The 72,089-nt window shown below is 33.6% G+C and overlaps 2 protein-coding genes and 1 long non-coding RNA gene across 7 annotated transcripts; all 3 read left to right on the top strand.

The window, feature by feature from the left end:
• Nucleotides 1-14,986: 14,986 nt before the first annotated feature.
• On the top strand, nt 14,987-19,642 carry LOC147076192 (uncharacterized). The gene is made up of 4 exons (XM_085941584.1): nt 14,987-15,185; nt 17,136-17,282; nt 18,526-18,678; nt 19,619-19,642. The coding sequence occupies exons 1-4, from the start codon at nt 15,042-15,044 to the stop codon at nt 19,640-19,642; spliced, it is 468 nt and encodes a 155-aa protein (XP_085797710.1). The 5' UTR covers nt 14,987-15,041.
• A 3,458-nt stretch (nt 19,643-23,100) lies between these two features.
• Nucleotides 23,101-24,533, top strand: LOC147076191 (uncharacterized). 5 transcript variants are annotated; one of them, XM_085941207.1, is made up of 4 exons: nt 23,101-23,244; nt 23,704-23,815; nt 23,910-23,942; nt 24,298-24,533. In XM_085941207.1, exons 1-4 carry the CDS (start codon nt 23,234-23,236, stop codon nt 24,343-24,345), a joined length of 204 nt encoding a protein of 67 aa, XP_085797333.1. In that variant the 5' UTR covers nt 23,101-23,233; the 3' UTR covers nt 24,346-24,533. The 5 variants fall into 5 exon arrangements, 2 of the variants coding, with proteins under 2 accessions (XP_085797333.1, XP_085797331.1); XM_085941205.1 differs by having other exon boundaries at nt 23,910-24,062; XR_015069564.1 differs by lacking the exon at nt 23,704-23,815.
• Nucleotides 24,534-48,944: 24,411 nt separating this feature from the next.
• On the top strand, nt 48,945-50,564 carry LOC147076190 (uncharacterized). The gene is made up of 3 exons (XR_015069709.1): nt 48,945-49,038; nt 49,429-49,637; nt 50,062-50,564. It is a non-coding gene; the product is annotated as an uncharacterized LOC147076190 (long non-coding RNA).
• The last annotated feature ends 21,525 nt before the right edge of the window (nt 50,565-72,089 follow it).

Genomic DNA, 72,089 nt, shown 5'->3' with positions numbered 1-72,089 from the left:
TTTGACATTGTTAGCTGTCACCAGTAGGTAGGTACCATAAAAATAATAAAACAATTTTCATAGGTACCTACTTAATATTTTTTTCTTGTCATTTCTGCAAATAAGAGCGACTTGACACTGTTGAATGTTTTAGTAGGTACCTACGTAAACATTGTGTTTCCTATGGTTTTATACTGCCACGGTTCGGGCCATTCTGAATCCCATGTACACTGGATGTACCTACCTCTAAGTTGTTATCCATGCGACATTCTGTACTTATTTTCACTTCTAGCATGTTTCTTCATGCAGTGACTACAGGCGAAACAAAGGCTCGCACATGAATTGCGATTTCCGACAATTAATCATTTTTGCCAGTATCTAAAATTTATTCAATACTTTACTTGACACTTGTCTCTAAAACAGCAACACATTGACTGAAATGTCAACTTGAGATGAGTATCATGAAATTCTAACCTGCTACAGTTCGTTATCTACGAGAACACAAATTTAATTGTCGGATGCATTTTTATTTTAAATGTATAAAATATAAACACTGCTACATGGCACCCAACGATGGCTGAGAGACTTATATTATAGTTAGCGCAATAATATATCGATAAAATGACTAATGAATCGTCAAAACCTGATAATAGATCATTAGTTATTTGAATATTCCAAAAGGCGAAGACCGAACTTAAATGAAATAGTACAAATTTTAAATTCATTAGAATTAGTTTTAGTAAGGTACCACAATATTTTTTTGTCATAATTATGTTCATTAAATCCTTCATGGTTTGTTTTTTTTAGTTTGACCCTGCTACTACCATACCGGTGAACGTTTCGAGCCTCAAATCGTCTCGGATGATGACAATGGAACAAGCGACTTGCGATGATATCCAGATTGACGAGCAGGATATTAAAAAAGAGCTCAACATATATATTGAGAGGTACACAAATATCGACGCTGTCACGGATAAACGAAATAATATTCAAGCAAACACTTTTTCTCAACGACTAAGATTTGTGTGCGAAATATGTCTTTATATATTTGAAGCATTAGATTTATTGAACCTTCACAAAATGTCACATGTCAAAACAGTTTTGAAAAGGATACATTCTGACGTCAAATCATATAACTGTGACAGATGTAATTACTCAAGTTGTTCACCTAGAAATATGAAATATCACAAAATGAATCATTCTGGTGAAAAACCATTTAAATGTGATCAGTGTGATTACTCTTGTATACGTTCTAGTAGTATAAAATTACACAAAATGACTCATTCCGGTGAAAGGCCATTTAAATGTGTCTACTGTGAATTCTCTTGTATACAATCTGGTGATATGAAAACACACAACATGACTCATTCTGGTGAAAAGCCATTTAAATGTAACTAATGTAATTACTCTTGTAGAACATCTGGTAAAATAAAAAGACACAAAATTACACATTCTGGCGAAAAGCCCTTGAAATGTGACCATTGTAATTACTCATGTATAAGATCTCGTGGTATGACAATACACAAAATGTCTCATTTTGGTGAAAAGCCATTTAAATGTGACCAATGTAATTACTCTTCTATCACATCTCGTACTATGAATAAACACAAATTGACTCATTTTGATAAAAGGGTTTGATTAAGGTGTACATGGGAAAAACAGGAATTTTCACTCTTACGTGAAAAATGATTTAAGTCAGCGCCATCTTTAGATTAATTAAGCCTGAGCATATCTTTTTTCACAAGCAACGAGTTGTCCACTGTTTAGATGTAAAAATGAGATCCCAGGTTGCTTGATATATTAATTCGCCTTTCTCGTTTTAAATTGAATTATAAAATATCTTGAATCTAAAACATTCCTGTATTCAACAGCTGTCAATGTAAGACTAGTCTTTCACAAAAAACCGGTGGTTATATTGATTTCTAAAAAAATATGTAGCATTGATCTATGCATTACATTTGTAGAAGTTTATTAATTTTAATGTATTATTTATCATTTAACTCATCTATCCAAATTAAACCATCCTCTGTGGAAAGACAGCTGGAACTATCGATTTGTGATAGCATTTAAAACTCATATTTTTATTAGCAGTGTATCTATATATTATGAATAGTGAAAGAATATGTTTGCTGAAAATAGAATGGCTTGTAATGAAACTGACATCAAATAATTCATACGTTGGTAAAATTGATCTTCACATTCTCTTATTATTCTTATCACGCGTCTTGTGTAAATAAGCCCTTAAAAGGGAGTATATTATGAAACCATGCCAGTGTGTATAATAAAATATGTATCTTAAAATTGGTTAATTTTTATTTTATTACATGTCTAAAATACTCCAGTTTCGCTTGTCTTTACTAACTATCCATTTTAGAAATCTGGTATTTTAAAAGCCACATGAAATTATTATATCGTCTCTATACTGGCAAACAACGTTTAGTCTAAAAATACAGTTTTGAGATAATTGGCTTTTAAAGTTAGGTCTCCAAGATACTGACATCAACATAAATGCGTTGATCTTTAGTTGATGTTAGTAGAAGTAGAATCGTAACGACATAACTGCATATTTCAGCCTTGTGTCATCCTTTCGTAGTTTGAAATGACGTTAACTGCCCACAAATAAACCGATTCAAAATCCCCAAATTAAGTCCCGCAGTTCACACTGATCGGTCTAGCGATTCCTCCGAGTGAGCTGTGGATGATAGAAGTCTACCTGAAAAGGTCATGAACAAATTATGAGTTAGTATTATAAAAGGTATCACGTAGTGTGATTTTTGTAATTTTGTAGGTTTTACTCGCATACATTGCGAATTAATATGTATTTGAAATATTTTATTATGTTATCAATGTAAATCGCAGATCAAATTTAAGATGCAATGTATAGAACCATGCTAAAGCCATGCTTTTCATATAAATGTTATCAACATGTGAATTCGCACAAATATTGCGCGCCTCTTCCTTCTCTAGTAAATACTATTATAACCCTTGTGTTAGATAGAGACAGCGCTCGGAACAATATTTTCTTCATACGCTTTGATCAATGTATGAAGCTTAGTGAGTGAGAAAGAGAATACTCTAAGACGGGTTCTCTATAGCCAAATCTCGTACGTGTGAGCGAGACAATTCCCTAATCCCGAGATACGGATCAATCAAAATAAAATCTTTTTATGTTAATCTTTTGTGATGCGATTATTGATTTGTGTAAACTTAAGTGTAAGATAAACGTTGTTTATGTTGTTAGAATATAATAATTAAGTCTTCTTGTAAACTTTGCTAACAAATTGTAATAGTTTGAGAGGTAAGATGTAAATCCATGCAACTAGTCTCTTTACTCCTTCTAGTCGGATCTGATTGGTCCGCGCATCACGAGATAAGTTGTATGAAGAATAAAGAATGTCAAAATATCCTATTTCCGATTATTCTAGCTTTCTCAAAGGTATCCAATTTACTACCTATCAATCAATTCTATCTTATGCATATTTTTTTCGAGCAAATCATTGCGTATTTGCCGATAACCACGTATTTTCTTTCTTGTAAAAAGAGACGGGAGGGTATTCCCTCTCTGGCGAAACTCCCTTCCAATGTCCCTCTGGACCTCTATAAAAGAGGATAATCTCTTATATTCATTCAGGCCTGCCTGGATGAATACGCAGGAGAGACCGCAGCGAGAACAGATTCAAGACACGCTATCGGCGCCAAAAAACCCAAGATCGAAAATGCGAACAAGATGATCGCCAAACTGACAGACATGAATTAACCAAACAAGACACGACCAGAAGACCAACAAGAAAAGAGGAAAATCACGAGGAGACGAACTACGAATTATTTTTACTTATCATCATCGCCAACCCACAACACAAAGAAAAAAGAAAACCAATAAGTAGGTAACTAAAACTACGTTACATGGTGCATACTTCCATCATACGCCAATAATACAGATGAAAGGGACAGGGGGCTATAGCACCGGCACCCTATACCAGTGCTCCGCAACCGGTGTGCCCCGAGACGATGCTCGGTGTGCCGTGGCGCATTGTGTCAAAAAATGCAAATAATTTTGTATATTATACAATACTTACTTAATGGCCAAATTTGCGTGCATGGCTGGTAATATATTTGAGCACCTGAATAAAATTATTAAAAAAATGCAAGGTCAGAATGAAAATATAGTGATATGCTTCACTACCATAGGGATATTAAATAAATTACCTACCATTGAAAACTAGCAATGAATTTTGGGTCCGGCCCAAAAACTTATATTTTTGCTGCAAAAGAAATTTCATCATTACTTTCATACAATCAATACGACTGGATTCAAAACCCTTTTGCAACCAATGCCGGAAATTTTATAGAAGCACTATAATTATATTCGTGAGGAATTTTGTTGAATCGAGGAACGACGTGATGCTAAAAATGAATTTCGCCGATGTTCCATTGGATATTTTCTGGATTTCGGTTAATAAAGAATATACTCGGATTTCCGACAAGGCTATCGTAGTTCAGCTCCTATTTTATACGACATATATCTATGTGACCAACTTTTTTCAACTCAAACTATAATTAAAAATGTCAGTCATACTTGACCGGTGATGAGAACTTCGGGTTTCTCTTTCGTCAGAGCTCTAGTGTGGGGGGCCAGGCTTAGGAAGGGTGTAGCAGATCAACCAGATAAGTGAATTAAACACAAATTAGAAATTTTCTCTAATTGTTAAAAAAAAGTCGCCTGCGGCGCTATGTTACCACGCTGATGCTAATATTTTTAAATATCCGATTGGCGAGTATTTGTATTAATAAATACAAAAAATAGCTAAACATACACTGAATACCATTAATTTTACCTCAAACACCACTTAAAAAACACTACCTACTTTAGAGTATCACACTGTCTTTAACCTTAGCGATAAGTAGGGGGCCTGCTTCAGCATGTAGGGTCCATATTATTTTGATGTATAAATTGTTTTACCTGTGGTGTGCCGCGGAATTCTGGGAATACCTTTGGTGTGCCATGGGTGAGAAAAGGTTGCGGAGCACTGCCCTATACGACAATCATACCACAAGAGCGAACAAATCAGTTCCGTCCCAGCGATATTCTCCGGAGCACGTGCAAGACCTCTCGGTCTACAACGCACTCTTCGTAAATAGTTACCGGTCAGATACGCCGCGAATTATCCCTGACGTCATACATAAGTGACATCACGCTTACAGTAGGTATTGCGAAACCTGTACTTAATTTTATAAAACGCCCGTTCCTCGGTGAACATAAAACAAATACGTGAATAATCTTTTAAATCTAATCCGAACGTTTACCTCTCAAATTAAATAGTGCTTTTAAGTGTTCACTTTAACAATAACTAAATAATATAAAACTATTTTATAAAATTATAACTATGTGCCTCATCTAAGATTTTTAAATAAATAAATATTAAGTTCCTAATTTTAATCTATAAACTGAATACGCAACCAAAAGACTATATTAAAAGATAAACATACTGAGTACATAACAAATAATGAATAAAAAAAAATTTAAAATGATTGAACATTTGACATTTTCAAATTCAAAGCGTTCCACGACATGACATAAAGTTTTAATTATAAATGCATGGTAATGTGAGTAAATAATACAATAAAATAAAAGCACACTGAACCATACAGTGAATTAATTTGATAGACCCTATCTTAAAAACATATAAAACAATGTCCACCTAAATCATTGAAGAAAGTTAGATCCAGAGCATGGACCAATGGGTTGGACAAATTGCTAAAAACTAATTCAAGAAACCAGCAAGATTTCTTTTATAATACTAAACGAGAAAAAGGGATCTTATTTTCTCATTAGTTTTTGTCTCTGGTTTCATACAAATAATGAAACTCATTAACTAATAAATAAGCACATATTCTTCTTCTTCGGCCATAATTATTTATCTTTGACTTAAAAAAAAATTTTTTTTTTATGTTTTCAGATACATATTTATTAATTAATACAGTTGAAATTGTAAATTATCAAAAAAATGTCTCAGATTGCAAGCTTCGTATTTTTCCGCTAGGTGCCTCTGCTGGTCATCCCCATGAAATATGCCTGCATGTCAGGTTTAAAGAAAGTTTTAAAGATTTGAATTTAAAAAATTAATTAATACCTCCCGTTCAAGTGCTATCCTCGCCCGTTCAATTTCTAACCTCGCTACCTCCTTCTGAAATAAAATAATACACGTCATTATTTGTGAAAATCTCATAAAGACTCATTTAATTCTATTTATTGCTTGCTTCCATCATTTCATTGTTTGTGACAAATTCACATTTCCCAACATTTTTTTTACAGTAACAGTTGAAATTGTAAATTATCAAAAAAAAGTCTCAAATTGCAAGCTTCGTATTTTCCGCTAGGTGCCTCTGCTGGTTTAAAGAAAGTTTTAACGATTTGAAATTAAAAAATTAATTCATACCTCCCGTTCAAGTGCTACCCTCGCCCGTTCAATTTCTATCTTCGCTACCTCCTTCTGAAATAAAATAATACACGTCATTATTTGTGAAAATCTCATAATGACTCATTCAATTCTATTTATTGCTTGCTTCCATCATTTCATTGTTTGTGACAAATTCACATTTCCCAACATTTTTTTTACAGTAACAGTTGAAATTGTAAATTATCAAAAAAAAGTCTCAAATTGCAAGCTTCGTATTTTCCGCTAGATGCCTCTGCTGGTTTAAAGAAAGTTTTAACGATTTGAAATTAAAAAATTAATTCATACCTCCCGTTCAAGTGCTACCCTCGCCCGTTCAACTTCTATCTTCGCTACCTCCTTCTGAAATAAAATAATACACGTCATTATTTGTGAAAATCTCATAATGACTCATTCAATTCTATTTATTGCTTGCTTCCATCATTTCATTGTTTGTGACAAATTCACATTTCCCAACATTTTTTTTACAGTAACAGTTGAAATTGTAAATTATCAAAAAAAAGTCTCAAATTGCAAGCTTCGTATTTTCCGCTAGGTGCCTCTGCTGGTTTAAAGAAAGTTTTAACGATTTGAATTTAAAAAAATAATTCATACCTCCCGTTCAAGTGCTATCCTCGCCCGTTCAATTTCTATCCTCGCTACCTCCTTCTGAAATAAAATAATACACGTCATTATTTGTGAAAATCTCATAATGACTCATTCAATTCTATTTATTGCTTGCTTCCATCATTTCATTGTTTGTGACAAATTCACATTTCCCAACATTTTTTTTACAGTAACAGTTGAAATTGTAAATTATCAAAAAAAAGTCTCAAATTGCAAGCTTCGTATTTTCCGCTAGGTGCCTCTGCTGGTTTAAAGAAAGTTTTAACGTTTTGAATTTAAAAAATTAATTCATACCTCCCGTTCAAGTGCTACCCTCGCCCGTTCAACTTCTATCTTCGCTACCTCCTTCTGAAATAAAATAATCACGTCATTATTTGTGAAAATCTCATAATGACTCATTCAATTCTATTTATTGCTTGCTTCCATCATTTCATTGTTTGTGACAAATTCACATTTCCAAACATTTTTTTTACAGTAACAGTTGAAATTGTAAATTATCAAAAAAAGTATCAAATTGCAAGCTTCGTATTTTCCGCTAGATGCCTCTGCTGGTTTAAAGAAAATTTTAACGTTTAGTATTAAAAAATTAATTCATACCTCCCGTTCAAGTGCTATCCTCGCCCGTTCAATTTCTATCCTCGCTACTTCCTTCTGAAATAAAATAATACACGGCATTATCTGTGAACAATAATTTGAACTTATTTGAATTAAATAACATTTGAATGCCAACATAGTGTACTCTCATAATGACTATCATACAATTACTAGCTGACCCGGCAAACGTTGTTCTGCCATATAAATTATTTATTGTGAATATTTTGGTTGTTAAATAAAAAATAACGAATGTATCGTAAGTGTGTGGGGATGGGATCTATGACAGAAAGAGGAATGGAGCGCTGTAGACGATGACCGCCGATAAAAACAAAAAAAACACCAACCATTCATTTTCTCAATTCAAAATGAGTGATGATGTTCATAATTAATGAATTACCTGTGACAGGATCTCGTTGTTTAATGTTTATGTAATATCCGCCTTGTCTCTTCCAGAAAATTAGCGGATATTGGAGAGCGTCGTATGCACGGTGTGTGTCAGCGATGAACTCCAGATTATTGTTTCTTCTTAGAATCACAAATTCTCGCGTCGATGTGCGGTCGCCAACCATTATTCCAGCAATGTCGTAAAAAACAGGTGCATTGAATCGACGCACGTGCTCTCCAGCTGATGTTTAATCAGGATTGATGACAATAGCGTGATTGTCACTTTGCAATTCGTGCATGACGTGTGCTTTGAAGAATTTCAATAATTCATTGTGCTCATTCAATAGGGCGTACAGTTCGCCGACAATACGCCTGGCATTGAGCGAATTGAGGTTATTGTAGCCGAAACGTGCATCCACACGATTGATGTCCTCACCGCCCATGAAGTAGGTTTGTAAAAAAATATGTGGTTCGTTTGGCATTGGCAGCAATGAGCCTACTTTGTGGTATACCTGGCCTTTGATTTTTAACGTAGAATGGTATTGTTGACCATTTGCCGGAGTATTATGAACTATTTCTATTGCTCCGAACGAAGTCATTTGGAAACATGAAATGAATGTGCGAATGGACTTCAGGAACAGGTTTGAATCTGGAACTGTGCCGATGAGCAAGCCGTTCAATGGTTCTGGTGGTATCTCAATTTCTGGTAGTTGCACTTTTCCTGATGTGCAACACATCCCGGCTGACTCATGTTTGAATTTGAGCGCAAGACAATGTAGACATTCTTTGTCCATAGCACCAATCAGCACTTTCGGATGAGCGGAATATTCAATATCTGGCTCGTACTCGAATGCAAGACGAAGAAATAAAGCGGATGTAAATGCTCGATGTACTTGTTGGCGTTGTCAATCATTTGCTCTGCGTGTGTTGACTACGAACCGGCGCGCTTGGCTCCGTTCCAATTGTCGTTGTTGATTTCGTTCAGCTCGTGCCTCTTGTGATTGAGATGCACGCACGTTTTTATTATCTTGTTGGATTTGTTCGTCTGTTTTTTCTGCTCTACTATTTTGCATGTTTGTGGCTTTATTCGTTCGACGGCCCAAATGGCCCCCCTTGTGTCTTGCTGGCATTGTGCACTGTAATACACGCACACAAAAATAGATAAATTAAAATAAATCGTACAAAATTTTGCACGCACTGCGTTGTGATATGCCAAATGAAATGTCAAAATGACGCGACGCTTTTCTTAAATTCTTCTCGGACGTGGCGCCATCTGTCATTCAACAACATAAATAATTTCATTCTGTTTGAAATACGAACGACGGTTAAATTTGTTCATACAAAAATAATAAAATCGCAATTTAAAAAATGGGAGGGTGGGGGTAGGAGCGTGAAAATTTGGGGTTATAGGTATTTTTTGATGCCAAATAATAAAAAAAATACAAAAAAAATGTCAAAAAAATAAAAGAAAAATTTAATAAAAAACCCTAATCACCTAGCGTTATGAAATATACTTGTTGACCTATTCTCATACCTAACAAATATACTTTTAAAAAAATCATAAAAATCGGTCGAGCCATTTCGGAGGAGTGCGACCACAAACATTTTTAATAAAGTTTCGTTACCTCTAGCGCATGCTCTTCGTCCATATGCTGCAGTAGCCGTGCAAGCTGCGCTCTTATGCACCCCTCTCCTACGGTCGAAACGCCCACCTGAAACAATAACATTTCCTATTACATTTTGTGCATTCAACTGCCTATCATACTCGTTTACATTAATTATTTCACTGCTCAATAAAAACTGTCTAAAATAAAAGTGAGAGCTCAAATAAATATATAAATTGATTAGATTAGATAAGACACGTTTTCTGAACAATTGGAAATTCTAGGTTATGTCATTGTTGCAGCAAATGAGCAATTTTATACCTGCGTATATTTTTTTAGAGTTAAGTCTTTTTATAATCTGATGTCAATAAATACTGATGAAAAAAGTGTTTTTTTATGTTTTATACATTTTCAAAGTTATGATAATAATCGCCATCGCACATATCTACCATTCTATGTGCATATTTTAGTTTAAAAATGTACTCCACAATTATACAACGCATAACACTTCGAGCGCATGGATAATTAGAGATTTTCAAGTACATTATATTATATTTGTTTTGATTTATCTGTCTGTAACGCATGGCAACAGCATACACACATACTAGTTATTATAACATTTATTTAAAAGAGCACTTAAATGTTTGAATCATGTTTAACACGTAAGTAGATCAAACATTATTACGTAATTCGCTGCTGTCTACACATTAAACAAGAATACAAAATAACTGACACGAAACATTGCTCATAAACTAATAAGTGTGCAGAACAAAACATCACTGTAGATATTCACAGCACCAGGATTTAATATGCAACAAATTTACTCGACCCACTTAATTAGACTCTTAATGAATGTCAATAATAAAATACTAATATAGGTAGGTACAGTGGCGCACCCAGGATTTATTATTGGGGGGGGCCCAAGGAGGAGAATGTAAATTCGTCCCATAGGCTCTTTTTCTTCTTCATATAAATATTTTTACATTTTTTCACAATACACCGCGATATATTTGTACAGTTTCTTCTAGTTTGTATTAAATTTGAGGCATAGTGGCGGTAACCGTTGAGCGTGTCATCAGCGACTGGCGGATTGGAAGTGAACAGCGACCATGCTGGACATGTGTACCTAGTATGCTAAAACATTACTTAAATAATATCGGCTGTGCTACCCGCTTGGTCTAGAGCAGTGTTTCCCAAAGTGTGGTACGCGTACCCCCTGTGGTACGGGAAGAGTTTGGTGGGGGTACGCGCTGCACCGGGTTATGGCTACGCCTGGTGCAACAAGCATTAATACAACATCCATGGTAGAAGGTTTATCGCATGCGGAAGAGCAATTGTTGGAATTATTAGCTTCAGACGGATTCTTGCAAAATATATATAAGGAGTGTACTTAAACATCATTTAGGTTGCAAGTGCAACATGTATATCCAGTTTTAACAGAGAAATTGCTGAAATACATCTTGCCTTTTCCAACTTCATATCTATGTGAAGTTGCTTTTCAGCATTTGTAGACATTAAGTCAAAAAAGGAACAGTCTTTTGGGTATGGAAACGCATCTCTGATTAAAATTAATAACCAGGGAACCGAATTATGATGATCTGTCGTTTCAACATAAATAATTTCATCCTTCTCATGGTTTATAATGAATGTTATTTTTTATAATATAACTATTATTTATATTTTATTATGAATGAATTTTATTTTTCGTTTATTATTATTTTGTTTATGTACTACAAAAGGAATATATAAATATATTTTGATTGTTATTGAAGTACTTATATGCATTTTTCTTTGACGAGGAGTACTCAGTGTTACGAAAATTATAGAAGGGGTACACAGATGTCGAAAGTTTGGGGAACACTGATCCAGAGAGCTACAATATTTATGCCGAATTCCACCGAAAAAAATGTTTTTTTGATTTACACGGGTAGTCGTAGTAGTATCGTTGTAGTCGTTCTTTTCGCCGAATTTTAATCGCCGATTTTTGGTTTGTTCCAACATATTAATTGAAAATGGACAAAAAAGGTATTATTGCATTTAAATTATACACAACCTACTCAATACAACACAGCCTAATATCTCGTTTATCGATCTTCTGTCTATTGCAGTCGGTATACCTACACCATGGCCCCCACAAACGGGTCCTCAGGCTAGGGCAGTGGTCGGCAAACTGCGGCTCTTTGGCCCCTTGAGTGCGGCTCTGCCACAGATGCTCTCTGCCATATTTGGCATGGCTACAAAGAAGAAGCAAAGAAAATGGACGAGAATAACCGTAAAAGTAATGTTGAATATACTGAGACTTCGCGTTTATGTACCTGTATTTATGTGTAGGGAAAAATTGGCGCATTCAAATTTAGAGAGATACTACAACTAAAAACTCGTAATTTTGCGCTTAATATTCTGTCGATGATGCAAGAAAGCAGCTGAGGAGAAGAGTCAAGAAAAATAATGTTCTGTATTTGATTAGGTACTGAATAAAATCTTCCAACAATGTTGATATTGCAAGTTTTGTGGTTAGTAAAAAGATTTCCAAGAGAGGAAATCAAGAGTAAATTGAGAAATCGATTTATTGATGAGAACCTGGAATCGTGCTTAAAATTAAATCAACAACATACGAACCTGACTTACCCAAACTTTACAAGGAGATGCAAGGCTATTATTCACATTGAGTTTGTCAGTCATTGTCAAGATTCAATTTTATGGATACCTGACATACAATTTAATTTTTATTAATAAATAAGATCATTATTACGTATTATATTCAGTTTTATTCAGCGTACCTACCTATAATTTAATTAGGACTTAAAACTTTAACTAAAGTTTATTGGGTAAATTAGCAGTGTACCTACTTACTACCTACGTAAGTATATAATTTAAGTTTAAGAAATTTGGCTCTCAAAAGAAATCTCAATCGTTTTACTGTTGATATTTGGCTCTATTGACTAATGAGTTTGCCGACCACTTGGCTAGGGTATTTGACGGGCCCCCTATCCACCGCTTAGATTAAAAGCAGTGTGAAATACTACATTAACGTTTTTCAAATTGTGTTTTAGTTCAAATTGAGGGTACTTATACAGTGAATTATTGGCGATTTTCAATACATCTACTTTAATAATGGAGCTGTCGAGTATCGACACATAATAATCAGAAAATATATTGGACAATTATATAATTAAAAATGTTCATAGTCATGAAGTATAATAGCGCCGCAGGCGACTTTTTTTACTATTAAAGCTAATTTATGATGTGTGTTTATCTCACTTATCTGGCCAACCCGACACGCCGGGCCCCCCACAGCCCAGGCCCCCAGGCTAGCGCCCTGTCAACCCTCCCCAGCCATGACCTATACCACTCCGGAATTCGGGTGGACACCGAGATTTTCATTAGCGAACGGGTTTCTAAAAAAAACCTGACATTAGTGTTTCGAAATTTTTGTGTTAGAAATTAAAATCTAAGAAATTTTACTAAAAAGGGTGCTGGAGAATTACAAATCATTTTTTGCCGTGTTGTTTGTCTAAGTCCAACGTATAGTTTATTGGCTTTCGCTTTCAATGTGTAAAATCATTCTGATGATTTTCATATTTTGGGGGGGGCCAAGGCCCCCTGCCCACCCCCTGGGTGCGCCACTGGGTAGGTACCAATACATAACAGGCAGTCCTTTTCACAAATCTAGTAGGTATACTAAAACAAGGTACCAAAGGAGTTTAAAATCCAAACATTAAACCTAGGTACCTTATTATTGTCCGTTACGTTAAATTTATATAAAACATATTATTGCGAAGTAGGTACACTTTGAAATATAATAATAATAACGGTGACTTATACACATGATCACATAGAAGCACGATGTATATTACAGAATTTGTACCTATTTAAAATAATAGTAAAATATTGTATAAGTGGGTAAGCACCTGAATTATTGGCTCGCATTTTGAATATGAGCAACTAGGTTGCGGATCACTGTCTTCGACAAATTCTTCTTTGAAATCAACTCGGAGAGGATCAATTTCAGTTTAATTATCAGCAAGGCTGGTAACAGGACTCTCAAAAACAAGACAAAAGGTATTTTAAAACACGTGTTTACACCTATATTATTATTATGCGTTGAGCACAAACACATGGACGTTACTGTATGTGACCTATTCCACGGTTCGATACCGTCGAGCTATTATTAATAAACGTTCAACAGCTGTCTTCATATGAATAAAGTACCTAGTTAACCAGCAGCCATGCAGACGCAGAACCTATAGGTAGGAAGGTAACTAGTCAAATGATCGATATGAAGTGTCAATACAACGATGTATAATTTATTATACATCGTTCTTATTATACATTGTTTTATTTGCATCAGTAAGAAACCACTTTAACGAAGAATGAACACAATCTTACAATGATTAATAAGTTTGGAACACCTTACCTCAATAATGCTGTTGGCATCAAAAGCATTAACCTGCTTTATGCAAACGTTTGTAACCGGATTGTTTGGATGCATTGTTGTGACATGAAGGCGTTGCTGCAAATCCGCATCGTCTAGTTCGCGTTTTACATCCATTATACGAAGTTTAATTGACGTAAGTAATAATATTACAAGAGTCGGTAAGTAGGTTGTCAGTCGTGACAATAAACAATTATTGGCTAAATTAATTAATCTCTCGGCCATAGACAAAGCGTCTGCATTGCGACTGAAATAACTAAACAGTCGAGGTTAATAATTATTATGTACCTACGTCTGTTGACTAAATTCTTAAAAAAACATTGCATCATAGATAGGTTATATTATTAATTGTAGGTACCATATATTATTATTTGAATGTCACTCAGTGGTTGAAATAGTATAGGTGTCTATATGACATGTCAATATGCATCACGACAAAAATTGTCGGCATTAAACTTAACCGAAAAAGGTAATAGGTAGGTACCTATTCACCATATTATCCTTGCAAATTAATAAAATGCACAGTATAAAAAGTCTGGTCAAATATGAGATCATTTTACTACTTATCTTATTTTAATATAACAATAATAATTATATAGGTACCTAGTATAAATATTATCTACCTACTTCCTACATAAAATCTATCTTAAAAGAAAAAAAAGTATTCAAAAGAGGTAACTAAAGCAATTATTGGCTGTTATTTAACATTTTTTTTTTAAATTCACCGGTAGGTAAAAATTTTTGGTCGGGAGAGTTATCTAAATAAAAAGGGTCTCGGTAAATTATCAATTAATATAATAATATTATAGCACGTCATTGCTAATAAATGACAACGCGCTCTTTTTCTTGGACCGCGTACTTTATAAATTATTCAGTGACAAAAGGATGGCAACACTGCGGCATATTGTCATTTCACGGCTGCCAAAATAATAGTGTTCTGTCCCGATAATCGTTAGCTTATTCTCAATTATTCAAACACGCAAAATGGACGTAAAACGCGATATATTTGATCTCGAATCGTATATAAAAGATCATAATTATTGCTCTAATGTGATACATACAAGCAAACCAGACGCCAATACTAATATAAAGCAGGATACTGATGACCATCCCACGTGCATTTTTGAGGTCAGTTTTCCATATAAATTATTAATAACAATTACCTATTGTAGAACGTATTATGTATATGTTTTATAGTATTTCAAACCTAACAAATGAAGTCGGACGGTTGGATTTGAACGATTTGATAGATTTTTTACGATGTTGCGTGTCCGACGACTAATCAGTTTTTCCTGTAGGAACCTACTTAAAATTAATTTAATAATACAGTTGTCTATAATATACAGCAACACATTCATTGAATGGTAAACTTTCCAAACAATTCAAAAACGCTAGGTTCGTACCATTACTGAATCGAACGAATCAAACCGGGTGGTTTGATTTTTTTTTGATTTTGGACCATTTGGCAGAATGTCTACGGGAACGCTTTGCTGACGACTAATTAATTAGTGTTGCCAGTACTTAAATTAACTCAAAAACTTATTTTACTCTAAAACAGCAACACGTTTATTGAAATGTCAACTTGTTATGAAATTCTAACCTCATATAGCTCGTCGTCTACAATAACACAAATTTAACAGCTGTTCTATTAATTTATTTTAAATGTACAAAATATAAATAATGCTTCACGACTATATAGCCATTTAGTTGATTCATAAGGTTTATATGACAAATGTTTAATTATTTAGGCACCAATAGCGAGGGCTGTGCGGCTGGTCAATGCACTCCCTAGAGATGTAGACATTTTTAGCGATGCATTATGTACTTATCCTGTTTTTTAATTTCTATTTTATTGTTTAATTTGTATTTTTTTGATTACTTTTTTTATCAATTATTTTTTTCTCTAGTTTATTTACTTGTCATTTTTATTCTAAATGTCATCTTGTGAACTTCATGAATTAATAATTTGTTATGTGCTCAACGTGTCTTTTTTAAATAAATAAAAATTACGTTTGCCCAAAGCTTTTCATAATCGCCCACATGTTTGATTATTTTCATGTCGAAATGTTATTGTGACTTAACGACAATCGAACATAATCAATAATAATTATTGATAAAATTCGTTTGGTAATATAAAACCTGATCATTCCGGGTTTATTTAACACAGTTTTTAGTTTAAAATCTCCGTTATAAAATATAAATAAAATAAAAATAAATCATTGGTCTCACATAATAATTAAGGTAGGTAGATTCTGTCTTCTATAAGCTGGCTTGCCGGTTTCCACCCCGCTTCAGCATCCATCTCGTTCCCTTCCATTGAATACATGCAACAGTTGGACGCGATGGGACAATGCTTTCCGTATGACGTGTACGTCAGTTTATAGAATACAGACTCTAGGTACCTAATGATAATAAAACGATCTCTGCATAGAAAATATGGCTGGAATTTTGGGATAATAAGCCCAAACGCAGTTTCTTGTTTGCATGAATAATAATAATATGTAAGTATTGTTTATTAAGATACAATATACCTAATTCAAGTTATGGTGTAAATGTCTAAACTATTAATATGAACATCTCATGATATATAAATGCCGAAGAATGCTTATCACCTAATTTTTTTGTAATCCATAAAATATTATAATGTTCATAAGTAACGCAACATGCCGAGAAAATGACAGATACGGAATATAATAAAAAAAATACTAAGTATAATTTTAAGTTAGGTTCCTGTCTGGGCTTTTTACATATCGTCATATAAGTCTATGGATCGTCAGAAGTGGTTTGACGTTTCATACCAAACCATTTCTGACGGTCCGAGAATGCTTTAATTGAAAGGAACGGTGGACCAAACGTCAAATCTCAAACTGTTGTCGGTCTACTTTCTACATACAATTTGTACGTATATCATATATGGCCAAACCGTTGGAAACATCACTGGAACGCACTTTTATTTAGGTAATAAAAAGATAGCAACACTGACCACAATGCCTTGCTTACCTATATTATCTTTGGGTGCTCTTCGTCGCACGTCATACATAGTAATTATTATTGTCCTTTTTTGAATATTTCCGCAAGATGGACGTTAAACGTGAACTAGAAGGCAGCGAATCTGATGTGGACATAGGGCAATGGTTTGATCCACCTATGGATAATTCAAACGGCCCTGGCTTCGATACTTCTCTAAAACAAGAGGATGCCGACGCTTTTAAAAGCATTTTTGAGGTGAGTTTTTTTTGTTCACGAAAGTATCGATTAACTGATATACAAACTACCGTAAAACCCCCTAACTTCGCCAAGTGTCCCTAAGTTCACCTAAATCAATTAAACACTAAAAACTCATGTTTTTACTATTGCACCACTTTAAGTCACTGAGGCGATTTTAAAGATAATATTCGTCCTGTCACCACACAATTTTCAAACCGCCATTATTTTCGCCGTGTTTGTGTTAGTACCGTTTTTTCGAGTCTGGTTTGAAGAGATTTTTTCGGAATACCTCTGAACTTTTGCTGATTTCTACGAATCTTGTAGAGGTAGGTTCTTCATATTTTTAATATAATATAGTGATATAGTCTGCTTGCCAAATGTAACGTGCGATTTCCGATATTTATAATAAAACATCAATTATTTGAGTATGCAATGTCAGGCTATGTTTTTTGAACTACTTGTTCCTACACTTCCCCTGGCTTTAGGGTTGTCACAAAAAAACGATTTTCTTGAAATAAATGTGTTTTTTTATTTTTATTGTTTTTAGACTAAAAACTATTCATCACTTTGAATCACCAGTTAACAATTTTTCTCATATTTCCTTTATTAAAAATTTACTATGTAAATCAACACATAAAAATGATACTATAATGCTTTGGGTTTTGGCAGCCCTAGCGTAAATTGGTAGGTTGTATGAAACAGTCATTGAAGTGATTCCTATCTTCGCCAACGTAGATATTTCTTTAAAATATGTCAAATTGTCTCTAGCATAAGACCTGAATTTGCTTAAGGCTATTTTTTAATAGATTTCGTGAGTATCCATAGACAATATTTTTTTATTGTACCTACTAAAACACATTAGGCGAAGTTAGGGAATCGTGCCGTAACTTCGTCTATATAAAAAATAGTGATTTATTGTATTATTTAGTATGAAAAGGGTATTACTTCAATATAAATAAAATTAAACACTATCATTGTGCATTACATAAGATCTATAAGACTTCATATTGGTGGATATTTTGGTGGCAAAACGACTTTCTGTTAAAAAACCGGGCGAAGTTAGGGGGTTTTACGGTACGTAGTCATTTGTGTCAGAGCCACACACAAGGGCCCAGAGAGCCGCGGTTTGTCGACCACTGCTCTAGACAATTAACATATTGTAATGACGCCAACGATATCACTAAACAGGAACAAAGTTTATTATCGGCGTAAGAAGATATTAATATCCTTTTTTAATAATAAAATCAATGTATTTTTTCAGATCCCTTCAAAGTACCTTACCACTGTGAAATTGGAGACTGATTTCGAGCAGGTTAACTTAAAGAATGAGATTGTTCAAGAGGATGTGGAGCACAGCAATCATGTGAACCCTCAACCCACTTGCTCTTATTCCGAATGCATCCCAAGACATCAGGTATATAACAATGTATTCATTTTAAATACGATCATAACGGCAACACAGAAAAAAAATAAGATGAAAAATAGGGCAATGAATTCGATTAGATGTGGCGAAAAACACTGACGTATTCGCCGATTTATTATTAACACATTAAAAAACGATTTATTGGTATATGATTAGCTTATTAAACACAACGTGAGTGCAAATTTATTAGTTTCCTGTTTCTCTAATGCTCCAAAGATGTCAACTTGATTCATAATGATCAGTTTCTAAATAGGAATGCAAAAATAAGTCAATGTCTTGGCGTAAGTGATACTATTAATTTATTATTATGAAACAGGAATGTATTGTACATCTAACGATTTACACATAAGACTGTTATAGTACGATTATATTATATTATTAACTTACAAATTTTACTAGTGACTTCAATGTAGATGCGTATAACTAAAAATGGAAACATAACACATTTCAAACAACTAACCACAACTAGGATATCATCTAGTAGACAAGATGAAAAAGTGATATTAGGTGCGGATAAAGGAATGTGTGCCTACATCCAACTTTTATTCATCACAAATCTTTCCCTAGTAGTATAAGTATGAAAGCAATATTGTCTGAGTAAAATTTTATTAAATACAACTCAATCTAATGCATTTCAATCGGTTGTGCTTCACGGTGTAACCACCGTGTGGCTAGGTACATATGCTTCATTCGTCTTCACTTTCCATGCAAAATTCTGTACTTCCTCTCAACTTCGCATGTACCGTATATGGAATTTGGTGATTACAAGCATGGGGACAGCCTGCATATAAGGAACACCGCTCTTTTAGAATACTATACCAAAACCGATAGTAAGTAGTGTCTTGACAAACATGCATTATACAATAACCTATGTAAAATTCTTTGTTATTCCCACAACGCTTCTACTACTAAGTCGTATACTAATTTACAGGAAGTTGGTTTTAAGAAAGTGTAGGTTGCTGATACAAAATCCTAAAGCAAACATAAGAATCCTCAACCTGATTGCTCTTATTTCGAATGCACAACAGTAAATCAATTGTCTACACTATTTTCTATGAAATAACAATATAGTTAGTGTGACTTGCACTCAGCAAGGAGGTACTAGTCTTCCGCTAAAAAATATGTAGGTCGTCAGTAAATAAGTTTGAAAATGATTAGGATTATTTGTAAACATTGATGAGAGCCTGGTTTTTTATTAAGAACCTGTATGTCGATATTCTTACATCTCCTTAAGTTGTGTATTTTTTTTTAATATTATTCTCCGATATACCTATGTTGTTTGTCTTCTTGTTAATGCAATATACTCTACGTTTTTTTAGTTGATTCCTGCAACCACTGCCATGACATATTCCGCTAGTATCGGATTGCCAGAGAGGATCCTAAAAGTACAAGAGCCATACGATGAAATACAGATTGACTATCAAGACATTAAAAAGGAATCGGAGTGTTATGAAACGAATACTAATAAATTCAGTCACACTGCTAAACGTAAGCATATACAATCTTACGTAACAAATCCCAAATTATTAGTAGCCGTAATAAAGTTAGAAAAAAAATCGTTCAATAACAAAAATTTTGCGTGCAGTATTTGTTTTGATTTTTTTGCATCGTTATCTCTATTGAAGCTTCACAAAGCGTGGCATAAAAAATCAATAGCGAATAAAACGGAAAATAACATGGGAATTCGATCTAATATCAAAAATCTCAACCTAATAAATCAATCTGATGAAAGGCCAAGTAAATGTTCTCAGTGTAATTACTCTTGTAGAACATCTAGTAAGATGAAACTACATAAAATGACACATTCTGGTGAAAAGCAATTTAAATGTGACCAATGTAATTATTCGTGTATAGCATCTGGCACTACGAAAGTACACAAGATGACTCATTCTTTTGAAAAACCATTTAAATGTGACGAATGTAATTACTCATGTATAAGATCTGGTCACATAAAAAGGCACAGAATGGCACGTCATTCTGGTGAAAAGCTATTTAACTGTGACCTATGTGAATACTCTTGTATAGTATCTAGTAGTATGAAATTGCACAAAATGTCTCATTCTGGTAAAATATCGTTTAAATGTGACCAATGTAATTATTCGTGTATAGCATCTAGTACCATGAAAGTACACAAGATGACTCATTCTGGTGAAAAGCCATTTAAATGTGATCAATGTGATTTCTCTTGTATACAATCCGGTGCGATAAAATTCCACAAGATGACTCATTCTGGTGAAAAGCCATTTAAATGTGACCTCTGTAATTATTCGTGTAAAGCATCTGGCACCATTAAAGTACACAAGATGACTCATTCTGGTGAAAAGCCATTTAAATGTGATCAATGTGATTTCTCTTGTATACAATCCGGTGCGATAAAATTCCACAAGATGACTCATTCTGGTGAAAAGCCATTTAAATGTGACCTCTGTAATTATTCGTGTAAAGCATCTGGCACCATGAAAGTACACAAAATGACACATTCTGGTGAAAAGCCATTTAACTGTGACCAATGTGGTCACTCTTGTGCTCGATCTTGTGATATGAAAATACACAAAATGACACATTCTGGTGAAAAGCCATTTAAATGTGACCTCTGTAATTATTCGTGTATAGCATCTGGCACCATGAAAGTACACAAGATGACTCATTCTGGTGAAAAGCTATTTAAATGTGACCAATGTAATTACTCCTGTATAACATCCAGTAAGATGAAGTTACACAAAATGACACATTCTGGTGAAAAGCCATTTAACTGTGACCAATGTGGTCACTCTTGTGTTCGATTTTGTGATATGAAAATACACAAAATGACACATTCTGGTGAAAAGCCATTTAAATGTGACCTCTGTATTTATTCGTGTAAAGCATCTGGCACCATGAAAGTACACAAGATGACTCATTCTGGTGAAAAGCCATTTAAATGTGACTAATGTAATTATTCAAGTAGAAGATCTAATAGAATAAAAATACACAAAATGACTCATTCTGGTGAAAAGCAATTACAATTTAATCTATGAGATTACTCGTGTATACAATCTTAGCCTGAAAATTCCTGAAATGTCGCATTCTGGCGAAAAGACTTTTAAGGTTGTCCAATGTAATATTACTATTTCTAATGTATACAATATATTACCACATGAACAGTATTTTGTTTTTAACTAGCTGAAGTACCCGGCTTCGGACAGGGTCGCTTCAGGGTTATATTTATCTTAGATATTTAAAAAATAATAAGATGTAATTATTTTTTAATAATAAATATCTGTGTAATACAATATGGCAATATGAAAACAATTCTAGTAGGAGTAAAGGTCAAACATAAGAACACTAAATTTAAATCGAATCCAAAATATGAAAACGTTATTAAAGTTATTAATATGTAGTAAAATAAATCAAAATTGGATGGAACAAACAAACAAAAAACTTTGTATACAACAACTGACAAAAGTTTCATCGCAATCGGATGAATGGTATAGGAACGCATACGAATAGAAGAAAAAAATGGTTGTATCAATTCAGAAACCTTTGCGGGCGTGAGAACAACACTTGATCAAAATTTCATTGCAATCGGATGAATGGTATAGGAACGCATACGAATAGATGAATATAGAATAGAAGAACACCTTTGTAGGTGTGCATGCAACCACTTACCAAAATTTCATCGCAATCGGATGAATGGTATAGGAACGCATACGGGACAGACAGACAGACATTCATTTTTATTTATAAGATATAGCCTATACTCTTTGCGCAAGTGAAAGCAATAAGTTGACAAAGTTTTATCGCAATCGGATGAACGGTATGGCAGCGCATAAAATACGAACAGACAAACAAACAAATATTGATTTTTATATATTAGATTATTGCTGGTGTAGAAGTACACAATACGGTGGCTTTAAATCACTGAAATCAAGAATGACACATTCCGCTAAAAACCTTTTAATTTTAATGTCTCATCCAATACATCAGGTCACTTGAAATAACATAACAAGAGAACATTGTTAAGCTTACCTTTTTCATGCCATCCTAATAATATCGTACAATGCCATGCTTTAAGCCTCCCCCAAACCAAAGCGAATATTCGCAGCGAATTCGCAACGCCCTCGCTATCGCTGTCGCTACCGCTTGGATTTGATGCGAATTTCGCGTTTGGCCCCACACCAAAGCGTCAGCGACGCAGCCATAGACTAAATAATTTTATTTACGCGCCAGATTTAAAATTGTAAATATTATTAATATTTTACGCCAATTATTCTATAATTTTTATGAATTAAATATAAAAAATACACGTACACTATAGCGCTTTCAGAATTGCTACAACTTTTACCCACTTTGCGTAAAGTGTATTTTAATTATCTGAAACAAGGTGGCAGCATTGGATGCAGCCATAGACTAAATACATTAACGAATGTCAAAGTGACAGTTGTGTGTTGACAAAATGTACACGTCTTCTGAATGCTTATTACACGCTGAAGATATAATGAGATGGCGTGCGACAAATTACATCGACATTTAATATAACCTTACTTTATGACAGGGCAAGATTGCCATGGCTCATAGGTAAGATAGATTTACTCAGTTTCATAACTGCACATATTATAAATAAGCATTTACCATGAAGGGTTAACAGGATTTGAAGGTAATATGCTATTGAAATAACATGTCTCCGTTATTTGAATTGTAGGTTTTGACTATTTTGCGTTTCTACGCAGAGGGAGCGTACTAAAAACGGGTAGGCCAAGTCTTCTGCGCAATGAGCCAGGCATCAGTAAGCAGATGCATAGGAAACGTGTCCGATGCTATAATAGCAGTGCTTAGTAATACTTACATACAGTCGCCATACAGCGCTGACAGTCTTTAGTGTTGTGTTGATACCCTCTGATCAATTTATACAATATTACAATGTACATGTCATGTAACTAGAGTAACTGCGCATAGACACAACAAGTAAATTACCTACTCAATAAGAATTTAACGGGAATATTATTTTGTGTCGGTAAAAATATTTTTTAATTTCAGACTTCAAGAAAGGGCAGGTTTCCCGAAAATCATTGGGTGCATTAACTGCACCCATGTGCGAATATACCCGTCATACTTGGAGACTTTCAAAAATGAGCGCAGAAAATTTTCTGTAAATGTGAAATTCGTAATAAAATCTATGTTGTTTCTGATACATTCATATTCATTACGTATAATATCATAACATGACATTTATTTTTATGCAGGTATCTGACATGTCTGACATGGACATTCTGGCGGTGAGTGCCAGATTTCCTTTGAGTGTTTATGACCAATTCATATTTAGTGGATCGTTGGTAAAAACTGAAATGAAACATCTACAGAACGACAAGAATTGGAAATTTTGTTTTATTAGGGAAGTATGTTAAACTTTACTTTACTATGGCAGTACCAGTAACAAATATTTTTGTTTGGTTTATATTCATCCGTATTTTGTACAGGTACTTCAAAGGAATCAAAATTTTGCATAGGTATGAATATGATATTTAATGAAACAGTTTTTTAATTATTTAAATCCTGATTTCTAATATTTTTACAACTTTCAGTCGAAAACATATTCAAATTAACAGACTGTGTATATTGAAATCATTCTAGTGCCACCATAGGCCAGCCAGACTCACTACACGGCTGCCCGCTGTTTGACCAGGGATGTGATTGAGTGTTTTTGGATAATGGACCACACCAGATCGCATAGCTACAGCAACAAGTGCAAGACCAACCGTGGCTATACATACAGTATACATGTATATATTAAATATAATTTATGTATATTTATTTATGGCTTATACACCGAAACAAAATATGTCACTTAACTGTACTTGAATATTTTTGCAGGATCATTCAATAAAAAATACTTGGTTTAGGTTAAGAAAGTTTTAATAATCATTTTTGCACAGAATACAAGAAAAATATTTATATAATTATTAGAATTACAATGAGCTTTAAAAGTAACATGATATTGTAATAAAATGGACAAATATGAAAAAAAATAACAATAAATTGTATATAGATAGGTAGACAGGGTTCAGATGATTCTGGCAGTGCAGGCGACTCATTTAGGTGTCAGTATTGTTACTTTCAAATGACAATAACACCGTTCCAATGTGATTCGGTCGTGCCAGAAGACTCTGTCCTTCCTCTATTTAGTAACCAGGCGTTTTACAACTTTAAATGAAAATTAAGTGGGTATATAGATAGTATATTTTTTCTAGTATAATATTATTTAATTAGGTGACTTTTTATTTCTTTATTACTTGAAATGGTGTTTATATGGTAGATGGATTATAATGGTTTTGAAATATAGTTATTTTTGTTAATTCTACTTTAACTGAGTCATTTACCTTGACAGCTGTTTCGGCACATAAACTCATTTTCGGAACATTCAACAATAATTTGTGATTATAAAAGAGCTACAGGTCACGTAGCAAATTAAATACGCTTAGTTAAATAATAAATACATACCAAATATTTTACAAAATACACCACATACATCCATCGAATATGGTATATAAAATACAGATTCAAGTATCAAATAATTCTTGGATAAATAGATGTTTATGTAAGTATATGTTTTTTTAAATACTTACATGATACTGTGTTGTATAACATTTAAATTTATATTTTTGATTTTGATTTACATACTTAAATGTACCTACATAAATTTGTAATGTACAGTAGGTACTTAATTACATTTTTAACATTAGGAAATTACCATTATTCGATTCTATCCACCCGCCATGTCTATAATCACCCCAACGCTGGATAGAAAGAGACATCACACAAAATTGGCTGTTTGATAATAAATGGTAGTTGAAAAATATTTTAGAGTATGATTATGTCCATAGAAACAGGTTTTAAGTCATTCATATTTGTCCGAATAATGTGTAGCAGAAAAATAGAAATTTTAAAAAGGGTCTATTCAGTATTCACCCCATTCTACGGCAAACATTTTTCTTAATAAAAATAGGTACATCAATAGAGGAATCATAAAATGGACCTTGGCCCTCGCCCACGCCTTATTCATCCTTGTATATTATATTATCACACTTAATGTTTTAGAAAATTCATTAACATTGTGCACAAATGCCACTTTTGTTGATTGACACTTCACTTAGTTGATCTCTTTGTTCACGTGAAGTACAATAAAAGTATGTAGCAGCGAAGAACTAGAGACCGAAAATAGTAGAAGGAGCTAGAAGAGGCTTTCATCTAGCAGTGGAATGACCCCGACTGATGTTGATGATGAAATATTATTTTATTCCTGTTAATGCCGGGGGTTTCATTTTTAATTTCTTCTGGTGCTTTGTACCTACGTTGAAAGGTTGAAGATCTTTGCTAAAATTAAATTCATCACAAAGCATTAGTATATCTCCAACATCGTTCAGGTAGGTATCCATGATGATAATATAATATTATGTACTTAGAGGAGGTACCTGACCTTTATATTTACATGCACATAAAATTATTAATCTTATTGCCTAATGCAGACCAAGATATACCTACCTACATAATATTACATGAACAGAAGTTTAAGAACATCTCAATTAAGTTTAAAATGTTTGTAGGTAGGTATACAAATTAATGTGAAACAGAAAACATTGGTTATGTTAGGTAGGTACATGGAACATGTAGATATTATCTTGGTTCGCGGTCGGCACTGGGCAAAACCAGTTTATTAGCTCAATATACCTATACATAATGAAGGAAATATATACCTAGTAGGTATATAGGTACATAATATCGTTTTTGTGATTGAGGTCTCTTGAGATCAAAAAACAAACAACCTAGGTACCTATGTCCTACTGTAAATAACCCGATAGTAAGTAGTATGTAAGGTTTTTGGTCTAAAACCTTACAAAATACCACAATGACGACATGGAGTACCTACTTATCTACCTATATGTATATTATATCCTTAGCTACAATAGAAATGCTATGCTGCATAATGTTAGATGCAAAAAAATAATCTTAAAGACTACCTATCTAACCTAAAAAAATATTATCAACGAATATAAAATGGGTATTTACGTGACCGATACCGAATATGATTGAAGTAGGTATTGTAAATGATACCTAATTATAACATTATTGATATGACTGCTCGAAAGTCGAAACCAAAACGTCAAACGATCGCAATAAGTTAGAACTTATCTATGGTTAGAACTGTCAGTGCCCTAACAATCAAAGATATAAAGTTTCTGTTATTAAAGGCTGTGCATGACGCAAATTAATAATATGTATTTTTTAAATATCGGGACCTTAGATTAAAGTTATTTATTTATAATAGCGTATTCATCCTGTCAAAAAACTTTACATACTTTGGTTAGACAAAGATAAAAGATATTATTATGACGACCTTCATACCATTTTCAACAATTTCCCTGCCAATTTCATCCCATATCTTATCTTTCTTTCTCATGTTTTGTAGTCACTGTCAGAGAAATTATAAAGGATATGGATATTTCCGGACCAACTCGATCAGCTGCTCAATGTCTTCGCCATTTTGATTTTACTAATTCCCTTGGCGAAATTGTCCGCCGCGAATAAATTCGCTGTCGACAGAGTTCCCGAAAATCGCAGCGAATATTCGCTGCAAATTCGCACTCAAGACGCAAGGCGGTCGCGCAAGCGTGCTCTGTCCCGTAAGCCAATACGAGCTTGATTGGCGAATAATTCGCTGCGAATATTCGCCGCGAATATTCGCTTTGGTTTGGGGGAGGCTTTGAACTGTATATATTTAAGTAATTAGGCATTTTACAGCCTTTTTAAAGATAAATGATCGTTTCAAATGGTTTGTCATGCATTTTAATACTATTTGGTCATTATTTTACACTATGTTTTGTGGATATGACATGCGATTAACGTAATAATTGTATTAAATTATCGACCATTAAGAAACGTAGTACTAATCCGAGTACGGCTCGTTCTGCATTAGTAGAAACGGCCGCCACAATATGTCATCGCCAGGACATAGTCAAAATGCCGATCGGGTGGTAGTCGCTTAAAAACGCATATGTGGCTTTGCGTATGTACGATCCCCGCACCAAATAATACCAGAATCAACGTAATTGAATGGACAGGGGGGAAGGTGTTCCATGTCAGCTATTTTCTGGTATTTTCGGAGGTTAAGCCTGAATCTTACGTAAGATTTATAGAAAAACTATTTATATAATTATGAAGCTTATTCATCGGCAAATATTTATGTTAAACATTTGATAACTGCATAAAGTATTTTTATGACGTAAAATAATATTCTTTGGAACCTTGAAATGTAATAATTGATAACGAAGCCATATTTTTGTGACATTAATAGACTGTGTTGATAACCGTTTTTTCCACTAAATATTATGTCAAAACGTTTATTATAGATAGCTTTAATGTTATCAAACATAATGTAGTAAAATATATTCAGTATAATTATAATATTTGCAGTTTTTGTTCCCTCTAAATCTAACGGAATCGACTAGACATTTTGTTATTAAAATATGCTATAATTATAGACATTCCAAATAATCTAAAGCTACGTATCAGAAGGGTTATCATTAATCATTGAATAAATGATGAAACATCTTGTTAATTATAAATTTATAATACTAAATAGTGAAATATTTTAAACGACAATTTCCGTGAAATTTTCGACAAGCTAATCTTCCATTAGAATCGCCTACGAACTAGCGCATGATGTCTAGTATTTATAGCTCGTATTATTTTCACTTTATATGTCCAAAAAAATACGCCAACACACTAGTATTGTACACAAATTTGTTTGTAACACTAAATGCTACAAATTGAGCACAAAAATAGGTTAAATAAACGGATATTCAAGCGTATTATAGCAAACGTAAAATCATTTTGACAGAAGGATCGGAAAGCAAAAAAAATCTGAAGAAATTTGTATTTGCGTAAATTCTACGTAATGTCATACTAAATCATACATTCTAATTTTTAACACTGTTGCAATCTATTTTGCCTAACATAGCAATTAGTTTTCTGTCCCTTTCTACAACTATCTCCCTCTACATTCAAAATAATTATGATTGTAGTAGGTATGTATTTTATAAATTGTGATAGATTTTATTTTATTTCAGTGAAATATATCGGGTCGTCCAGTATTGCCATATCTACTAAAATATTATTGGATTGATATTTTAGTAAATATGTGAATGAAGTTTTTCACCATTTGTATCTACTATTAGTTTTACTATTTTTATTTAATAAATAATACACATGAGGTTTTTCGAATTTCACATTTGTTATTAAACATACTTACATAATTTAGAACACCCCAAACACATCGCGAAGTAAAAATATCTATATTTTTTACTTAGCCAAATTATGAATCTACCTAGGTTAGGTACCTACTGATATTTATATTACAGAAAATTTAACTTTTACTAAATTATGAATTTGCGAGATTATAATAATACAGATGATTTTAAAGAATACTTTCATCAAATAATAACATAATAATGGATGCCTGTACTTACATAATATTTACCAATGAAATATTTTTTTCTTTTAAATTAACTTTAATTTCGAAAGTTTAGCCTGGCAATACTATGAACGTCATTTATTTCAGCGGGAATGCGAAATTTTCATCCTCGGTTTTTGACATAGGTACCTAACAATATTATCACAATTATTTATATCGATTGTACTTACAAAAAATGCCACGAACTCACTATCCGATGGCTGGAAGTTCCAAAAAAAGACGTAGGAGAAAAGATGGAAATATTAATACATTAAAAACACAAAGGTTTGAAATTATTATTTTATAATTTGACATAATTATACATAGTTGAAAAAACCACATTTCACAGAAAATTTTGGTTCACAATATTTATTTATCTTGCAAAAGGAAGTTTTGCGTATTACTTATTAATACACACAATTAAGTATAATGATCATTTGTACTTATATTATGTTTGTGCCATGTCTTATTCGAAATTAGTGTGTCTGTGACAAAAATTATAATCTGGTACAATAATTAATAGCAGCTATACATTTTGTTTTCTGTTAACTATCTACTTAACTAATATTTTTGAATGTATTATAGTATTGATATATTGCCGAAGACTATGCCTGAGCATGGAAATCCTCAAAGCATACTACCTGAACCAGAATTTCATCCCACATTTGAACACGAACACGAAGAATTTATTATAGAAAATGAAATTGAAGATTCAAGCCCTAAATTCCGTGTAGAAGGCCGTAGAATTATAGACTTTTCATATTTTTTCCAACAACTTCAATTAACTAGCCACCATGATTCTCCATTTAATTGTAATTTATCACATTTAGAAATTTTTGGGGAAAATCGGGATAACTTTAGTAGTACATTTTTTATCCAATGTAAACTTTGTGGTAAAAAATTAAAATTATATACCACTGAAATGAACAAAAACAAAATGAATCTGTGTGACGCATTTGTATCCAGTATAATCAGTATCGGCAGTGGATTTTCAAATCTGGAAGAAATGTGTTCAGCAATTGACGTACCATCGATTACAGCAAGAACATACAGAAAGAGTCAACAGAAGGTGTACGAGTGGTTTGACGAAACCAAAAATAAGAGTATGGAAAACGCTGCGAAAGAAGAGCGACAACTTGCAATCGAAAATGGTGACGTCGATTCTTCTGGTATTCCCATGATATCAGTTGTTGCAGACGGCTGTTGGTCGAAACGTTCATACAGATGCAATTATTCCGCAGCATCTGGCGCTGCCACGATCATTGGTCAAAGAACCGGAAAGATTTTGTACATGTCAGTGAAAAATAAATATTGCGATTTGTGCGCCAAAGCTAAAAATAAAAATATCCCTGCTCAACAACATAAATGCTTTTTAAATTACACCGGTCCGTCAGCTGGAATGGAATCTACAGCAATATTAGAAGGCTTTAAAGAATCTATTAATACACATGGATTGATTTATTCAAAATTGATTGCTGATGGAGATTCCAGCACATACAAAAAAATTCTTGATTGTCACCCATATCCGAATGTAACTGTCGAGAAAGTTGAATGTAAAAACCATTTAATTAGAAATTATTGTGGCAAAATAGAGGCATTAACCAAAGACACAAGATATCCCTTGAATGTAAGAAAAATCATTGCGTCAAGAAAAAGACGTCTGCGGAAAGCCGTCATAGGTGCAATCAAGTATAGAAAACTACAAGATAGTACTTTCGAAGAAAAGGTTATCGCTTTGAAAAAAGATTTAATTAATGGACCGCACCATGTTTTTGGAGACCATACTTCTTGTCTACCATATTTGTGTACAAATGAACCAAATACAGAGGACATGCTTGATGTAAATTATGTACCAGCATTAAAAGAATGCAGTCTATTTTCTCAATTAATGATATATAATTCTCGTTTGGTGCTAAATTCAAAAAGTTTAATTTATAATTTTTCTACTAATATTTCAGAATCTTTTAAAAACATGATTGCAAAATTTGTAGGCGGCAAGAGAATTAACTACTCTCAAAGACAATCGTACATGGGACGATGTGCAGCGGCGGTAATCGCATTTAATACAAATAAGTTACATTGCACAATTCAAAAACAAGTTTATAAAAATAGCCCAAAAGCCTTCATAAATCGCTTAGAATCAAGAAGGTTGAAAATAAATAAAAAAAAAATAGGAAAATCTTGGCGAAAACCAATACATTCTGTTCCTTTATCTAATCCCGATTATGGAGAGAGTTGCCAAAAACCTGATATGGACAAAAATCAATATCAATTGTTAAAAGAAACTTTTTTGAAAAAACTCAAACTGACAAACTATGAGAGGAGGGATATAGAAAGACGCACTGTATTACAATCTGAATGTGCAGAATGGCTAGAAAGGCGACGAAACCTTCTTACTGCCTCTGTTTTTGGAAAGGTGTGTAAGCGGCGAGAAAATACAAAATTTGGGCCTTTGGTAAAACGTTTATTATATAGCCAATCATTAGCCAACGTGAAAGCGGTAAAATATGGTAACGAAAATGAATCACTTTACAACAGCTTAGTGTACAAGAACGAATTAAGATTGAGAGATGTGGATTGTTTATCGATGATGTGTATGATTTTATCGGTGCAACGCCAGATCGTCGCTATAGGATTTGTTTCCCGAATAGACCAAATGTCAATTTTACAGGAGACGAAAAACAAATTTCACTGTCGTATATTTTAATATCAGTAGATGTATCAATCATTCTTTTTATACTGTATGATTGCAACATTATCTAAGAATAGATTCCAAGAATAATATACTGGTATAAATCATTAAATGCACAGAAAATGCGTTTTATTTACAAGTACTCACTGTGGATATTCGGGAAATTTTTAGCGCTCTCTCAGAATAATGGATATTCGGGACAAAACATGGACGTTCGGGATTTAAGACCGTAGCGTATTGCTGCACGGCCCACAGATTACTGAGTGGTCAAAAAGTACGCGCCTCAAATGTTATATTTATTTACACGATAATTGTTAATAATTACCTCTACTATTTAAATACTTAATGATCGTAATTACCCAAGTTCGTATGTAATAATAACACGCGGCAATCGCTTTTTTCGGTTTTTTTTCGGATTAAGTAATAAAATAGTTTTTAAGTAATTAACTATTTTTTATTGAACGAATATTTCACAAGATTTAAGAATGTACCATTCTAATAATTGAACATACTTACATATTTTTTTTCACTTCTGAGAAAATATATTATAAGGTATCTACTACTTCAATTACTAACCGACGTCACGGTCATTTCTCTAATATTTTATGATGGTACTTACTCGTACTTGCTAACAATTTTATATTAATACTTTTAATACGTAACAGACTCATGTATTAGAACCGAGGTTCCCAGATTGGAGTGCACCTGCGTATTCGTCGAAAGTTGATTGTAGTATATTCACGTTGCAATTATGATTTAGAGGTTATGATTGTTAAATAATAGAGAATATTAATTGTTTTCTGTGTTTCATCATCGGCTCTGCATTAAAAAGAGCCAACTAAAGTCGTCTTCAGCTCAGGACGAAATTTAGTCAGTACCATACGCATTTAACCGCGGGAATAATCGTAATGCTATGTATTTGATTATATTTATCTGTTATAGACACAGATATTCATAAATTCTGACTAACAATAATAAAACAGTTTTAAAGAAAATATGCCATAAACGGTAGTAACCATAGACAAGAAATAACGCGTATACACATAAACACGATCGAGCTGTCTAGTTGTTCTTAGGTCACGACCATGCCAGGATGATAAGTAACGATATTCATTTACAGTGGATCCTGCTTACTAGTGTTATACCAAATATGTTAGCTCAGAGTATTGGCGAAGGGTTGAGGTAGGCTCTTAAGATCCGCCGTAAATAGTGCACACTAAACGTTGTCAGTTATACTTACTTGTTTTCATTGAAATAAGACAACAGTTTTCAGATGTATTTTATAGATAAAACAATATTTTTGATCTATTATAATTTGGTTAGACAGGGCTTAATGAATTTAAAAAAATGAACCAACATAATGTGTATTAATATTATGTATTCTTAATCTAACGCTAACAAATAAGTATAAATGAATAAATGTTCATAATTTTGTCGTATCCCCAAAATATACTAAAACTATAACGGTTTGGTGGCAGGGATTAATTGATTTTTAAAAACTACACAATATCATCTGTAAATTGTAGTCTTAGTTCAAAACAAATACGTATGACTTACAAAATTTAATGTGCACTATTTATGCCGGGTCTTAACTGCCTACCTGGTACTTACTTACTTACTTAATTTTGAAAAACACTTTCTGAGAAAATATAATATAACCAATAGAAAAAATCTTTTTGAAAAAAGTAAGCCACCCCAGCAGGGATCGAACCCTGCTCTCCTGGATTTACGCCCCGTCCGTCGCATTTACCTCTATGCTACGCAGTGACATACTAATTGCGACAAATTTTAACTATTGGTCTTTTTAAAACATACTCATCACGACATCGGTTAGTAATTGAAGAAATATGTATCTACTTTGATTAATAAAAACAACAACCGATTGCCAAAGTAGCTTGATTTAGAAGAACGCTGATGACTATGCATTAAAAAGGCCAATAGTTAAAATTTGTCGCAGTCAGTATGTCACTGCGTAGCATAGAGGTAAATGCGATGGACGGGGCGTAAACCCAGGAGATGCAAGGTTTGATTCCCTGCCGGAGTGGCTTACTTTTATCGAAAAGATTTTTTCTATTGGTTATAATATATTCTCTCAGAAAGTGTTTTTCAAAATTATGTATGTTCAATAATCAGAGTGGTACATTCTTAAATCTTGTGAATTATTCGTTGAATAAAAGAAATAGTTAATTATAGATTTATTTTTATTTTGCAATATAATCGTATATTGATGTTTTAGAACCGTTCATTAGACCTTCAATACATAAGATCAGAGACTAATCCTCAAGGAATTGAGTTCAGCGACGAGTATGTTGAAGATAAAATACGCCAAAGCAAATTCGACAACCCACAACCTGGCTGCTCTTATGTGAACAGTGGATCAACAAATCAGGTAAACAATATTCTGTGAAACTTCAACAATGTTGGTAACGTCATAGTTCAATCTTTCAACACACTTAGCAATGACTGCAGTGAAAAAAATGATATTTATTGACAATTTTTTTTATGGTTTCGTCATTCCGCAAAATATTTTGAATGATCCCTATCTCAAAAATTTTACAGTATGGAGAGTGCCAACTCTATTTCAAATAGACGTACACAGCAGACATGGATACTAATTTAATTGAAAATCTACAGAGAAAACCATTAAACACAAAGAACGACACGCGTGAGGTAACCTCATTATTGTTCTGGTGATTTCGGCAGATTTCGCTAACTAACAATGTTCGTTTAAAAGTTCAAAATGTTCTTAGGGATGGGAGAGTCAGTCTGATAACATTTTAAATTAGTACCAAGAAAAACGAACTCATATACGTCTTTTTTCCCGTAGCGGCAGCTTATTGTGACAGCACATAACGTGATCATAATGTAGCTGAACCTTAAAAGATCTGCGTGAGAAGTAAATGGTATATTTATTATAAACAGTTATATTGAAAGTATCTAAACTTGAGTGAGTGAGTTTTATTTGATAATGTCTATTTTGATACCTAGAAAATCCACAAGGGGGTGTCCCCAGGGATCAGTTCTTGGACTCCTATGGAATATCCTTTTTGATGACCTTCTGTCGATCCCGCTCCCAAACGACTGCAGTATTATTGCCTATGCGGATGCTGCGCTTCTCCTTGTGAGTGCGAACAGCCGTAATGGTCTTGAGCTAGCTGCTAACGAGGCTTTGGAAACCATTATGACCTGGGGTTTTACTAACAAACTCACTTTTGCTCCGCATAAAACAGAATCCATCCTTAAGAGTAGGCCGAACAGCACAAGGTCATTCATAGTACATTCAGAGAGTAATCTCAGCGTTTAAAGGACGTCATTTTAATTCAGTCTAACCTCAAAAACCTCTAACCATCGGGTATTTATTTTAAGAAACGCAATAATTAGTAATTACAATTCTCGGTCGAATGAATAATCATTATTATTATTATTATTACCTTCAAACATAACATGTATGCGACGTTAGCTGATGCCGGCCGATGCAATACAGGGCTGTCAAAATAATATCAATCTAATGGTAGATACGTTTTAAAGAGTTACAAATTTAAAGTTAAAAATAGCTTACTGTACAGATGGAATAATTACATACTTCCACGCGTCAAACGGCATGCAACATTCATCTAAAATAATTATGAAAAGACTAGCTGATTATGTTATGTTATTTTTGTATTATTCTTATTTTTTTGCTTATCAAAATATTTCACATATTATCTGATGATGTGTATTTTGGATATATCGTAATATGTATCTTGTCTCATTAAAATTGCTATTAAGTTGATATAACATAGGAAAATCTGTAAATCATTAAAATGTTAATTTCGTTAGAGTTTTTAATTAAACCGGTGCAATTAACATATTAGATTTAAACACTGTTGTACTGTGTGACTTTTATAATATCAGATAGCCTTACGCGAGATGGGCAAGATAAAAAATAAAACTGTAGGATGTCGGCAGAAGAGTAAACAAACCCCAGCTCATTGGATAACCGAATGGTAAGCAACTGTATATTATATTTTTCCGCCAAATTGCACACAATTAATTTATCATAAAAACAAGTAATGGTACGTTTACATCTGACACTTATACCGATATACTTATTTTATGTGTCTGACATAAAAATTCACTTACTGTTTACACCTGCATGGATCTGACATAAAATTCTGGTATACTTCTCGTTGAAATAAAGTCTCGACACTTTATTCAATGGCAACATTGGAATAAATATATGCGGTGTTTACATATGGTATTGTAATTTATTCGGACACTTATTTTGTATACTTCTCAAAAACGTTATGTCAGTTGTCAATATGGGAATGTTAAAAAAGAAAGCAGCGAGTGTTATTATTTTAAGTCTTTTGGCAACAAAAAGGAGGGAAAATGGTCTAGATGGGTGCGGGAATGGATTCAGCGACGAGAAGAACTATGTGCCTTCCGTTTAATGTCAGAGTTTAAAATCGAAGATCCAACTCAATTTGTGAACTTTAGTTTGCAAGATTGGACCTTTTGCCAAAAAACAAGACACACAATTCAGAAATGCGTAGAAGAACGATTAACAGTAACATTGCGATATCTAGCACTTGATCATCATTGCATATTCAATATAATATTATCGTACCTAATACGAGTGCAGGTGTGGGCCAAAATGAATTAGGTAATACCATTTGAAGCGCATTTTTTCTTCACAGAGTGCATCAGAATTAATCGCATGTGCCGAGAACAAGCGATATTTTATTTTCGAACAAAATCCATAGAACACGGCACATCCGATTTATTTCTCATTGTCTATGATTTTTGACAGATCGCTACAGTACATTTATTAACGTAAACGTTGGGCATACATTCATGGTGTACCTATGATAATAATTGATTGTCCGTTGTTTTAGAAATATACATATAATAATGTGTCAGGTACTTGACATAAAAGTAGACGGTGGTCCAACTTCGGTGATATATCGCTCCAAGTTCGAACTTGTCGAATACGCGGTGTTTACATTTGCGTATATAAGTAGATTGAATAAGTGGTAGGTGAGAGTCGACACACGCAAAATAAGTGGCAGATACAAATATACTTACTGTTTACACTTAAGGTGACGCATCAGTGAAACGCCAAATAATCTTCAACTGTACGCGCGACGAAAATTTGTACTTGCTTCGCATTCATTGAGAGAACGTGGAGTCGGACGCACGTCACTTTGCTGCGTGACGGCGACGGGCCAATTAATTCTAAAATCGTGTAAAGATGACTAAAAACTTTACCCATTTACTTTAAAAAGCAAACATGTCAATGAATATATTATTATTGATACTAATAGAATAATAAACAGAACATAAAATGGACGTATGTTGGATTTATATGAGAAATAATATTTCGTTTGACAGGCGTCATTTTCACCCGCGACCCGCAATCCGCACATCGCCTAGCAACGATCTTTTTAGACCGTGCCTCAACTAATGCATGGCCTTAAGTGAATATGGTGTCATACATAAATATGACGATATTAGTGTCAAATGTAAACGTACCATTAGACGTCTTCGACAGCCCTGGGTGATTCGATTCTGTTGAAAGTTTTTTTTGTCTTGTTCTCGGCGATCCGCTAGCTTTGAATAAAAAAAAATATCTGTGGGTGACCACGTTAATAATCATTTTTTATAAGTATAAATTATTTCTTGCATTGGCTTTACTTACCAACAAAATACAATAATTATTGTACCTACCAACTAAAAGTAAAGTTGTGTTACTTGTTTGTAAAAGTGTCAGACTAAATTTAAACCAATCGGGTAAGTAATAGAAAGTCACTTTCTTTTTATAATAAACTATATTCCACGTTTTTTTTTAAATATGCATTAGAATTAAACAATATGTACCTATTTTTTTTAATAATTATGTAATAGGTCTTACACATTCAAAATAAATACTATTCATTAATAATGCTTTTTGGGTAGCACATGAAATAAAAATGTAGGTAGATATGTATTTCAACATCCTTCGTATGTTTAGTTAAAGGTTTTCAGGTTAAAACGTTATTAATATATTATCAAGTTTATATCGTGGCTATCCATCATATTGGTTGCAATTACTTGCCACCAAATAGCTGATTAACAAATTGAATTTAGTAACATTTACGTATATTAGAAGATATCATTTTTTGGTCACCCCATTCTTTATTCACTTCGACAGTGTTTATGATTTAAATTTAATTAAGGGGGGACATGCTCGTCGAAGGTCAAAATTGAGTTTTTATTGTATTTTCAAACCATGATCCTGGACACTCCTTAAACGTTGTAGATAATCTATTTACATAATTTTGAAGCCCTATTATCCTTTATAGTTATTTTACACATTTAATGACTGCATGAAGTATTTTTGTTACATAAAATAGTATTCTTTTAAACCTCTCGCTCTAATGTTTTAGAATATAGTCATATTTCGGTACAGAACTGTGCAGTGGTGTTAAAATTTTTTACATTTATTAATTTTTAAACGCATTTATAAAACCATTAGTATAATTTATTACGAGATAATTTTTATAAAATATTCACGATAAAAAATTATTTTGATAATCTCTGTGATCCCAAATTTGACAAGAATTAGGCATTTTATTATTCAAAAAATCGGCAAGATTAACACATTTGAAGATGATTCTAAAGATACTTATTATAAGCTATGTCTTTGACCATTCAAGTGTGATAAAAATCTTATGAATAATGATTGCTTTATAATAATTATTGACCCAAGAATAAGGTAGTGTTTTTTTGAAATACGCCATTTCTTTTGTCATTCCCTAGTGGTTAAGCTACAACATACGGCCGTAGCCATAAAATGACAAACTATAATTAAAGTAGGGAGTAAAATTATGTTAACGCGCGTGTTTGAACATGTACCTAACCGAATTTTTTTTTATTTTTTTTTAAACGGTACATGTTCAAACACGCGCGTTAATATCATTTTACTCCCTACTTTAATTATAGTTTGTCAATTTATGGCTACGGCCGTATGTTGTAGCTTAACCACTGGGGAATGACAAAAGAAATGGCGTATTTCAAAAAAACACTACCTTATTCTTAGGTCAATAATTATTATAAAGCAATCATTATTCATAAGATGTTTATCACACTTGAATGGTCAAAGACATAGCTTATAATAAATATCTTTAGAATCATCTTGAAATGTGTTAATCTTGCCGATTTTTTGAATAATAAAATGCCTAATTCTTGTCAAATTTGGGATCACAGAGATTATCAATATAATTTTTTATCGTGAATATTTTACAAAAATTATCTCGTAATAAATTATGCTAATGGTTTTATAAATGCGTTTAAAAATTAATAAATGTAAAAAATCTTAACACCACTGCACAGTTATGTACCGAAATATGACTATATTCTAAAACATTAGAGCGAGAGGTTTAAAAGAATACTATTTTATGTAACAAAAATACTTTATGCAGTCATCAAATGTTTAAAATAACTATAAAGGATAATAAGGCTTCAAAATTATATAAATAGATTATCTACAACGTTTAAGGAGTGTCCAGGATCATGGTTTGAAAATACAATAAAAAGTCAATTTTGACCTTCGACGAGCATGTCCCCCCTTAAGCTAACATTATTTACTTTAGACCAAAGCATTGTCGGCGACCTTTGAATATTACCAGTAGAGCAACAATTCCGGACCACATGTAAAAAAATCATATTTTCAATTCTCAAGGGCAATTCTGTAGAGCGTCCCCTTAAGGGAGCAGCCAACCTCACTTCAATGTCGCCCACCATCCATATGGGTAGTACTTTAGTTAAAGTCAAAGACAAGGTTACATATCTAGGCATTTTACTGGATGACAAATTATCATTTCTGCACCACGCCAAAACATTGGTGGCTAAAGCCAAAGCAGCTTACCAGCAGGTCTCTTGGCTTACTGGAAGTAATTGGGGTCTTAAGATCAGATCTCTTAAAATAGCTTACGATGCAATCTTTATGAGTATCGCTGGATATGCCGCCAGCACGTGGTATCATAGATGTAAGTTATTGTCCATCCGGAAAACTCTTCTCAGCGGTCAACGCTCAGCATTACTTTCCCTCACTAAGGCTTATAAGACGACTTCTACCGACGCGTTGCCTTTTTACTAACCGAGGTTAGTTTTTGCATATAGGTACCTAAATTATTAATAATAAAATTGTAGAACGTATGTAGACGTTAGTTCGTTTTTATTGTAGGTATATTTCATCGCATTTCACCACCATTTAGGATAGGTCGTGTTTTTTACATTTAACATTTTGAATTTGATGGATAATGGATGGTCAGATGCTTGCTGGAACATATAAGTAAACGTCAACTTTGCCAGAAATGAGCTGTTAATAGCCAGAAACGTTTACTGGAACATTCTCTTCATATTACCAAATCCAAATCGTTGTTGTAGTTATGTGTCACTGTAATCCAAAAATAACGGGTTTATTGAATTTATTATACCCCGTTTACACGTGCATAGATTTACTGCAGGTTGTACATATTATCGCGGCCATACCAAACCATATTATCGTGCAAGTTGCAAGATTGTATAAGTACATATTTATTATCAAAAAAGTTCAGCAGCTTCTAAATTTTCACGCGACCGTTCGAACTATGTGAATTTTGCGCCAGCGCAGTCGAACGACAGTGGTTAAAGTGCCGGAAAAACTAACAACACCGCGAAGAGCATTTTGACGTTTACCAATTTTCACAACGCAATACATAAAAATATCTACAATATTGCCATACGAACCATCATTGTGTGTTATGGTTACTGGGGATGGTGAACAGTTAATTTTTAACAAATTCTAATGGATTTAGGTTTTTGTACTTCTATTATATTTGAGCCGTTTTTTGCGACCCGTGTTTTGCCTATTGGCATCTTCAGGCACTATGTGTACTCACAAAAAGATAAATACACACCGACCGGGTCTCAATAAAAAGACTCAAATGGAATTAATAGTACAAGACCTAAATCCATGTGCCTTCGGTCGATAGTATTAATATTAGTCTTGATTCTTGCTAACAAGTAATGTTGACAAAGAGTACTATAACACTACTGACATATTATAGATAGGTATATTGAAGATAACCTTTTCTGATACTAGGTAAAGATAGCTCATCCATTATAGAAATTTATATATACAACATTTATGACAATATTCATAAGAAAATAATTCAAGGAGCATTCTTTTCATTTTTTCAGCACGGAGCACACGGCATTCCTGAGACGCAAGCCGCAATGCCGTACGATGCAATTACAATACAAGAACATGACATTAAGCAGGAAATAGTGAATGCTTCTGAAAAAGAAATCTGTTTAAAATTGACAAGATCTTCCTTTTATCACAATCATTTTGTATGCGATGTATGTTATGCATTTTTCTCTTCAAAAAAGATTCTGATCAATCACATTCACAAGTGTATGCATGACGTATCTCTGAGTGATAATGAAGTGGATCTCCTTCGAGCACAAGCCTTCCAAGACCTCGGTGAATGCTCGGATTCGTCAATGTTCACTAACGATTCACAGGTACGTTCCATTCTCATGTGTTATTGCTACCTACTACATATTTGTTAATTCAAACACTTCGGAATTGAATGAAATATATATGGTTGCGTTTTTCATAGTGGACTGTGATTGATTAGTGGAATGACTGTGATGGTGGATGAGGATGCTGAGAGGGGGTGGTTACACGTAGGATGCCAAACACTGACCTCTTACGATGTTCTGTGGTCTGGTTAAAGTTGATCCTTGGTGCGTGCTCTCTCGTCCTAGCACAGTACACTTTTGATGAATGTATGCTAAATGAGGATACACCCTGTGCCGCTTACACGACACAGGTGGTCTAATTGACGGAGTTTGCACGGAGACTCGGTTGGATTTATACGTCAATTACATTGAGCTTCTTTACGAGCTGTTTATTGGCGAATTTAAAAGCGGGCGATTCAGCTACTACGATTTGATGATTACACACAAAACTTTCCATTCGCTGAGAAGTCACAAGCCAAGGACTATTTTGACGGAATGTAGTTCGTTTTTTTACCGGGAGGTTGGTACTGCTCTCTACTGCGCAGACGCAGTAGGCCCACACGCCGGCGTGTAGCGTATAAAGTTGACCGGCTTTCAACTTTTTTCGGTAGAGTGTTTACAACCTGCTTATTAGCTTATTCGATGATTACACTGGCGAGTTTACAGGCAAATTGTAAATTCGCCAATAAACAGCTCATAAAGAAGCTCAATGTAATTGACGCTTTATGGCTTCCACGACGGTCGCACTGGACACGCTCGTTGTATGCACTTTATTTTTTGAATCAGTCTGTATGTTTAAAATACTCACTTAACGACGGTATAGTTGTAATAAGCCTACACGCGCCCGTTGTCATGAGGTAACTGAATGTTATTCAATATCTGATAATAGCTGGGATTTGCGGTGGAGGGAAGTATAGGGAAAGATGGAGCCACCATAATTGGCCCAACTAATTAATATATGTTGTAATCACATGTTACTTTATTTACCTATGTCACTAGTTTCACTGTAATTCATATTTATACCCTCTATCATAATAAACTTAATGCTGAATAAAATGATCATCCATCTCTTTCCACTCATGTGGCTTTGGTTACATTCTTTTTTTGACAGTGGTTACAGAGGCTTTGACGACAACTAATTATAGCCTCTTCACATACTTCGTATGTCACCGTCTCATATTTAAACAGCATTGAGTGATTATTTTACAGCCTAGACCAGGGAACATAGAATTAATGGGACTGATATACCTAACGGGTGTAGAATAACAGGCAACCTATCTTGGATGTAGAAGAATATAAGATAACGTACCAAGAATACGTTATTCTAAGCTTGCCCTTCGTTCTGACAACTGCTCTCCGTTTATGCACTGACGATCATTCAAATTGCAACACACACTATTTTTCGTCATTAATGTGTTTTTCATTTTTGTAGGTCACACATTCAAATTCCTTCTTCAAAATGTAATAAATTGAGATATAGCCTGTCTGAATTATGTCTTAAGCGTCAATCACATTGAGCTTCTTTACAAGCTGTTTACAGTCTGCCTATAAAGTCGCCCAGTATAATCATCGAACAAGCTAACAAGCAGATTGTAAACACTCTACTGAGAAAAGTTGAAAGCCGGTCAACTTTACACGCTACATCCCGGCGTGTGGGCCTACTGCGTCTGCGCAGTAGCAACTTCCCGGTAAAAAAACGAACTACTTTCTGTCAAAATAGTCGCTGGTTTGTGGCTTCTCAGCGAATGGAAAGTTTTGTGTGTAATCATCAAATCGCAGTAGCTCAATCGCCCGCTTTTAAATTCGCCAACAAACAGCTCGTAAAGAAGCTCAATGTTATTGACACTTTAATCTGTTCTGTGCTATTGGCATGTCAGATGACGCCATTACATACTTTACGATGTATATTATCTAATTTGCTTTTCAAAACTGTTTTACTTGTCCTTATTTTGTCGCCAATATTTTATAAAGTTAATAAAGTACCCACAATTAGACACCCACGGTGGCTGCGCGGCTTAAGCGTAGGACTATAACGCCGTGGGTCCCAGATTCGAATCCTGCATCTGGCAAGTATCCAAGTATCCATAGTATCTACTAGTTTGATAGCTATATATTGTTACCCTCATCATTCGCTGAAATTGATCCACTGCTTGTTAGATGAAGGCCTCTCCTAGTCCCAAATCCACTTTTTTTCTTCTCTCGATTCAATACCATTGTGGTTATAAACAAAAGCAACTCCCTCGTATTAAAATAATGGCAATTGAATTTTATTCTATTTTTATAGTGGCCTGACATTAACCTTGCTAGTCTAAAGTCTGAGACAGATCCTCAACTAGTTGATTCGAAGGACGAATTTATAGAAGACACACAATGCCAAATCAAATATGAAGATTCACAACCGGGTTGCTCATATTCCGAATGCAAGCCAGTAGAACAGGTAAGAACGTTTATAATATTTATTTATTTATTACTGTGTAATAATTGTGATATGATAGAGTATACCACGTAAACACGTGCATGGATTTACTGCTGACAGTACGTATAATCACGGCCATAACAAGAAAATGGACGTGGTAACACGTATTATCGTGCAAGAGCATATTTTATAGCGGGGCGCATGCGCAGTAAAACGATAGTTGCGAATCTGCCGGGAGAAATACGAAATACAGAAATAAATCTCTTAGCGTTGCTTAGAAAACTTAATAAACTGAATTTTAATAATAAATATGACTTAAAAATATGTGTAATAATAAGATGGGGTCTAATTCAACAAATTCACATTTTATGACACATTTTAGAATTGTAAGTTTATCTTTGACTTAAAATAAAAAATATTTTTCTTTTTAATGTTTTCAAATACACATTTATTAATTAACACAGCTGGAATCGTAAATTATCAAGAAAATGTCTCAATTTGCAAGCTTCGTATTTTTCCTAAGGTGCCTCTGGTAGGTAAAGACATCGCCTTAATAAGCGGATCAAGTTATATGTAATTCTTACGTTCTAACATATCGATTTTACAGTTTTATACATTATATTACATTATATAGCTAGTTATTATAACATATACCTTTTAAAGCACTCATGGCCGACTTTCATATCTTCCACGGTTCACCTGACGGATTCGCCAGTGTACCCAGCGGGACTTTTATCTGGACATTTTCATCTCAGTTCGTCAACAGATCGGCGCATACAATTTGTTTTCCACGTTCACTATGTGACCGGGGTATGTGGTTACGTCGCCTACTGATTTATAGTGAGCATCAGCATAAGGCTGACGTCCGGGGTCGTGTCATACTATTATCATTTCCTATCGTCATTTTAACTCTCATTTCTTTACGAGCATACATAAGTGAAACGGCAAATAATTTTCAACAGTATGTAGGACGAAGTTTTTTACTCTTTGCCAATCGGAGATCGACAGTTGAGGTGTAAGCACGTCAATTGGTTTTGTGATAGTGTCGGAAATTCTTAAATCGTGTAAAGATGACTAAAAAACGTTTCCCATTGATAATATTATTACTATCGACCGAAGGTACTTGATGGAATTTGAATTAAAATTCATATATTAAGTCATATTAAGTCGTTTTTTGTGTTAACCCATGGTGAGTCTACACCACGCCTGAAAATGCCGAAAGGCGAAACCCGGGTCGTAATAAAACGACTTAAATGGAATAGTACAGAGCTTGAATCCTTTAGAAGTTACCCATTTACTTGAAAAAGAAAACATGTCAATGAATATACTATTATTATTACTAATTTAACAATAAAATAACATTAAATGGACGCGTGTTGAATTTTTATGACAAATTATATTTCGTTCGGCTCGCGTCATTTGCATAATCCGCGCATCACCTAGTGACGATCTTTTTAGACCATGCCTCAACTGAAGCCTTGATGCCTGAAGATGCTCGAAAGCAAAAACGTTGAAAAAATATATTTTAAACGGAATAGTATAAAACATAATTTAGAATTTATAGTGTAACGATAATTTTGTTTTCTAGGTTTCTACATGGAATCGCGATTCCGATAGTAGTAGACAATCCTCGCCTGATGGAATCCAAGATCGAATGATGCAGTATTCAGAAGTGACGATAGACGAAGAAAACATTAAAAGAGAAATTTTAAAACAAAATACTCCGAAGGAACTTCGTCTTATTCTGACAAGGGTAATACATTTCTCACGTAATTTGATTTGCAACAGTAGATTATTGGGTTTCCACCGTGTGTCTTCCTTCTTTACTCGACGTTTCGGGCTCGGGGCAGAGGCCACTATCAAGAGATGATATGATAATGGCCTCTGCAACGAGCCCGAAACGTCGATTAAGGAAGGAAGAAGGACACACGGTGGAAACCCAAAAATCCACTATGATAAAAAAACAACCATGAAAGCCTCAAATATTATAATATATTGATTTGCAACACTTGCAACGTAGATATCGTCCTACATCACGATCGTGAAACGTGGTGAAGTAAGTTATTGCAAACTATTTCCGCGATCGGATTTTTTTTAAGAAAAATTATATATAATTATATAAGTAGGAGGAAAAGTTAAATTTATTTTTATAGTTTTCGATGCGGAAGTATTCTCAAAAGTCAAAAATGATTCACACGGATGTGATTGCTGCTCAGGACTTAGTAATCCTAAGTTACTTGTAATTTTATGTGTGCATAACATCCTCGCTAGCAGTTATAACTACTTAGTATTAACGTATTTGAGTTTTAACACTAATGAATATAAGTACCTACCTAGCTTGTACTGTCAGACAGTCGACAGTGTCTAACAGTTCAAAATGATTTGTGGCACATGGCTTCCGCGGCTGTTTTTGACGAAGCGCATTCTTGACGTCCGGTTTTGGGCCACCAGCACTGCTGGCCATATATCACAAATATCATGAATAATGTTGGTTACGTAGTTTCATACTGTAGTTACCTACCACATCCTGTCAGGATCAATGCCATCCTTATTTTCAACAGCAACAATGATCTCCATTGACCGTAACGCGAACTCCGGCCTCACTATTTCGTAAATAACGTTCGATGATTCCTCCAGCATCTCAACCACACAAGTCAGTGCTTTTTTATGTAATGAAGTCTGTAGGATCACTTATAGATTGGACTCCATATGCGCCAATTTTGTTTATTAACAAACCCGTTTATCCCAAAACGAGCGTCATAGCTTAAGTTAGAGATTATTTATAATTTGGAATCGCTGTTCGATCGTCACTCTATCCATAATTTGCTCGTCTAAATACTGATCATAAATGACAAAGTATGTGCAGTATCACACTTCCGTTTGACAGTTAACCGTTCCATAAGTTCGATCTAAGCAACAAAATAAAATTATGACATCTTGAAAACTGAAAAGTATTTCATGCGAATCAAGTCAGATGTCATTAAATTGGCGATTTAATGTAGTACCTGCCATAAAATACAAAGTCTCGAATGTCTTCTATAATAATTGAATAATAAATACCATCTTTAACGGGTGTAGTTATGTGCAGTGGTTAAAAAATCATCTCTTAAATAAGATATATTCTTGGTTCCTTGGCAGCCTGTATTTTTATTGTAGATAAGTGATTGCACCCCTTACCCTACTCTGTCTTAGACTATACAAACAAAAGATTATGGAAATGAACAACTAGTCACTATAAAACGACCAATAATTTCTAGGCGAAAGGGGGGTGTGCCGCAACAGTGGGCAAGCTAAACGTTAATAACTTATCTATAAAATAATTATGATGATATTTAGTAATAATATTCTTAATTCACGAAATATTAAAACCACCATTAAAAGTTTCCACTGGGTATAGTAATTTTAAGTTTCGCTACCTAATAGCAATCCCTACACCATTCCACATTTCTTTAATATGGAGTGGTATCGTATCGTTAGTGTTCTATTAAATTATGTGGAATTTCGAAATATAATATATTAAAAATAATATTGTTTATCCTATTGATCAAGGTTGCTTGATGAAATTTGAATATAAATTCTAGTTTCGCCTTTAAGCGTGGCAGGTTCTATGTACACTCTCGAACGACGCACTGAAACGGATTATACCTATTTAGTTACTACATGTAAATCACGATATAATTTATTGTTCTCGAAAATGGAGCAAAACTGCATCACCGTACCTACGTAATTCTGGTGATCATAAATTATTTTATCAAGATATATTAGAAATAAACATATCACTGTTACAGAGTAAACCTATCCTACTCATATCAGTCAATTCCTTTACCCAATATATGGAGTTTTCCATTTGGAACTTACCAAAAATTTTGCCACAATGTTTTATGCAGTTGCTGTTGAATTTCATATGTAGGTGCACTTGTTTACCCATAAATGGATCATTCCGTAACATTATTTATTTTTTTAATAAGCTACCTTAATATGTAGTACGTTTATCATTTCTGAACGTCATTTTACTCTCACTTATTTAATAACGTCTGATAATGCTGAAATGGTTTTTTTTAGGTTTCTACCAAAAGATTTTTCACGAGGAATCACGTTACAGACAGGAGTCAACGATTTTCACCTGATAAAGCGATACAGTATTCAGAAGTGACGATAGATGAACAAAACCTTAAAAAAGAAATGTCAGAAAAAAATACTCCAAAGGAACTTCGACTTATTCTGAGAAGAGTAATACATTTCTCACGTAATTTGATTTGCAGTATTTGCAACGCAGTTTTTAGTTGCAGACGTTATCTGAAAAGTCATATGATGGTTCACGAAGAAATGATGGTTGATCAAAGACAAGACAATGTGTTCTCGCAACTTAGTCATCTCAAAGCACATAAAATGGCAAGGACCGGTGAAAAACCTTATAAATGCGATGTTTGTTCATATAGAGGCTCGCGTCTCAAGTATCTTAAAGTACACCAAATGACACATAGTGGTGAAAAACCCTATAAATGCAATGTGTGCTCATTTATATCTTTGCATCCTGGAGTTATTAAAAGACATAAAATTACACATACTGGTGAAAAACCCTATAAATGCAATGTGTGTTCATATAGATGCTCACAACTTGGTAATCTTAAAGTACATAAAATAACACGCTCTGGTAAAAAACCTTATAAGTGCAATGTGTGTTCATTCAGATCTTCAAATCTTAGTTCTCTTAAGGGCACACATGCTTACCTAGAGTTTCTGTTTTTTCATTTAAAGTTGAACTATGACATTGAATACTAGGTATGATTTTTAAAGTGAAAGTGATATTATGTTACATCTCTTTTACGCATGCTAATATGATTAAAAAGTTTTTCTTTCTCTTTCTGTCACATTCGAATTTGATTACCAAAGTTTAAACATTTACTATGCGTATTAGCTGACGTGCTTCGTCGTTTACAAATTATAACATGAATTTAAAAAATATATGTATTTATAATATTAAATATATTTTATAATGTACACAGATTTTTTTAACAACTATATTATATATACTTTTATTTATTTGTCGCATATTCAAAATGTTCTTGCTATATTAAAATCTTTTTTTTAGCCGGCCAAGTAAATCCGTATTTTTGGCCATAGACTAATAGAAAAAACTCTCTGCTGTCAGATTATGTTGATAGCAAATTGCAAGATACCTAACGAAGGAATTGTGTTTTATATCAGGAATAAGAAACACTATCTGTAAGTACAATATTATGTTATTTATTACTGTAGTAGTATTCTGTGTGTTTTGCATATATTATTCAAGTGTTAATTTATTGTTTTCTTAGTCTACACATACTTTCAATGTTTCATAATTCCGACTACTTTTTTTGAGGTTAGTTGCGTGGTTAGTTTGGAGGTTATTGCGAGAATGCCTGTGATTTCATATTTATTTGTTTGATATAATCTAAGGCGTTCTAGTTGTTATTAAACATGTTACCTACCTGATTACTTTATTTTAGTTAATCAATCTTTTTTGATGCTTTGTATTATCACTAATCCGTTTTAATTACCATTCTTCAAACAGTCGCACACTATAAAAGATTAAAAATCACACTATTAACAGTTCATATGTTATGTTTTTTGCAGATGGAGAAAATGTCTACCGAGATCTTTGCTTGTCGACGGTTTCATATGAATAAGATGGAATGAAATAAATCTTTTAATTAATAATGAAATAAATCCGACTTTCGGCGTACGATCCGAACATGGCGTGATTCATATAATATTATTTATGACGTAGACCATCAAGCATATTATATACCCATTTTATAGATTTAATAGTACAATTACAAAAGGTAAATATAAAGTGACTAATGTTTGTAACCTATAGCTATATCTATCTCGCATACATATTTAAAAAATAAAACAATTTTATAATTACATTTTTGCACTAAATTTATTATCGATAATGATATAAAAGTTGCTAAATTGATTCATAATATTCTAAAATATAATATAATTTTGCATATCAGTTACTTGTATCATATCAGGTATGTCATTTGGTAGAGCTTACTCTCCAAGTCTTTTCTTTTTCATCCTCAATATCACTTTGATATTAGAAACATTGTCTTTCTAACACCATTTCAAAGACTTTAAGTTTTCTAGATGCTGTATATTAATTCTTCTCTTCGGCTATATCTGCATCTTAGTTGCAGCATATGGATACAATGCGGCGCCTCCAAGAATCTCTGTCACTCTAGTTTTTTTGCATCGTTCCAGGTCATACTAGCAGCCCGTAACTCCGCCAGATATGCTATATAGATAGTATTTAGCGGCCATCCAGGACGCCGGAATCCGGTTGGCTTGAAGAACAGGCAAACCAGATTGGGATTCTCTTCAGGCACTCGCAGCACGTGGCCGGGCCAGGTACAAAGTTGCGTATTCACTCTCAACGTGATGCGAGGCTATTTGGTGCGTTCTTTTATCTCCCGTTACTTCTAAAATTACCGCACACCCAGTATCCGTCGTAAACATCTGTTCTCGAAGCTCAGTATACGGTTGCTCAGAGCCTTTGTAAGGTGCCATGACATAAAAACTAGTAAGATATTTAAAATAGCTGCTAGAATGAATACATTGTTGAAAGGAAATGAAAACTGATAATATGATATATCAATTAATTTGTCCATCTGAAGTTGTAGATATCAGTTAATAATTATGTGTTATACCAGTAATTAAATGCTGACTTCAAATGAAAATTGACTATTAAATATTGAAATAATATATTACCAGTTTTGATTTTTTTAAGTACTATACTATATCCATGGTTCATATTACAATGTCATAGTAAAACTTAGAAGAATAAAATATGTCGTAAGACGAAATCAATCTTGGGGTTTTAATATAAGTTAAATAAATAGTACACAGCTAATTTGTTATTACTTTGAATACATGCCATGTCTTTACATCAATAAAAAACAGAAAAACAATTTAATAATGTATAAATATTTATATAAGACTTAACAACGTCTAGTTAGACATCTAGTTAGACACGATGACCTCCATTTAATTTCCTCTTATTTTAAAATTCACCAAGATATATCCTAATAAGTAGGTAAGTATATTACATTTGTACATATAATAAGTAAATCAAGTACTTAACATAAATAATTATACTGTAAAATTAAATTACAATTGAAGCAGTATATATGGACCCCACAGAGTAATTAACAATATAATAATTTATATAATTATTAAGGTATATACTATATTGACACATTTTAATGAAGTCTATTTTTCTTGGTACCTACGTTCAATGATAAATGTTGTTTTATATTGTAACATAAACAATGGTAATATGCATTGATCTTTCTGATTTTTAAACTGTGATATCTATTTTATATATCTATTGATTTCTATGTGTATTATTGATACATTATTTATTTCAAATACAATAATTTCAAAACTAACAGTAAATAATATATAGAAAGCGTCATGTTGTTTAGTTGGAACATCTACTAGGAAATTCCATCCAATCCAAATTCAATTTTTACCAGGTGGGTACTTGTAGGTCAGTTATTTTTGGAATAAAATGAATCCCTTAAAAAATATGAAATAAGAATAGAATGATAAATATTTGTGAAAATTTACCAAATCAACATGTTTAACGTGAATATTTTCACACTAAAATGATAAATATTGTTAAGAAAATATACACAAACAGTTCATTCAGAAGTTATGACGTTTAAAAGATCCCGCGAGTTAACTCGTGCGTGGCACTGATCAGTTATGAGGTGATATCAGTTATAATCATTTATGAGGAATGGTTATAAGCCATTGGAACAACCAATTTGGTTTTTGACCTTGAGAACAAAATGTACTTTTTACACGGAACCAAAACTCACGGCTGCAGAGACGAATGCTTATACAAAATATGGCGCAGTGGAATCGCCAGCAAGATCAGGTATCATTATTTAGATGTAAGTATACATATTATTTTGAATTTCATAAAATTACACTCGTTCTGGGTGTCTCGTAACAGTAAACTATATTAGTAAACTAGATATATCTTGATGAACTATAAAATAGTGATGTAATATAGACTTGTTGAAAATATATTAAGCATAATAAAATTTAAAGTAAAAATTTAGAAATTCAGCCTTTCTGGTTCTCTAATATTCATAGATCTACTGGTTCTGGGATCTACTATTTCTGGCAGTAGACAATTCATATAAAAGTGATATATCTTTTTTTCAATCTTTTCAATCCAAAATGTCTCGTCTTTTTTGATTAATTCTATTTTAACAGGAAAATTATGTCCCGTCCAAACTCCAAATAAACAGACATCTTTCTTAGTAATATGAAGCTGCCCCTGAATCTGGAAGTACCAATCGTGATTTTTATCTATTACCATATTCCTGTCTTTATCTACTTTCCAAAATTTAATTTTTTTCTGTACAATAGCTTCATCTGCACTTATTCCAGCAGCTGAGAAAGGACATTTTATTTCAATAATTGTATCATCATCGCTGATGCCATCTGGCGTTGCACCGATAAAATCATACACATCATCGATAAACAATCCACATCTCTCAATCTTAATCCGTTCTTGTACACTAAGCTGTTGTAAAGCTATTGATTCATTTTCTTTACCATATTTTACCGCTTTCACGTTGGCTAATGATTGGCTATATAATAAACGTTTTACCAAAGGCCCAAATTTTGTATTTTCTCGCCGCTTACACACCTTACCAAAAACAGAGGCAGTAAGAAGGTTTCGTCGCCTTTCTAGCCATTCTGCACATTCAGATTGTAATACGGTGCGTCTTTCTATATCCCTCCTCTCATAGTTTGTCAGTTTGAGTTTTTTCAAAAAAGTTTCTTTTAACAATTGATATTGATTTTTGTCCATATCAGGTTTTTGGCAACTCTCTCCATAATCTGGATTAGATAAAGGAACAGTATGTATTGGTTTTCGCCAAGATTTTCCTATTTTTTTTTTATTTATTTTCAACCTTCTTGATTCTAAGCGATTTATGAAGGCTTTTGGGCTATTTTTATAAACTTGTTTTTGAATTGTGCAATGTAACTTATTTGTATTAAATGCGATTACCGCCGCTGCACATCGTCCCATGTACGATTGTCTTTGAGAGTAGTTAATTCTCTTGCCGCCTACAAATTTTGCAATCATGTTATTAAAAGATTCTGAAATATTAGTAGAAAAATTATAAATTAAACTTTTTGAATTTAGCACCAAACGAGAATTATATATCATTAATTGAGAAAATAGACTGCATTCTTTTAATGCTGGTACATAATTTACATCAAGCATGTCCTCTGTATTTGGTTCATTTGTACAAAAATATGGTAGACAAGAAGTATGGTCTCCAAAAACATGGTGCGGTCCATTAAATAAATCTTTTTTCAGAGCGATAACCTTTTCTTCGAAAGTACTATCTTGTAGTTTTCTATACTTGATTGCACCTATGACGGCTTTCCGCAGACGTCTTTTTCTTGACGCAATGATTTTTCTTACATTCAAGGGATATCTTGTGTCTTTGGTTAATGCCTCTATTTTGCCACAATAATTTCTAATTAAATGGTTTTTACATTCAACTTTCTCGACAGTTACATTCGGATAAGGGTGACAATCAAGAATTTTTTTGTATGTGCTGGAATCTCCATCAGCAATCAATTTTGAATAAATCAATCCATGTGTATTAATAGATTCTTTAAAGCCTTCTAATATTGCTGTAGATTCCATTCCACCTGACGGACCGGTATAATTTAAAAAGCATTTATGTTGTTGAGCAGGGATATTTTTATTTTTAGCTTTGGCGCACAAATCGCAATATTTATTTTTCACTGACATGTACAAAATCTTTCCGGTTCTTTGACCAATGATCGTGGCAGCGCCAGATGCTGCGGAATAATTGCATCTGTATGAACGTTTCGACCAACAGCCGTCTGCAACAACTGATATCATGGGAATACCAGAAGAATCGACGTCACCATTTTCGATTGCAAGTTGTCGCTCTTCTTTCGCAGCGTTTTCCATACTCTTATTTTTGGTTTCTTCAAACCACTCGTACACCTTCTGTTGACTCTTTCTGTATGTTCTTGCTGTAATCGATGGTACGTCAATTGCTGAACACATTTCTTCCAGATTTGAAAATCCACTGCCGATACTGATTATACTGGATACAAATGCGTCACACAGATTCATTTTGTTTTTGTTCATTTCAGTGGTATATAATTTTAATTTTTTACCACAAAGTTTACATTGAATAAAAAATGTACTACTAAAGTTATCCCGATTTTCCCCAAAAATTTCTAAATGTGATAAATTACAATTAAATGGAGAATCATGGTGGCTAATTAATTGAAGTTGTTGGAAAAAATATGAAAAGTCTATAATTCTACGGCCTTCTACACGGAATTTAGGGCTTGAATCTTCAATTTCATTTTCTATAATAAATTCTTCGTGTTCGTGTTCAAATGTGGGATGAAATTCTGGTTCAGGTAGTATGCTTTGAGGATTTCCATGCTCAGGCATAGTCTTCGGCAATATATCAATACTATAATACATTCAAAAATATTAGTTTAGTAGATAGTTAACAGAAAACAAAATGTATAGCTGCTATTAATTATTGTACCAGATTATAATTTTTGTCACAGACACACTAATTTCGAATAAGACATGGCACAAACATAATATAAAAATAATATAAGTACAAATGATCATTATACTTAATTGTGTGTATTAATAAGTAATACGCAAAACTTCCTTTTGCAAGATAAATAAATATTGTGAACCAAAATTTTCTGTTAAATGTGGTTTTTTCAACTATGTATAATTATGTCAAATTATAAAATAATAATTTCAAACCTTTGTGTTTTTAATGTATTAATATTTCCATCTTTTCTCCTACGTCTTTTTTTGGAACTTCCAGCCATCGGATAGTGAGTTCGTGGCATTTTTTGTAAGTACAATCGATATAAATAATTGTGATAATATTGTTAGGTACCTATGTCAAAAACCGAGGATGAAAATTTCGCATTCCCGCTGAAATAAATGACGTTCATAGTATTGCCAGGCTAAACTTTCGAAATTAAAGTTAGTTTTTAAAAAAAAAATTACATTGGAAAATATTATGTAAGTACAGGCATCCATTATTATGTTATTTGATGAAAGTATTCTTTAAAATCATCTGTATTATTATAATCTCGCAAATTCATAATTTAGTAAAAGTTAAATTTTCTGTAATATAAACATCAGTAGGTACCTAACCTATGTTGATTCATAATTTTGGCTAAGTAAAAAATATAGATATTTTTACTTCGCGATGTGTTTGGGGTGTTCTAAATTATGTAAGTATGTTTAATAACAAATGTGAAATTCGTAAAACCTCATGTGTATTATTTATTAAATAAAAATAGTAAAACTAATAGTAGATACAAATGGTGAAAAACTTCATTCTCTTATTTACTAAAATATCAATTCAATAATATTTTAGTAGATATGGCAATACTGGACGACCCGATATATGTCACTGAAATAAAATAAAATCTATCACAATTTATAAAATACATACCTACTACAATCATAATTATTTTGAATGTAGAGGGAGATAGTTATAGAAAGGGACAGAAAACTGATTGCTATGTTGCAATATTAGGCAAAATAGATTGCAACAGTGTTAAAAATTATAATGTATGATTTAGTATGACATAACGTAGAATTGACGCAAATACAAATTTCTTCAGATTTTTTTTTGTTTTGTCCTCAAATGTCAAAATATGTTTTCCTTTTGAATAATATGTTCGAATTTGTGTTTGTTTCGCCTATTTTTGTGTTCAATTTGTAGCATTCACTTTTATAAACATATTTTTGTACAATACTTGTGTGTTGGCGTATTTTTTTGGTCATATAAAGTTAAAATAATACCAGCTAAAGATTCCATACATCATACACCAATTCGCAGGTGGGTCTGGCGGATATCAAGATGGTCGAATATTTCGTGGAAACAGTTGTTTTAAAAAGGTCTCTATTTAGTATTACAAATTTATAACTAACAAGATATTTCATCATTTATTCAATGATTAATGATAAACCTTCTGATACGTAGCTTTATATTATTTCGTATGTCTATAATTGTAGCATATTTAAATAACAAAATGTCCACTCGCTTCCATTAGATTTAGAACCAATAGAAACTGCAAATATTATAATTATACTGAATATATTTTACTACATTATGTTTTATAACATTACAACTATCTATAATAAATCGTTTGAGATAATAATTAAGGGAAAAATTTGTCATCATCACAGCCTATTAATGTCACAAAAATATGGCTTCGTTCTCAATTATCACGTTTCACGGTTTCAAAGAATATTATTTTACGTCATAAAAATACTTTATGTAGTTATCAAATGTTTTACATAAATATTTGACGATGAATAAGCTTCATAATGATATAAATAGTTTTTCTACAAATCTTACGTACTATTCAGGCTTAACCTCTGAAAATACCAGAAAATAGCTGACATGGAACACCTTCCCCCTTAATAAACACAAAATGACACATACTGGTGAAAAACCATATAAATGCAATGTGTGCTCATATAGATGCAAGCAACTAACCCATCTTAAAAGACATAAAATGACACATACTGGTGAAAAACCTTATACATGCAATGTGTGTTCACATAAATGCTCGCAACTGAAAGATATGAACATACACAAAAGGACACATACCGGTGAAAAACCTTATAAATGCAATGTATGTTCAAGTAGATTCTCTCAACGTTGTAGTCTTGAGGCACACAAAAGGACACATACTGGTGAAAAACCCTATAAATGCAATGTGTGTTCGTATATATGCACGCAGTCAAGTACTCTGAAAACACATAAAATGACACACACTGGTGAAAAACCTTATAAATGCAAAGAATGTCCATATAGTTGCTCGCGAATTAGTACTCTTAATTCACATAAATTGACACATACTGGTGAAAAACCTTATAAATGCAAAGTGTGCTCAAATAGATTCTCGCAGCTTAGTAACCTAAAAAAACATAAAATGACACATTCTGGTGAAAAACCTTATAAATGCAAAGAATGTCCATATAGTTGCTCGCGAATTAGTTATCTTAATTTACATAAATTGACACATACTGGTGAAAAACCTTATAAATGCAATGTGTGCTCACATAGGTGCTCGCGACTTAATAATCTTAAAAAACATAAAATGACACATACTGGTGAAAAACCTTATAAATGCAAGATCTGTTCAAGGAAATTCTCACGACTTGGTATACTTAAAAAACATGAAATGAGACATGTTGGTGAATAACCTTTTAAATGCAATATATTTTCATATAATGCTGCTAATACTTTTCGCATTCTTGAAAAGTATCTTCAAAAGGGATCTCTTATTGCGTCCTAAGAGTAAAGTGTTCAACCCATATGTGCTACCAACGCCCACGTATGCACTTGAAACTTGAACTCTCAATGTAATAGAAAATATAAAATTATTTAGAATTACGCAACGTGGCTTGGGAAGGTGCATTATAGGCACAACGATTAAAGTTCACAAAAAAAAACAATTTATAAACAAACAAACACGAATGCGCTATATCATAGAGGTCGCCAAACAGATGAAATTGCATAGGCTGAACATGTCTTTTATGGCCGGTTCAGATTGGTCGAGTAAATTAGTCGAGTGATTTAGTTACCACTTAATGGATTAGTAACTGAAAAGTGTCAGAACACAGTACATTAGTGAATGACGTGTCAAAATGAACAGACTACAACGTAACAAAGCAAAAATAAATAAAATCTAATGGATTTAAATATTGTACTATTCCATTCGAGTCGTTTTTGCGACTCGGGTTTCGCCTTTCGGCATCTTCATTCACTGTGCTCGCTCACAAAAAGCAAACACACTTGTTAATTAAAAAAATAAAAATAGTATCTAAATTATTATATATCAGGTATAGAACCTACCACACCGGTCATTGCTGATCATTGATGTAGATTGAGTTATATAGGGAAAACCAGTGAAAAAGTTAAAAAAATGTCTTTTCAAAAATAATGTCAACATCTTGAGTGTAGTGTTTTTATTATTTATATGTACTAATGATCTATTATTGGGCTTTGACGATATATTATAATATGCTTATCAAGTGTATTTTTATTAATGAGAAAGGGGTTTTTACTAATGAGGTTTTTACTAACTTCAACTGTTCATAATTTGTTTGTTGTATTTTTTATTGTTGACCCTTGACCTGATAGGTAGGTAATAAAGTTTTGCCTACGTTGTTGTTTTGATTTGTTATATAAGCTAGAGTTTAAGAGTGTCCGTTGTCAGTGTGTGTTTGCCTTTGGTGAGTGTACATAGCACCTGAAGATGCCGAAAGGCGAAACCCGGGTCGCAAAAAACGACTCAAATGAAATAGTACAAAACTTAAATTTATTAGAATTTAAATTCAAATTCTATCAAGTACCATCGATTGATAGTATTAATATTAATAAAAATAAATTAGTTATTAACTTCAGTTGTAATGGCTATATCATGTTTCGCGGAGGATCATCCAACATATTAAACCATCTTGTAGACGGAACGTTTTAGAATCTTTTATTTTTCTGATCTCTTGCGAGTAGGTCCAAAAAATTAAAAGAAATATTTATGGCTACTTAATAGGAATTAACTACTTATCCTGACTAAGTTATTAATTAGCTATTGTAATAAAAACAAAATATTTTGTAATACATAAAAACCTATACATACTGACCTTTTGTTTTTAATTTTCGACTTAATCTCCTTCTCACCTAATCCAGAAATATTCATTGTATTTTCCAAGTCATTATAAGCAGATTGCTTAGCTTGTTTATTTTTATATAAGTAGTGGAGATTTAAAATTCGAAAACCACTCACGGGTTAAATATTCTGAAACGAATTTATGGGTAGTATCTTCGCTCCAATGAAACGTCATCTCTACGGATTATCGATATCATTATAAAAATAATAACTTGACTAAAGATAACGTGTTCAGACTCTTCTCGTGGCGTGTTTAGTACTTAGTGAGAGGTGGTTGGGTTGCTACTCGACCGAAAAATATAACAAAATAGATCGACTCGACTAATTGATTCTATTAAATTTCTTTCGATCATGTCTGATCCTAATAGGATCCACCACATAGTGGAGGTTTGTACTGACAGATTTTGTTTATACGAGAAATGGATGTCAGCCAACTGCTCAACCTATTAGGTCCATACTCTGACTTACACACAAATTAAAAAACAATATGCGTACTTGCCAGACCCAGGATTCGAACCTGGGACCCACGACGCAATTGGCCAACGCTAAGAAATGCGGTATAGTAACAAGAGATTTAGAATGGCCAGTTTGTTACAAAGAAATGTGCGCGAATTGCGTCGATATAGTAAGAAATGATCGCGGCTGCACAACACTATTTCACCATACATTACGTTAACAAAACCAACTAACTCAAACTGGTTCCACCTCCTCGTGAAACGAGCAGACTCATGAGACTAAAAAGGGTGTAATTATCCAAGATGGGAATAGATTACAGGGAAGGGTTGTGGGAACTGATCGTTGCGGTGAATCCAAACGTAAAAACAGAAACAAATACCTATTATTGAATTGCTGGGCGCCACCTATCGTCAATAATCAAACAAGGGACAAAAATAGGAAAATAAAAGAATTTGTACAATGAAATCCAGAACCATGGCGTATATTATTATTTATTACGCGAAAGTTATACAACGCCGAAACACAAAACATATTATGTAGGTACAGAGAACGAATAAAACTTAACTATTTTCTCGGGGACAGTTCTTGTGGATGGCAAAGAAACTAGGATATTAAAAGAAGTTAAAACCCGCCAATAATGGCGATACGATTTACCCGTCTATTATGTAGTCGACCTTTGTCCGAAAGCATGGCGTGTAAAGCAAAACACTGAGTTTTCAGACCCGTCCAATACAAATTTAATTAATGACACTGTAGAAAAACCATGCGGAATAACCCCGTTTGACGGTACCTACTCAACTGTCACTAATTTTTCATTGAACCGTGAGTAAAAGTGGTTTTTCCATTTTATCCATGACCACTGGCCGATTCAAAGTGACATTTTATAATCAGAGACTAGCTGGAGTTTTAGGGTCAGGGTAGGTATTAAAAAATAATACAAGTTATTAGACAATTTAATTTTTTATATAAATAAACAAAAGATACAAATCGGTTAAAATCTCATCCTTACAAATAACAAAATAGATTTTGTTGGTAAAAAGTTTTCATTTAGATACAAATTAAAATAATAATGAAAATAAAATACACACTGATGACGTTGGTAAAATAAACCATGATTTCACTAATGTTGCGTAGTTTAACGATTCACAGAAACAATACAGTATTCTCAATAATCCGCCACCCCAAAAACCAGACAAGTGTCCAATTAGTGAAAGCGACGGATTATAGTGCATACATACAAAATATGATAAAAAATTAAAACAGGTATTACGTAAAAATAGTTTTTTTGAGAAATTTATATGAGCAAATTAGTTTTATTTAAAATCAAAATAAAGTATTTACAAAATTATACACAGGTATAAACTATGTTTAATAATTGTGATGCGGTCCTGGGGCACTTTCGTCCCTGGAACATTACTTTCTTCGCGATGAATGTACTTTTTACGAAGGAGAAGTATCCAAAATAAACCCGTCTCATCTGCGTTGTATACTTGTACACGCCGGACTACTGAATTTGACAATCGAATACCGGCAAATTATAGAACTTGATTTTGTGCTTTCAACTAGTAAAAATAACGGCGGATTATAGTAGTTGTCGGTTAATCGAGCGGCAGATTACTGAGAGTGTACTGTATTATATTCGTGTGAATATAATATAATCTAGAATACAATGGGCATATGAGTAAGCATTTATCTATTTGGTCATATTTTTATAATAGGGTAATATTTATACCTCCATTGATTTTTTATACGATTTTTAAACATGCCAGAAAATTACATTTACATCAATCGTTATTATAATTACCATGTTTTATTAAATACATAAGTAAATTATATTTAGATTTACTGACATTGTCCTTCACGATTAGGTATATTAATTTATGTTGTGAACACCTTAAATTATTTATTCAGTAATATGCACTACATCAAATCAATAAAATGTGAATAGGTACTCGAGTTATTACTTATTTGCTCTTAAGTCTATATTTTCACAATGGCTTAATATTTATAATGCTAAATATTAGAATAAAAATAGAGCATTATAAATATTAGGCTATTGTGAAAATATAGATTTAGAGCAAATAAGTAAGAACACTTAAGTGCAAATTTTATTTATTTGATGAAGTGAAAATTAGTAATTATTAATTTAAGACGTTCACAACATAAATTAATATAATGAATCGTGAAGGACAATGTCGGTCAATTTAAATGAAATTTACATATATTATATTCGCTGTCACTTCAAATTCAGCTTTTATTCTCCGGATTATCTATGTCGTATAAAAATAATAATTCGCTAACTGCACGGCGACACTTTTGTGCATTGAAGGGTGTCATTCTCTCAGTTAATTGTTTTGCCACCATTACACAGAAATCCTTATGGTCGGGATATGTTTCGATGGGGTGACCTGGAATGTTACGCATATCTTTCACGCTTTGGAGGGTTGCCATTGCTGAGGCACACATTTCACCCACGTCGGGTGTAGTACGGATCCTTCTTCTTTTAGTTGAAGGCCGCGGCGTACTACAGACGACCTCTATAGATGCCTCTGCAGATGCTTCTGTCGATTCCACTGTCTGCTGTGAGGCAGTAATAGGTACCTGTAAAAATTAATAAAACAATCTTAAGAATTTGAGTTTTCATCTCCTAGAAGTCAGTCGTAGCCACTCATCACACTGAAGTGAAGATGCGATGTTGGATATGGGTCAGCTACGTGCTGCGTATGCCAAAAGAACATTTCAACCCGGCTTGCCTACTCTTCAAGTCAACTGAATTCCGGTGTCCTGGAAGGCTGCTAAATATTATCTAGAGTGGCGCAGAGGGAAGATAGGCTGTTAAGATCCGACATAAATAGTGTACGCTGAGCTTTGTCAGTCAAACGTTTGCATTGGCTCTATCTATTAGTGGCAGAGAGATGAAAGTCCTAGTCCAAGATATGCATAGCATAAAGATGCAAATGCCATACCTACCTTAGAAGCAGAAGGATGCAAATCCAATAATCCACTAAGATAAAATTCTCTCAAACCGTCTTCAATATGTACTAGACGAGAACCAGCCAGGAGAACGAGCTTTAGAGGAGGAAACAGCACTATGGACCATATTATCCAAGTCATCAGAGAAATCAGAGCGGTAACAGGAATACAAGCTGCTGCTATCCATGGGTTTTATAGACTATGAGAAACCGTTCGATTCCATAAAGAAATTTTCAATACTCGATGCACTCAGAAATCAAGGAATCCCCGGGCGCTATATAAATATTTTCAATAAAGTATACAGTAGCGCAACAACATCTCCATAAACCATCGCGCATTTCCTATCAGCAAAGGAGTCCGACAAGGTGATACAATCTCACCTAAACTATTTACAGCTACATTTGAAGACTTATTTAGACAACTTATCTGGAATGACACGGATCCCCATAAATGAAGAATACGTGAGTCATCTACGCATTGCCAATAACAATAAATAGAAGTTTGCAAGACTCAGAAGACCTCCAAAGCAGAATGCAGTAACACGCTGGAGTAAGCAACAAAGTAGGCTTGAAAATAAATGTATCAGGGAAGAAAGTCATTTTCAACTACTTTGCGGGCCAAAAAGAGATCTTCATCAATGGCATTCAGCTCGAACAGGTGAAAAACTTTATCTATCTGGCACAATAAGTGTCTATAGATGGATGTATATTTGATGAAATTGTTCGCAGAGTAAAGCTAGGCTGGAGTGCTTTTGGCCCGCCTGAATAATTTCTTCGAAAATGCCTAAAGTGTTCAACCAGTGTGTACTTCCCGTAACCACATGCGTGTGAAACATTGAGCCTAAGTAAAAGAGAGATCGAGAAACTTAGAGTAGCACAACGTGGTATGAAAAGGTGTATGCTGGGCATAACGCAAAAGGACAAAAAAGGAATGAGTGGATAAGGGAACAGACAAGGATTAATGATGTGATAGAGTTTGCTAAAAACCTCAAATGGAAATAGGCTGGAACATGGCTCGAAGAAAGGACAATCGTTGGACAAATTTAGTCATCCAGTGGTATACAAGAGGTAAAAAACATCCGCAAGGTAGACCTAAAGGCCGCTGGATCAATGAAATAATAAAGTTCTGCGGAAAAACTTGGCAACGCAACACACAGGAACGAGAGAAGTTGGATCAGCTTGGAGATTAGCAAGGCTTTCATCCAGCAGTGAATAGATTCATGCTGGTGATGATGATGATGACATAATATTTAAAAAAAAAAAATGTGTTTTGCTTTGTTATATTTATACCTATAAATTTTTTTAAGATATTTTATTTTGGCTAGGTAAATAAGGTACAAATCCACATTAACAAAATATCTTTAGAGGCAGAAGGATGTAAATCCACACTACGTTTTTTATTTTATTTTTTTTAGATATAAAACTGCATTATATTATTATTCCTTTCTTACATATTCCAGAAGAACTTTAATTGAATTAGAATAAAAAAAATAATGATCATTCTATGTATATTTTATTAGAAGTTATGAGTATTCGTTTAAAATAAAAATTGTTTTTTGGCTCTCCTGAACAATTGGGTATTTGGATTTGCATCCGTCTGCCTCTGAGGTACAGATATTATTAACACTTAAAATATAACTATAATAATAGGGAATCTGACTAGATAATATATTCATTTCAGCTTGTGAGGGTTTATAAAAAAATCATTAGTCGTCCATATATGTTTATCAGAGCATCCTATTCCTAGCTAAATTTATTCGCTGCCAAAGAGATTGGACTCCTCCCACAGAGGTAGCACACAAATGTCAGTGTGTACTCGTTTTGTGAGAGAAAGTTCTATTTCTCTGAAATTAGGTACACTTTGCTGCAAATGGGCCATACTCGGACATAAAAACGCCCCACTCAGTATTTTTTTTTATCAACACATGCTTACAACCAATTTATGATAAACGTATTTTCATTATAAGAAGTTCCCGCAATAAAAACTTTATTAGGATTCAGGGTAAGAAAGTATAATGCAAATGGAAGTAAGTATTTTATTTTTAATAACACAACAATTAAACACAAATCAGTTAATAGCTTCGTTTAGGGTTCGTTTTTGACATATTGTGTATAAAATTACTTGTTTATATAAACCTATTAGACACAAAATATAGTTAGGTATGTTGAAAATTTGTTATATAGTTAATTACAATATTTTATCTACTTAACATAATATTATCAGAGAAGCCCTGAATATATAATATGGATTCATACAAAAAAATCGATTATTTCAAACGAAAATGTTTTTATTTGAAATATAATGTATGAAAGTCAGCGTTGAGAAAATAATATTTTGAAAAGCTATTGATTCCTAAGTATAATTAATCTATTGAAATATTGTGTAATATGGTTGATTGGTTCTCTGCATTTTTTGCTAAATGATGATATCTTATTTCTAAATATTTTTTTGAAACTAGTTTCATTAAATTTGTGACGTGATTTGTTAATGGCGATGTATCATTCATGTGATTATCTAATTCTCTAAAAATACAGTTGCTATTAACAAAATAGTTTAAAAGTTTATTATTTAAATATTCTAAATTAAATTTTGAATGCAAACATGCATGCAAATTTAATGGTCTTATGTACCTCGTTAGTTATACACTGCATCACCTGCCTATTAAATAATAAATCATAATATCACTTAAGCCAAGTCATTGACACATTTTTGCATTCCTATTTGGAAACTGACCTTTATGAATTAGATTAATGGTGGTTGAGAAAGTTTATATAATGACCACATGTTTGGAGATTAGAGAAATAGGAAACTAGTAAATTGGCACTCAGAGTGTTTTTAATAAGGTAAGTGAGTTCCACTAAGTTGTTTTTAGTTAAAATCGAATGAAATCGTCATTTTTTTTCGCACAGCTAAATTGAATTCGGTAGCTTATTCTTCTTCTTCTTCGGGCATATCCGCCCCTTAATTGGAGCGCAAATGGACACCACGAGGGGTCCAAGAATCCCTGTCACCAGTCTTCTTGCTTCGATCCAGGGCAAACCAACTTCCCGTTGCTCCGCCGTATACACTCTATAGATAGTATATAGCGGCCTCTCGGGACGCCGCAATCCGGTCGGCTTGAAGAACAGGCAATCCAGGTTGAGGTTCTCTTCTAGCATCCGCAGCACGTGGCCGAACCAGGTCCAACGTCGCTTCTTGACTCTCATCGTTTCTCCTAAAGTTATACCACCGCACATCGCAAGCATTTGTTTTCAAAGCTCAGTATATGGTTGCTCTGAGCATTCATAAGGTGCCATTATTCGCTACCGTAAACCAGCACTGTCAGGATGCAAGCGTCGAATAGGCGGCATTTGATTTTGATTAAGTACAATCGTGAGTCCCAGACATTCCGCATCGAGTTAAAAGTTTCTCCAGTCATTCCCATTCGGATATCGAGCTTTTTTTTCAGAGTTAACACTGTTTAAATCGTATGTGGATTATTTTAAATGAATAGATTATTATAATACCTGATTTCCTGGGTGCATTCAGAATAAGAGCACCTAGATTGCTCATAATCGCTTTGGCGTACATTCACTTGAACAATCTCACTGTTTCAAATTTGACAAGAATTAGGCATTTTATTATTCAAAAAATGGACAAGATTAACACATTCTAAGATAATTCTAATAATACTAATTATAATGTCTTTGACCATTCAAGTGTGATAAACATCACACGAATAATGATTGCTTTATAATAATTATTGACCTAAGAAGGTAGGTAGGTACATGTTCAAATACGCGCGTTAACATTATTTTACTCCCTTCTGCAGTTATAGTTTGTTAATTTATGGCAACGGCCGTATGTTGTAGCTTAACCACTGGGAAATGCCAAAAGAAATGGCGTATTTCAAAAAAATACTACCTTATTCTTAGGTCAATAATTATTATAAAACAATCATTATTCACAGGATTTGTATGACACTTGAATGGTCAAAGACATAGCTTATAATGAGTATCTTTAGAATTATCTTCAAATGTGTTAAACTTGCCCATTTTTTGAATAATAAAATGCCCAATTCTCGTCAAATATGTGATCACAGAGATTATCAATATAATTTAATATCGTAAATATTTCACTATAATAATGTCGACATAAATTATACTAATGATTTTATAAATGCGTTTAAAAAATAATACATGTAAAAAATCATAACACCACTGTACATGGAACTACTGTACATGTACTAAATGTTGACTATATTCTAAAACATTAGAGCGAGAGGTTTAAAAGAATACTATTTTATGTAATAAAAATATTTTATGCAGTCATCAAATGTTTAAAATAAATATAAAGGATAATAAGGTTTCAAAATTATATAAATAGATTATCTACAACGTTTAAGGAATGTCCAAGATCATGTTTTAAAAATACCATAAAAGCTCAATTTTTACCTACGCTGAGCATGTCCCCCCTTAAGACATTATAATATATTCTGTCTGAAACGAATCCGGTGAGGGCATTTCCACCATGGAGCAAAATATGTTCGCTGAACGACTGATGTGAGATGGAATTGAACCTTGTCGGTTCTACCGTGTATTTGTTATGTGACTAACGTGGACAATAAATTTACAATGAATATACCCATGCGAGATCTTACCAGCACGCTTTTTTCTCTGCCACCTCCTATGGAGTCGTATACCATGGCGTAACAAACATTAATCGCAATTCAATGTTGCGTTGAGTATCACAGGCGCAACTTCCCATAGCTCGGTTGACAAGAGACTCTAACTAGAGTGCTAGATTATTATTACAGTTAATTCACGACGGGAAAAAACATTCTCAGTTGTAGATACGAAGTCACAATAGTTGACCGGTCTTATTGGTTGGAAACTCTTACCTTTTAACTGACATAATATGGGCCACTTCCATAGGATGCGTTCGGCATCTTGCAATTCCCCACAAATAACGTTATCGTAAATCATTATGCAGTAGAGGCACGATTATCCAGACTATTTGGACATGAAAATAGTTTGGAAAATCAGAAACTAGTTTTCAATATTTTTTTCTTAAAATCTTACGAAATGACAAACACACATATAGAAATTCTTTAGAAAATATTACGTGATATTAATTTTACGATGTCTTCGTGAGCAGACACAGCAGCCTTCGGTGATTGAGGTAATCGCGAAGAAACGCCTTACGTGGCTGGGACATGTTTCCGGATGCCACCAGAGAGTGCGACTTTACGTACCAACCCTAAAGGCACAGCCTCGAGAGTTCCGTCGCCGTGGTCGGCCCTCCCTCAACCTGCAGCTGTGCTACTGAAGCGATCTACGTGCTACAGGTCTGGCATGGCCGGAGGTGCGAGAGTTGGCGATGGACCAAAGAAAGTGGCGCCCCAATACTGGGTCATGACAAAGTGAAAGAAAAAGTAGAATTAAATTTGCTTACCTTTGCAAAATTCAACGCAATATTACTTTCATCAACTCGACAATGATGTATTCCGTCAATTTCTGAAGAAAAGATATTGTAACGACCAAATATTCGCTGACGTATTAACGATTCGTAAATGAAAGATGCTTCAGCAGAAATACGGTATGACTATATAAGTAAATTGGTCTGTATGATGAAACTACTGATTTGTGGTTGATAAAATAGCCAATTTAAATATTAAATTGAAAGATAACAAATGCACCCTCCACTCCACGTTTGGTAAGCTGTGAGGGGCGAGAAAAAACAAATCATTGAACTATTTCACGATTCAAAATGAGTCCATAAAATCTTTGTTTTTCGAATCTAGTATGGATGAAAAAAGATGTGTTTTTGTTTCTGATGCTAAAACTGGTCAAGTGATTCAAGTGTTTAGGTACTTGAAAAGACTGCACATAACTCTTTTGGCTGATGGACTGGAACGATGTGTTGATAAAATTTCGAGTCACGTTCCAGAACATAACTACCTCTCGCGCCTAAGTGCGCGTACCTATCAGCCAAGTTTTAATAATATTTTTTAATAAGCTAGGAAGTCTAGGTATAAACAAATAAAACAAAGTTTAATTCCTAATAATGTCAAAGAATCCGTAACATCACAACAATTAATACATAAACTGTCAGATATTATGTTTTTGATACCTACTTTCATGTCCTATATCTCATATGAAAAAAAAGACACCCTATGATCACGTACCCGAATCTGTGGTGTTTAAGTCAAAACAAACCTACGTAGATGCATTGTTCAAGTTTTATAGAATATTGTGTTACCTACTTGACATACTGGCTTCCATTCCGAATTAGAGCAACCGGGCTTTGGTTCCTCATGAATGCTTTGGCTTATCGTGTCGTCAACATACTCCACTTTGAAATCAACTCGCTGAAAGTTGGTATCCGATTTTATACAGGGCATGTGTGTTGAAGGCCTCTGAAAAAACAATAATTAATAAATATATTTTAAATACAACAAATCGGTTATCAGATAAAGGTGCACCGTACTATCGGTATTGGCATATCTGGTAGGAGATTGATTTATAACGGACATCATGTGCGGGCCTTTATTTCGCCTGTAGTCACTGCATGATGACACATGCTCGAAGCGAGAGTACTAGCTGATGCATGGATAGGGAAGGTAACGGCTAATGGCCCGAACCATGGTAGATAAGAACCATAGCAAACACAATGTTTACGTACCTACTAAAACATTCGACAGTGTCAAGTTGTTCGTTTTGTTCTTATTAATAAAACACCGGCTTTCATTTATACACTTTGATTAATCGAAACGGTCGGTAGTTCAATGGGATATACAACGGTTGGATTTGAGCTGTTTTATGTTATCTGAGTACTTTACGAAATGGCGTTGAATTGTTTAAAGTGCATTTTTCGACAATGGATGCATTTAAAGTAGGTAGAACTCTCTCACAGCTTATTTTATCACTCCTCCACTGCTATCTGAATACTTTACCCAGTAGGCGCCTATTGTACTATGATAGGAAAGTTTTACGAATAGTACCTATACTTAATAGGTATTACTATTGTATTGCTCCTAATTGCAGAAAAGACAAGAAAAATCTAAAAATTATTAGGTAGCTATCTATGATAATTGTTTTATTGTTTCTGTGGTACCTAATGGTGACAGCTACAAATATCAAAATACTCCAATGTTTTACAGTTCATTCTGTCACTATAATCATTCCACCCCATCACACGATCAATATTTATTAAAATAAAAGTAGGAACTTACCCGATTCACTTGTTCCGAATAAGAACAACCCTTTTGTGGATCTTCATAAATATCTTCAATAAGCTCAGTCTTGATGTCAATTAGCTGAGTATCTGTCTTCAATGTAATTATTGTCGGGTCTGAAACAATATTCTGAAAAACAAAACGTTATGTTATAAAATCAAGAATATTTTTAAGAAGACCTATAATACGTGTGAAGCTCAACCACACACTTGAAGGGTCTCAGCTCCTACACTCTGCAATGTGGACATGGTGTGTCTGTCGTTATCTAATGCCAAACTTCAATAAGAAGGAGTTTTTTAAAATATAATGACAACCAGCATACCTATTGCAAACAATAGTTATCTGCAATAATGTAATACTGTCATTACATAATGACAGTATTACATAATACTGCCTTAATAATATTTCTTTCTTTCTAAATGTCATGTTGTGAACGTCTTAAACTTATAATTTGTAAGGTCCACAATATGTAAAATAAATTGAAATTGATCTAAATCTATGTTCATCAAAGAATCCTAATCCTATGTACCTATATTCAGTGATGACTTACATATTTTTTAGCAGCAGACTAGTACTTCTTCCTGAGTGCAAGTCACATAACAATTTTGTTTACAGTTTATTGGAATATTGTGTAATTAATTGCTTTACTGGTAGGCATCGATTGTAGGTATAAATAAAAAAATATATATAAGTTTGATCTTATGACGATAACATATAAAGTGTTTATATTTTTATGCATTGAAGGGTTCAAGGTAACTTTTTATGTAACATAGTGAACAAATTGAAAATGAATATGTGCAGGTGCAATTATACCCGCGCACATCTGTGTTTTTTCAGGCAATAAATAAACAGTTTGCTATTCCTAATATCAAAGCACTCGTGACATATTGACAATTATTACATAAACTTTCACGTTTGTGGTAGTAAGCATATCATCTACATATCTCGTAATAATATCTCTTATGAAAAGAAAACTATAACTTATATTCACTTGCCCCGATGTGTGATTTAAAAGTGGAAACAAACCCTCTGACATGAAATTCTTCGTATCAGAATGTAACGCATGTTCAACTTTCTTAGAATATTGTGTACCTACCTGATTTACTGGTGTGTATTCCGAATAAGAGCAACCGGGTTCTGGACCTTCAACATACTCTTCTTTAAAATTAACTCCCTGAAAATTAATATCAGTGTGTTTAGGGGCCTTAGGAAACTACAGTAATTTATTTATAACTACATTTTAAAATAATAAAATCGGTTATTTGATAAGGGTGCACCCTACTAACGGTATAGGCAAATCTGGTAGGACATTGTTCTAGAAAGGACATCATGTGCGGGCCTTTATTTCGCTTGCACCCACCGCATGAAGAAACATACGTTAAGTGAAAGTAGGTAATTGACACATACCTGTTATCAACAGGCTTTTGTTGATTTTTAAATAAAAGGCGGGCCGAACCGCAACCCTGATCTCTATAAACAATTGAGTAAAACACCTGATCTGGTTCCCTGCTCAACTACGTTAAAATTTATTTATGAGTAAAGGCATTCGTCCGGTGCGTGAAAATCACTTACTGGGCGGAGGTGTAATTAAGATAGATATAATAGATAGAATTCAAATGTTGTAAATTTTGCCGCGCATTGCGCATCGGTAAAATCTTCGCGCGCCGGCGCCAGGGTCAGGCTCGTGATTCGCCGAATCCAAAGATCATAGATCTGATTTGGCTAATCAAGAGGGCTCTTGGTAAGTCGGCATGGGCTCGGAGGAATTTCAAAAAAAAGGGAACCCCGAAAAAATAAGTTAGTGAGCGTCTGGTTTTCAAACCGTACGGACCTGACGACTACAACTACTGTAAAATCTCAAATATAATTTATAAACTAAAAATTAAGAAAATATAAGAAGACCACGTTACGAACACGAGAGACCTTGTTTTATTTCCACTCCAATCGTTTAACTTTTTTTTGTGAATTCGGGGTTCGATCAATGGACACCTGAGCTAGCCGCTGGAACCCCGGATATCTCATACTGAATGTTGCATGGAAAGGTTATGAACTGGGGGGTGGGGACGTCCATTTACATGGGATTCAGAATGGCCAGAAGCATGGCAGTTAAAAACCAGAGCGAACAAAATATTTACGTATTGAGACATTCAACGTTGGTCAAAATGTTCGTTTTATATTATGAGTGTTTGCAGCAAAACTAAGTGGGATATATACGGGTGACGTAGGCCGCTCGGAACTGTATCGCAATTAGCACGCGGTTTTGATTACACAAAATACATAAACTCTTAATTACGCCGTACGACACGCATCTTAAAACAAACAATACTACGACATACAACAATCCGTTATGAAAAACTAACCTCAAAAGTGTATCCAGCCTCGTCGGTGTCCTCTTGCTTTATGTAGGTAAGTAGTTGGCTGTTTGAATCATGATCCACAGGTACCTCAAACCATTGCTTTCCTTCTGCAACAGGTTCGGAGTCTTCTCGTTCGCGTTTAATGACCATTTTATGCATGCAATTGGTCATCAAGTTGATCGTGGCACACAGAACGTAGTAGGCGTGACTTGACGTAAGCATTTCGTCATAGACAAAAATAGTTAGCCGTGTTGCCACTTTCGCAATATTATAAAAATTAAATACAAAACTAAACTTCCTTTGGTACATCTCCACAAGCCGCCTTCCCGTTATAATATTCCTAGTCCACTTATGTCCAAAATAATGGGATTGGATCTAGAATGCAAAAATTTTCAGTCAGTGAAATTTTTTCGGATTTAGAGATTTTACACGGGTTTTTTGCTCTTTGATAGATTTATGTACCTACTACACGAAAATTATTC

This window comes from Rhyacophila brunnea, unplaced genomic scaffold, assembly GCF_057557595.1.
Source record: "Rhyacophila brunnea isolate RB1 unplaced genomic scaffold, BYU_Rbru_1.0 scaffold_13, whole genome shotgun sequence".
Taxonomy (NCBI): Eukaryota; Metazoa; Arthropoda; class Insecta; order Trichoptera; family Rhyacophilidae; genus Rhyacophila; species Rhyacophila brunnea.
This window is presented reverse-complemented; position numbering and strand designations above follow the sequence as displayed.

Bases quoted from the DNA above. Each gene is read 5' to 3' on its own strand.
- LOC147076191 (XM_085941205.1), top strand. The intron at 23,816-23,909 runs GTAAATGTGAAA...ATTTTTATGCAG, and splicing joins ATGAGCGCAGAAAATTTTCT to GTATCTGACATGTCTGACAT. The intron at 24,063-24,297 runs GTATGTTAAACT...AAATCATTCTAG, and splicing joins AATTTTGTTTTATTAGGGAA to TGCCACCATAGGCCAGCCAG.
- LOC147076192 (XM_085941584.1), top strand. From the start codon at position 15,042: ATGGACGTAAAACGCGATATATTTGATCTCGAATCGTATATAAAAGAT. The intron at 15,186-17,135 runs GTCAGTTTTCCA...TATTTCCGCAAG, and splicing joins ATCCCACGTGCATTTTTGAG to ATGGACGTTAAACGTGAACT. The intron at 17,283-18,525 runs GTGAGTTTTTTT...GTATTTTTTCAG, and splicing joins CTTTTAAAAGCATTTTTGAG to ATCCCTTCAAAGTACCTTAC.